General features: G+C 35.5%; 4 protein-coding genes across 4 annotated transcripts; 1 reads left to right on the forward strand and 3 right to left on the reverse strand.

Moving 5' to 3' along the window:
- Positions 1–11,145: 11,145 nt before the first annotated feature.
- On the reverse strand, positions 11,146–11,992 carry LOC148176385 (uncharacterized). The gene is made up of 5 exons (XM_088035076.1): positions 11,944–11,992; positions 11,641–11,829; positions 11,431–11,592; positions 11,289–11,348; positions 11,146–11,184 (listed from the first exon to the last, which is right to left on the reverse strand). The coding sequence occupies exons 1-5, from the start codon at positions 11,950–11,952 to the stop codon at positions 11,146–11,148; spliced, it is 459 nt and encodes a 152-aa protein (XP_087891202.1). The 5' UTR covers positions 11,953–11,992.
- A 2,879-nt stretch (positions 11,993–14,871) lies between these two features.
- Positions 14,872–15,996, forward strand: LOC148176386 (uncharacterized). Its single transcript, XM_088035077.1, has one exon. The coding sequence runs from the start codon at positions 14,872–14,874 to the stop codon at positions 15,994–15,996; it is 1,125 nt and encodes a 374-aa protein (XP_087891203.1).
- Positions 15,997–19,462: 3,466 nt separating this feature from the next.
- Positions 19,463–22,904, reverse strand: LOC148176387 (uncharacterized). The gene is made up of 6 exons (XM_088035078.1): positions 22,872–22,904; positions 21,903–22,841; positions 19,738–21,840; positions 19,668–19,670; positions 19,540–19,631; positions 19,463–19,472 (listed from the first exon to the last, which is right to left on the reverse strand). The coding sequence occupies exons 1-6, from the start codon at positions 22,902–22,904 to the stop codon at positions 19,463–19,465; spliced, it is 3,180 nt and encodes a 1,059-aa protein (XP_087891204.1).
- An 18-nt stretch (positions 22,905–22,922) lies between these two features.
- On the reverse strand, positions 22,923–25,028 carry LOC148176388 (uncharacterized). The gene has a single exon (XM_088035079.1). The coding sequence runs from the start codon at positions 25,026–25,028 to the stop codon at positions 22,923–22,925; it is 2,106 nt and encodes a 701-aa protein (XP_087891205.1).
- Between the last annotated feature and the right edge of the window lie 47,061 nt (positions 25,029–72,089).

Consider the following 72,089-nt stretch of genomic DNA (forward strand, 5'->3'; position numbering starts at 1 on the left):
TCAAGTTAGTTTTCAAAATTCTGACAGCGCAGTGGCAAACTACGTTCACACCAAAATTTCACAAGTCACTTCATTCTATCTTATAAAGGTTAATTTTGATTAACTCGGGCATGTTGCACTTTATGGACACCAGAAATCGTTAATTAACATCGACAAAGCGACAATTTCACCATGCAAGACTTTTGTTACAATCTAAAGCGAGCCAAAGGATAGATGTCATTTGTGACACAAGATGCTGACAGATGGATGTGAACGTAGTTCCCAACTTTGACGTAATGAAATTGGAAACTAACTTGATAAAACAGCATTTTTTTCTCAAATTTTGAAGACAATTTGCATTGAATCTAAAATAACAACTCAGATATTTTTAACACATTTATATTGAAAAAAAATTAAATTAGGGATTGATATCACAAACCCTCACAATTAATTAAAAATTACATTTTTGAGGCGTCGCGACGCCAAAATTATTAGTGATAAAAAACAAATTTTTGCGTCAGCTTCTAGAGCTTTGACAACTATGAGCGTATACAGACATCCTACTTGCAAAAAATGGAATGTTGTACAATTCATTTTTTTTGCTCCAATAATTTTTGACCCTATTAATTTTGATGATCCCCATTAGAAAAAATAGCCCAAGAAAAGTTTTTAATTCTGTAACTGTCAATGGAAACCAAGAAGCGATTCTACTCTGACCTTGTGTATCCGCTGAGAGAAATGTTTGTTCAGCAAAGTCGTTGGTCTCTTCCACAATTTTGTTGAACAAATCTTCAATAAAAAGCATGTCAAAATATGCCATCATCGAAGAGTCTTCAGGCAAAACTTTAAAACCTGTAGTCCCAGTGAACGAAAAACTTGGTCGAGAATTTGGGGGATGGCTGGACCATTGGGGTAAGGAAGAAGAGAGAGGATTCAAAGATGATGAACGGGACGGCCGGCGTATAAAAAACAGTAGGTGATCTTCCAAGTAAAGATGCATGTGATATTTGTTCTTGGACAGAAGGTGACGAGACCGCAAAATTCTCTTTATCGGAATCTTCTAAATCTTCGTCTTCGAAATAGTCTTCCAAACTTTCTTCCGGATTTTCTTCTTCTAAATTTTCTAAGGTTTTCAGGACATTTTCTTCCGATATTTCGGACAGAAAAAAGTTGGTCCATTCTTTAGTAGAAGTAGATGGAACTGGAGAAATAAATCTTATGTAAGCGCAACGCACAAGTAAATATTTAATTAGGGAAAAGTATTATTCACCTTGGTTATCCATTTTGTAAAAATCTGTTAGAAAAAAAGAGAAACTGTGAATATCTGTTGACAGAAGAAAACTAAAACGACGAAAATGTTTCCAGGAGAAATCTAAAATGCTTCTTTTTTAGTTGCTGCGAAAAAGTTTAAAAACGCGGCCGATACTCTTTTTCTGAAACGATAAAGTCTTCCCATTCGGACAAAAAAAGTATACCCCGCCCGTGGTGGGAACTGGCTCGCTACAAGCGCTTCAATAAAAAGAGTTGTAGGAGTATCGCTATCAGCCCTGGCTGATGTTAGGCCGCGGCGAACCAGCGACGCATCAGCCCGGGCTGATGTCCGCACTGAACGTGTTAATTGGTATAGGTAAGTTTTTACCGGATGTTTCCTTCGTCAACACTGAGCGAGCAGACTTAGCTTTTCTCTCTAATGTCGTCTGTGGCACATTAAATTGTTTAGCTGCTTTATAATAACCCATTTTTCCATCCAAAACAGCTTTAACTGCTTTTCGCATGGATTCTTCGGACCACGACCCTCTGTTAGTCGTGCGTTTGTAGTCACGAACCATTCTAAAAAGAAAAACTATAATAAGCACACAAAAAACACACTTATTTTTACGAAAAACAAGCAAGAACAACATTTTTCTCATTGGGGGGCAAGATGGGGTACCATCTTATTTATTTAACAAACCACAGTCATCTGTCAAACCTGAAGAAAATATGATAAACAATTTGCAGTAAGACACTTTTTTTAATTTTTTCGACATGTGTGCACTTGCGAACCATTTACCGCCGGGGAACTGACAAGTATTATAGCGGCGCATCGAACGATGAATGAACACGCGTGATTGGTCAGTTTGAACTGTGAGTTTCGCTGGGTACCCCGTCTTACCCGCTACGCCGTCTTACTTCCTTTTCCCCTAAGCATTGGCGCTTACGGAAACTGATCAGCATTTGATGACGTCGCCGTTATAGGCGAGTTAGGCTTATAAACGACCCTATAAGTGACTATAAGCTATAAGTGACTTCTACTATATTTATAACCAGTTTACGAACATTTTTTTAAAAAATACCCAAAAATATGTTTCCCACATGGTGGATAGGAGTGCCAACAGTTACTTAATAGTATGACACTTCTGAACACGAAGATTAAACTACATGGCAATTTTTTTTCTTGAACAGTAAGTTTCGTGATCTTTAATAACAATTAAAAAATGTTTGTTATAATCGTCAAGGTACACAAGAACGCCCCTTTTCGTTTGACCCCACAACAACTGTAAACCTGTTCTCAGGAATTTTCACCATTAAGGGACAGTGAGAATGATTCTTGATGCAATGTAACATTGAACCCTAGTTAAAGATAAACTAATTGAAAAATTGTTGATAATAGAAATAGTGTGAATATTAGCTGCAACTGCAGGATTTGGTTCGACAAATGGCATTTTGATTATCTTATGTAATTGGCCACAACAGTTAAAGTGCTGATTTTTAGACATTGTGCACCTAAACACTTTGTTACACCATTTTTTGACTATGTTCATTAAAAAATGCAAAACAATACGAACGCCAAGTTTTATATACTCTTGCACACATGAGTAACTATAGTCTATGCTTGAGCTAGCTGCGTAATTTTATTTACGTAGCCACAAGGACTAGTTGTTGCTTTATGTATTCGTGGTATGAGTTTTGCTTACCTTTCAAAGGTTTAGGTAATAGCATCTTGCAATAGTCTTTTAAAGAAATATTTTTAATGATATTTAACTGTCTCAGTTTCAGTGGCAATGAGAAGATTCATATGTGTTTGATATTTGTACAAGCAATACGCTCGTCGAAGTGTAGGTAAGAGCCAAACCCGAAATCTTTTGCATAGGTAGAATGGCGGGGAAATAAAAAGCCATTTCAATTTCCTAGGTAACAGGACCGTTATGTCAGCCTGACGAATGGACAAAGTAGTCTTTATTTTGCGTATCCTAGCAATTATAAAAAACCTCTCACAATACCTTTGGCCATCGTCGGTTCAGCGATCGTGATTGCCTACCGTATTTTGGTCTTAACTCAATTATCTTTTGCTTTAAACATTTTTTGTTGTCAAGTTTTGGTGTCGTGTGGTTGTCTGCATGTGCCTGTTTTCTCTGGGACACATGTACAGCTTAATTAGCCCAACATAAATGTTATAGCTTAATGTTACACTAATGGTCAGTAGTCCCAGTTTGTCTTCGAACAAATTGTTTGTAGTAAGATGTATTAAGATTCCACATAGAAGTAAGTTATTATTTAGAAGTAAAACAATGTTTACGTTATATGTATTACTAATTGGGTTGGCACCTAAACTAATTAGATTCTATTTTTTGTCGCTTTACATTCATTTGGCATTTCTATCCGTCAGTGAAGAGAACCAGTTTTCTCAAAATATCTAATGACGCATGCAGCTTCTAATTTTTTTTAACTTAAAAGTTGATTTATGAAGTAAGCTTAAAGTACCAATTTATTTGAGAAGAATATTAACTAATTTATAATAAACGAGGACGTTACTTGTTAACGTCTGAGTTTTTTCTCAATTACTTAATATCTGAAGTAAATACAAAGCTTTATCGAAACATATACGATGCACAGTGGTCGGAATTGCAGATCTAGCTGGACAAATACCAAAACGATGATTTTTGAATCAAAATCATTTTGATTCAAAATCCTGATTTTTGTATTAACCTAAAATTTTCCTAACTGCTGATTAACAATATAATCCTTGTTCATGAAAATTTACAATGGCCGACTAAAATGGCGGAGATCATGCAACGAAAATTCGCGTTTCGTGAATAAAAATTCTAATTTCCGATTTTTTTTTCAATTTATTTATTTAGAATGAGACAATTGTTAGAAAAAAACAAATGGCAAGTCCAGCATGACCGAAGTTTCAATGTTCACGAATTTGCAGAGGTTTTTTGAGTCAAGAGACATAATTATATTAACTTATTGTCCAATCGAGTACATAATATAAAGCTTATCGATCCATTAATTGTTTCAGAAATGTTATTATTAAGGTATGTAATTAACTTAAACTGGCAAACATTTATGGCTATAATAATTATAAAATAATCACATAAATACAAAAATTAAAACAAATAAACCCTAATACAAAAATATAGGTACCTTTAAAAATTTTAATACAAGGTGTTTCTAGCATCAAGGGTGGTTTGGAATTCCTGTCGTGCACTGCTTTGCCGCTTTGTTTTCATTGTGAATATAACTGTCCTGAATATTTATAATGTAACTTACGTCAACGACGTTTCAGTTCAAGTTTTGTGTTCAAATTTTTGATTTGTAGGTTTCAAACCACAACTAGAACAGTTTTCTTCTCAAAACTAACTTGCTGTATTATTGAGGTTAACTACAAATGTCAGTTGAAAAATCTAATTCCACATTTATAATGAGCGGCAAATTTCTTTGACATTTCATAGCCTCCCTTGATGGTAGAAACATTTATAAACACTTGTACAAATTTACTTAACAATTTTTAATCGCTTGACGAGTAACTGAGGTCATCATCATCTGATGTTTCCTCTTCCAAGCTCATAAGACCTGATTTAGGAATAGGTGAAATTACCAATAAATTTAGAACCTCTTGCGGTAATATTACGCTTTTTTTCTCTGGAGATTGTCTTTTTGCCGAAATTAGGGGATCTGAAGTGACCAAAAGCATATGTAAGAGATCCTCATTGGTGCTGATTCTAGAAAATTTTCGTGATGTTCCCTAAATCTCCTGCAATTTTTGTTGCGTGCTTCTTGTGCTTCTTCACTAAGCTGATCAATTGGCAAAAGAGCAGATTCTACAATTTGGGCTTCATGAATTAGTAATTTGTGAACACTGGATGGCATGTAGTACCACTTGGCTGTATTGATAGCATACTTGTCAAAAGCAGCTACATTAATTTTGCAGCCACTTGAAAATGTTCGTTAAATTACGCTAAATCTTATGATCACTCCTTCATCAATGCCCGTAAAATTGGCCACTAAAGATGGTTTGGCATAAAATCTACGAGCTGTGTTGCCATCATTCGTGGTTCCCGAACCCTTATATAAAGCCAGAACTTCTTTGGTAGTCATTTTAACCGGTTCTTCCGTTTTAAAAGTTTTTTGTGTTTTTGTAGTTCTTCTGGGAGAAGCATTTATCTGCTTGACAATTGATGCTGCATCTCTTTTATCTTTTCCACGTAAACTTATTTGTGTTGCAAATATAAGTTCCTCTGGACTCGATTGTTTTATCATGCTGTTATTCCTTAGTTTTTTTGTTCTATCGCTCGCTTCCAGAAATGATTTTCTCGGACGACCTGCGCTTGTTGTTGGTGTAGAAACGACGCCTGAAGAAGTTCCGGGTCTTCTTAACATAGCCGCGGATAAAACATTACTTGGCAAATTTATTTTGCCATTCAGCCAATTGGAATTCTTGCTTCTCGCATTTGTTTGTTCTCTTCATAATTCGAATAACTGTCTGGCGATTGGACATAATCTCGTGAAGTTCGAAGCTACCGCTTTGCAAATTAGATTTTACTTCATTTCAAAGCTTGACTGCTTCTATTTCAGTGTCGCCACCGGTCAGCAAGTCGTCATCATCAAAAAACCGGCGAATGGCCCGTGCAGCATTGGTTAGATCTGCGGCTGTCGCGATTTTTGCGAGTTCTTTTAAATATCTAGTCGCTAAAAAGCTCGAACTTGCGAAACCTTAAGTAACCGTTTGCAGGTTGTAAATTTTGATAGGCTCAGACGCGTCGGCACGCTAAGGGATTTGCTTGTATTTCTGATGATCTGGGTGTAATAAAATTTGGCGGTACATCTTTTGAATGGATGCGGTGATGGCCACAGGATACGTTCTAAACCGGACGAGGATTTAAAGAAGTTCGGGTTGCAATGTTGGGCCCACCAGCGAGTGGTTATTTATTGACTTATTGTTCTGAAGAACGCGTTAAAGACTACCCGCAATTTGGTCGTTAAGTTGGCTTTTACTACCGCATGGTGCGGAACAAAGTATGCAATATGGCCGGGTTCTGGGACTTTTACCATGTGTCCTAGCAATTTATAAGTGGTCATAAGTTCCTTGTACTGTTCCCTTACAAATGAGTCTTTTAAAGCCGTCGTTCAAGGTTGAGAATCATCTTACAAACTCTGTCTTCGTTCCGGAATTTCCGCAATTTTCGAGGTTAAAGAATGTTTTAACGGCGTCATGTAATTCTATGTTCGAAATGTTGCACGGGATCTGCGCTTGGACCGGATCGGATCCTGAAGAGCCGTTGATGACCCAGTCTAATTGAGTTTTTTGAAGAATGGGACTGCGGTTTTGAATCTTAATTTGGCTTTATCAGTGCCACTATCCCACCGATGCCGGAGACTGCGATATTCACGTTTTTGACATTGTTTAGTTTTAGCTTTTTTACCGCTTTTTCTGTAACAAAGTTCGACGCAGCATTGTCGAGAATGGCCTGCAACTAGACATTGTTGTCTCTCGCGCTCGTACGTTAATGACGGCCGTGGATAGCATACGGTTGAACAAATTAACGAAGTGCTGGTCTCGACTGTAGAAGTTAAGGCCGAGGTTAACGCGAGTGTCAAGACTTTTCGCTGGTCAGAATTCGAGCTGACAGCATTTTTTTTTTGTTGTTGTTTCCGAGGAGACCCTTTAAGCCGCACGCTGAGGTCTATTGACCCATTGTGTGCAATCCTCGTTTACGGGGCGACCTATAAGAGCCCTGTTGTCTTTGCAAACGCCAGGATGCTCTTTATGGGTGCTTCCCGAATCTCATATGGCCCCAAAATATGAAAATCCATATGTTCCTTCCTCAGTTCAGAAAAATTTGGACAGAGGCATAATATGTGTAGTGGAGTTTCCGTGTCCTCCATACACGCTCTACACATGTCGTCAGTCTTGAGACCGATTGTGTGCATGTGTTTGTTAAGGGGACAGTGTCCTGTGAACAGTCCCACTAATATTCTGAGGTCTTTCCTACAGAGTTTCAATAGTTCTTCACTGCGTTTTAAGTCTGGTCCATCAATAAATAGCCCAGACTGTCGCAGTTCAAGCTTTTGCCATTCCTCCCTGTAGAGTGATTCAATCCACTCTTTCAGGAGGTTTTTCTGGAGGGTTTTCGGAATTGGAAGAGCCGGCTCCGGTCCAAAGAAGCCCTTTGCTGAGCCTCTTTTGGCCAATCGGTTAGCCCTTTCATTCCCTTCGACCCCTGTGTGTCCTGGTATCCAGCAAAGCACAATTTGTTTGTTGCGCCTTGCCAGATTTTGCAGTGCTGTATGATATTCACTGACAAGTCTTGACGCATGTCTGCATGACTGCAGAGCTTTCAAAACTTCTTGGCTGTCAGTAAAGAAGCAGATGTGCTTATTAACAATAGCTCTCTGAGTACATTCTGTAACACACTGTATTACAGCAAAGGTTTCTGTTTGAAACACACTGGTATATATCTACCCAGTGATGTTGAGACACCGAAATTCGTGCCCCAAATAACAGCTCCAGAGCCTGAGCCCTCTTGTGAGACCGAGCCATCTGCATAACAGATGGTCCAGCCCCCCTGAGTTATGGCTCTTGTTCTTTCACTCCATTCTTCTCTTGAAGATATTATCACTTCATATGAGTGATTGATCACAATTCTGGGAGCCATACAATCTTCCCTCATCTTGAAAATGGGGTTGATGTCTGTCACAAGTTGGGCGATAGCCCAATGTCCTGTGCCCATTGTTGTATTTTTCAACTGCCCTGTACACCTTAACCTAAGGAATCCCGCCGCAGCTGACTCCTTCACTTTTCCATGGCCGATGTGGGAGTGGATTTCATCGCTCCTGTTATAGTAAGGCACGCTAATCTTTGAGCTTTAGCCAAAAGAGTTTTGACCCAAAGCCTTGACGTCGCGCCCCACCAGCCAAGTCAAGAAACTTGCCCTGAACAAAGATTACGATGTCATCAGCATAACCTTGCACATAGACCCCTTCCATGTGCAGTTTATGTATTAAGTCATCCACTACCAAGTTCCACAGAAGTGGAGGTAAAACTCCTCCCTGTGGGCATCCTTGTGTAGCGGTGACCTTTACCCAACACTTACCAAGATTTGTATTGATTGATCTGTTTGTCAACATGGCTAGGACCCATTTTATTAATGTTTGATTTCCCCCATGATTCCTTAGAGCTAATTCCATAGAGTCATAGGTTGCATTGTCAAATGCCCCCTCAATGTCTAGGAACGTTCCAAGAGTGTAATATCCTCCAGTTAGCCCTGATTGAGCTGACAGCATAGAGAGATAATCAGTAGGGAAAGCTTGGGTCGGCACTTTTGATGTTAAGCTACCAAATTGAGCGAGGTTGTGGCAGCACCGCCTCGTTGCCAACCACAAGGCAAAATGTTACTAGGAATTACTATATCAAGGACACGATCTGCCATGCTGCTTCTCGACCAGAGAAGAGACACAGTTTGCCGCCGTTCCTAGACTAGACCACTTCTGGTACAATTACATTCAAAAGTTTTTGGTCATCAATATTTCGTAAGGACATTGAATTGTAACCGAGGCTTTCGAACTGTAAACCTTATTTTTGACTCGATCATAACTACTCTCAACATGTTGTCATGTTTTTTTGATATAGAGAGCCGTTCCGCTATTTGGCCTAGAGACAATCCCTCAGAAGCAAGAGCGACTATTCTACACTTATCAAGAGCAGACGGTGCCAAATTTTTTACAAGAAAAGACATTAATTTCAAACTGTCATTTATTTATATTGACGCAAATGCTTGATTTAGAATTGGCATATTTTTTAAGTGACAGAAATGACGACCAAAGACTTTTGAATTCAATTGTACATTGTCGCGATTTCCTCGTCTATCACATTACCTGTTTTGTTATCGTTATTAAATAGTTGAGTTTAAATAGTGTGTCATTTCCAACCATACACAAACATTAAAAGGTATTGGTGGTCCTTCGGCTATTTACCCCCAAGATGGCAACCCTAGATTTCAAGAGTTGCGCCAATTGTACCAATAATGGGTGGTCGTTTCATAATTCGTGGATAGATGGCGTTCTCAGATTTAAAAATTGCGCCAATAACTTGAGGAAGAATTCCGATTTCAAACAACAATAAAAAAACTTATAAGCATTGTAATTCAATATATTTCTTATTTTAAAAATACAACGATGTTAAACAACTAGTTACAACTTCACTATTACACAATATTTCACAAAAGTTTATACTTATAAATAGTATCTTTAAATTATTAATAACGTTTACACAATTTAATGATTGGTATTGTCTTTTTGTGCATATAATTTCGCGCTTTATTCATGAACCGACCTGACTAAAGCCAATAAAGTTACTATGGTTTTGAATACTTGAAATTTATTGAATTATTGGAGGAACAGTTCAGCAATGTTGCCATTTTCCTAATTTTATTTTGGTCCTACTGCGGAAACATAGTGTTTTTTTTTATTGTTTTTTTGGTGCGCCACTTTCCGGACATCTGTATTTACATAATAATTCGTATAGCATGTATAATTTGGGAATACAAATAAAATATGTTGGAATTTTTTATCACACAAAAAAACAAAAAAAAATATCAAATAATGTTTTTCTACTTTGCGTTAACAATACTGTGAAATTGTTTTTATTATAACACGCAAAACAGTTACTTTTTTTGGTTATGTTGCCTATGTTATTATGTCAACACTCGGACGTTGAATCAAAATCTCAATGCTAATCATCATGATTACAAAAATGTGGATTTAAGTATAGCGAACCAGAAGTTTAAAATTCTACACTTTCTAACTTCAAATTTCAAAATAACAAATGAAAAACGCTTAAAAAGACAGATGTCAGGGTTTTCCAAAATTGCTCATGATTTTATAACTGGAGATAATTTTGCAAATGTCGGCTTAATTTTTACAAATTAAAAAAAAAGAGAAATAAATACATACTTTCATGGGCATTCAAAGTAAAGAAAATTAGTTAAACTAATTATGTATATTAAATTAACATTTTATTACAAAATGAATGTAACACAATGAATACAAGTTAAACAGCATAATCACAGTAATAGATTTGTCTACCGAAAAAGCAATAGCCATTGCAAAATTTATAAAAAGACTGGTCGCTATGTGCAGCAACTCCTGATTCAAACGTTGGCAGAAGTTGTATAGCTACGATAAGAAAGGTGTGACAACACACACTTTGACCAGCCAGAAGAGGTATCGACGAGTCTCTGGCTAAAATCAGCACAATGCCTTGCTAGAACATCTTTGTCAAAATCCTTTTGTTACGGCTATCACAGCTCGCAAAATAATGCGGTTTTCAGAGTGCGTTAGAATTGGACAATGACGGCTGAAACAACGGGTGTTTCTACTGCCCAAATGAAAATATAACAATATTTTAAAAATCGTTACCATGATTCAAGAATTCACCAGCAGAAATCACTTTTTTTTCTTTGTGTTTTTTACATTAGAATATCTTGTGTGCAATTGCACAATTTTCCATTTCGGTATATTTGAGATTTTTTTGCGCGATTTTGACGGCTAGCGAACTGTTTTTTCGCTAGTTTCAGTAACCTTCTTAAATGAATTCTGGTGAAGATGTTCCAGTAAAACATTGTCTTGATTTTCGTTAGAAGTTTCTACGATACGTCTTCAGGTCATGAAAGTTGAACTTTCCATGCCAGGCCTTTGTTCTGTTAGTTGTCCAAGTTTTGCTATGTGTAAATCAGCAGCACTCAGCGACTAGTTGTCTTCAAATTTTGCAAGAGCTTCTATTTCTTCGGCAGACCAATTGTATTATTGTTATTATTATTTTAAATACCGGCTGGTCCAGAACTCATGACCCAGAGAGCAAGGGAATTATTCTTATAAAATAGTAACTAATGACAATTAAATTATCTATTGAATAAAAACATAACAATACAACAAAAAAGTCAGCTAGACACTAAAATTACTAAGTGAACAAAATAAAACTAAAAAACAAATATTACTTAAAGTATAATACACAATGGTTTTGAATCATGAATTCACACTTGTCTTACCGTTTTAAACATTTCTGTGAAAATGAAATGCATAAAAGTAAATTCCAAAAGCCCAAACCACTAGGGCAGTGAAAAAAGCACCAAGTGTAACATGCGAAATGGCTAATACTAACAAAATGATAACCGTTTTTTTTTAAAGTGCATTAAAATATTCTTGAACAGGTTTTATACAATAAGATACACCCTCTGATACAACAGTTTGAAATGTAAACGGGCTCACTATTTTAAACAGAGAGCAAACGGAACGTATCATTCGCCAGAAACGGAATTTGACACTGTAGCTTGCAATAACTTTGTCAATTTCCTAAAAAAAATATTGTATATTAACAGTTATGACTGTTCATACATTTACTTGAGACAGTCGGGCCTCAAATTGTTGTGTAAGGTCCTTAAGGGTGCCCATTTTTCTTGCGCGAAACTTCTTTACATTTTTTTCTTTTATGTCTTGAGCTTCATTTAAGAAACGACATGCTTTAACTGAATTCTTAAATTCAAGCAAATATGTTGTTACCATTTGTTCATAGAATGCTTCACAAAAGGCCTAAAATGTACAATGGTTTGTTTACTAAGTTTAGTTATTAATTAATTAATTAATTTATTTTTAATTTATTAATTTATTAATTAATTAATTAGATAAGAGTATGAAAGATAGTACCGTGTACATGTCTTTGACGTTTATTGGTGCACCACTTTTGAAAGGCTTGCAGTATGTTTTGATCAATGTTGGTTAATCTTTTAATGTAATATCTTGACCATTAATTTTTTTTGTTGCCAAACGCTCTGGGGATAATACAAATGACACCAAACTTTTGATCTCTTGTAGAAATTTTTTCTCCATTTCTAAAATGGACCATACTCATAAAGTGGAACTACATACAGAATGTCCGGAAAGTCGCGCACCACGGTGAAACTGTATCATCGGACAATGTTATAGATGGCTTTGATTACTGGAAATTTAATTTATGGGGGGTACAGTTCTGCAAAGTTGCCATTGTCTTAATTTTCTATTGGTCCGCCTGCGAAAACAGAGAGCCTGGATTTTTTTTAACATTTTTTAGTACTCTGGGGGACCACTTTCCGGACAACCTGTATATCTTGTTGGGAAAATGCAGTGAACTAATGGTTCATATTATGTCATTAAACCCACTTAATTGTTAGGTATCAAAGTTTTTTACAAATCTTGTTGTTTGACATGTGTGGCAATGGAAAACTAAACTGTACTATTAAGTATGTATAGACCGGATCTCAAAATTTGCGGATTAATAATTTTTTATTATTATCTTCACCAATAATTAAGAGGTCTCCGTCGTTAGAAATGGTATTTAGCTATTTTCTAAAGTCATGATTTACTTACTGTCAAAACGACCCCGAAAGTCAATATTTGTAGTAACATTTGTACCAGGATAGGGTACCAAAAAGCAGTCAACGTCTTCGAAGTTGTCACAAATAGACTCTTTGATTAATCTTAATTCTTGAATTTTGGATCTCTCATGAGCTTCGTAGACATGTTCAAGTAGTTTGTTTCCACCTTTAATTCCAAAAGAATTGTTTTGTGAATAACACCAGTCTCTAACCAAAATGAGTAGATTTTGAAAAGATTTGTGCTCCCTAGTGTTGTTGGCAAAAAGTTTTCCATATTCAACAAACAGCTGAAATATCATATGATCAAAAGTGGGATTTAAGAGGCTTTGTCTGTTTTTTACACGTTGGTAGCCTTATTTACTACGATTTTGGCACTTAATGTCTATTAGAAAAGCTACCAACATCTATTAAAACACAAAACCATGAATTTTTATAAAACGACAATCACTTGTAAATCCGTTAACTTATCAAGGGTAAGATGATCCTTTATGTTGTAGATCAAAACAGAACTAATCATGGTAGCCAAGGCAAAAAGACACGTGCTCTGGGTCATTGGGGTATTATGATCATAAGTACCTTCAGTATCCATTAATATAACTGCAACCTATGAAATCAAAACGGAACAGTACAAAATAAGAGCAACGCACTGCAACTATAGTCAGAATTTTGTAACTTTGGTTTAACTCCGCCTACCTTTTGGGCCAATTGAATTTTAGCTGGAAGTCCGATTTACTCTGCAAAATTTTGATAGTTCGTCGATATTTGCTAAAAGTCGGGGTAGAAATGTCCACACATTAGAAGATGAAACACCATCAAAATCGACGAAACTTTCACGATTAATTGAATTCTGGCAAAACCGCAAATCTTCTTGACATGTGTGACACTTGAGCTGTCAAATTTTTGATTATGTTGAGTAAAGGAGGCTAGCCATTTCTTGATTCGACAAATTCAAATCGTCATTTGTTCATGTGGGCGGGGTTAAACCAAAGTTATAAAATTCCGACTATAATTATTAACATACGTTTTCACCTTGTGTTAGAAAAATTTCTGGCCATACTGTTATTCCATCTGTAACTTTATCTACTCTAGTTTCCCACAAAAAGCCTGACGGTAAAGATTCTTATTTTTGGCACCAGTTCTCTAAATTGCTGATGTTTATCTAAAACAGACTCAAAACTTTGTAAAACAGACTTAACATTAATCAACTTACTTTTTTTTGAAAAAAATCTAAAAAGAAATTTAAATGAAATGACTTTCCTTGTCTCATAAGACCGGCTACTGAAATGATGCATAATTTCTTTTCTTCAAAATCCTTCTTTGTGAAAATTCTTAGCACGTTTTCGTTCAAAATTATTTTGTTGGCTTCACCTAATGAAAAAAGTTGTAGAGGTTGCAGTTTCATCTTGACGATACCTGCAATAGAACCTCGGGTAATTTTTATCAGTCGTGTATTGAGTATGTTTATCTGTTTTATTGATTTTTGTTATCTCAGGATGATTACTTTTGTACTGTACAGAAATATTTAATCTTACTTTAAACTAATGTTTCTAAATGATCATAAACTGCATACAATAAATTAGCAACACGATGAAAATGGAAAGTAACGTTATTAAATTGATTGCTCCTTGGGGGTGATTTTGTTTGTATCTCCAATAGTATACGAATATTAGATAGGAGAATAGTCAACGCGGTTTACAAAATATGTATTCAAAATGGTCCAAAATCTGTCTATTTCATAGATGTCGCTCATACTACTTTTTCTCCAATTTTTTAAACTTACAAAGTCGTATCGAATAGGGTCTAATAGTGGTGACGTCACATCAAGCGCGAACGTTTGCAGCACTCTCCTACTAGAAAAAGCTAGTTTAAAACTGAACCTTATGTATAATGGCTTTAAGGATCAAAATAATCAAGCATCTTTTTGCAAGCAAATTGTGCTTTTATTTGAAATATTAAAAAAATTGGATCTACGGCTTTACACCTTTATTACATTGTCTTTGTAAAAACCGAAAAAGCATATAGGGCTTTTTGGCAATGTCGATCAGCCATTGGCACCACCTGGGGCTTAGCTCCAAGGGTGGTTCTTTGGCTGTACACTGCAATCATAAGACCTATGCTTACTTACGGTGCAATAGTTTGGTGGCCCAGAACTGAACAAGAAACAGCAAAGAAGCGCCTGAACCAGGTGCAACGTCTAGCTTGCATTGCTGCTACAGGTGCCATGAGAACTACACCCACTGCTGCGTTAGAGACTGCCCTTTCGTTACTACCCCTAGACATTTACGTTGAGGAGGTGGCGACAAGAACGGCGCTCCGACTAAAAGCGGTGGGAATGTGGAAGGTGGGGAGCTCGGCCAGTCGACACGGAAGCATCCTTAGAAAGGCTGTCAAAAAGATACCTTTACTAGGGGCACCTGTGGACAGACGTACACCGACCTTTGGTTTCAACAAACCCTACCAAATCCACCTAGAAGATTCATCCACTGCGGACGAAACACCGTACGACATCGTCCTTTACACTGATGGATCTAAAAATAACTTAGGTTCAGGAGCTGGTCTGTACTGTCAACAACTGAACTTAAAAGAAACAATACCACTTGGAGAAGGACCCACAACATTCCAAGCGGAAATCGTACCTATTCTACACGGAGTCCTAGAGATGTTGCATCTAAACATCACAAACAAAAACCTTCTATTTCTGACGGATAACAAGGCAGTTTTACAAGCTTTAAAGTGCAACAAGATCACTTCAAAGTTAATATACGAAACCCACGAAGAACTCACAAGGTTGTCCAGAACAAACTTGATCACTCTGGCTTGGGTTAAAGGACACAAAGATAACAGCGGCAACGACATCGCCGACGGCTTGGCGAAAGGCGGATCCAGGAAACCATATGGACCGGGACCAACCATACCGCTAAACCTCGAAGCAATGTACGGGCTGATAAACAAAAGCAATCTCGAGCACCACAGCAATAGATGGCGAAACACTATCGGTTGTCGGATCTCGAGACAAACAATGCCAGTACCCCTTCAAAAGGTCACAAATTATCTACTGCGGTTGTCTAGAGGAAACCTCCGCTTATTAGTGGGAATTCTTACGGGACACTGCGGTCTAAATAAGCACCTACACCAGGTAGGTGTAAAAAGCAACCCTCAATGCAGAGGATGTGAAGAAGACGACGAGACCGTGGAGCATGTATTTTGTCACTGCCCCGCGCTCGTCGATTTAAGAAGATCCATGTGGGGAAAGGATCAATACCCAGATATGGGCATGGTCCCCAGCACTTCCCTCTCCGCCCTCCTTCAATTTGCTTTGAAGCTGGGCTGGTTCGAAGGAAGCTAGCTGGGAAAAATGGGAGGCAGCACAATGGGCCGATTGCGGCCTGAGTGCAGTGAATACATCACCCTCCCCCTTAATACCATACCATACATTGTCTTTCTAAAAAACATATAAACTTGGAATATGATGTAAAATATTCCAAAAGAAAGCGAATTAAAGAATTCAGTGCAATACGTCTGTGAAGTGATGGTTTGGAATGGAGTTTTTGAGCTTTTGTCGGCCGTTGGTTGGTTGCTACTAGGGTCCTTTATGCTGCCATTAGATATTTCGAGAAATTTTAAACAAAAATAAACAATGGGATTTGGTTTCTGAATAGACAACCAGCAATACTGTTGGGTGCAATATGTGTGCTGTATGTATAGTTTGGGGACTTAAATACCGTGTTTATGACTTAACTGCGGTACTTACTGCACAAAGAGGCGAAACCCAAGATAAAGGAATCAACAATGGTGGTGGTTTCGTCTCTTTGTGCAGTGAGTACCCCAATTAAGTCATAAACACGGTATTTCAGTCCCCGAATTATAACGTTGTTCCGCTATTGGCTACTTCCACATATTTCTTCTACTTCAATTTCTTTGCTGTCTCTCATTGGTCGCCTTAGAACCTAGCATTACAGACCGATCTTATTTTGGAAATTGCAATCTAAACTAAAAATTAATCTAAAGAAAATCGGCCTATTCTCGGATATGCGGGAATAATCGCAGAATTATAGTCAGAATTTTGTAACTTTGGTTTAACCCCGCCCACATGGACAAATGACGATTTGAATTTGTCGAATCAAGGAATGACTAGCCTCCTTTACACAACATAATCAAAAATTTGACAACTCTAGTGTCACACTTGTCAAGAAGATTTGCAGTTTTGCGGGAATTTAATTAATCGTGAAACCTTCGTCAATTTTGATCTTGTTTCCTTTTCTAATGTGTAGACATTTCTACCCCGGCTTCTGGCAAATATCAACGAACTATCAAAATGTTGCAGAGTAAATCAGACTTCCAGCCAAAATTCAGTTGGCCCAAAAGGTAGGCGGAGTTTTAATTCAAGTTTCAAAATTTTGACTATAATTGAAGTTTTTTTGATAAAATAAATTAAAAAATGTCGAACTTCGAGAAAATAACGGTTTTTCTCAAAAAAAGAGAGAATTTCATTGAATTTATCATCTTAAATTTTTTTCTGAAAAGTACAAAAACGTCCTAATAAGTTAATTTTTGGAAAAGTTATAGCCATTTGAAAATATAAAAGCCATTTTTTGGAAAAATTTATAAATTTGAAAAAATTCTCTGACAACTGTTTTTCATAGGGTACAAAAAGATGAAAAACTTTTAGCCAAATCGAAAAGGGTCAGGGTCAAAAGTGGTCGATTTGGTATAGAATACCCCATAATTATAAAGGGTTTTCCACGAGAAATAATGAGCCTGCAAGTTAAGTTAACGTGGATAAAGAATGTATTGTAAACCCAGTTGACATACACCTAGTAAATTTTATGGTCAGGTCAGGTCAGGTCAGGTCATATAAGCATATATGTACATTTATGTAGTATGTACTTATAATATATTACATTACCACGTTGGTAGATATCTTTATAACAGATAAAATTAAAATATTTAAATTAAATTATTATTTCCACATAATGAATTTTGGTTAATTAATTTGTTTTTAATTTTTACTAGTTTCATAAGAACATTATTTATATTTTAATCTTGCTATAATTATTTATTAAAATATTTGACATAACATTAAATTTGTTAATGCTGAATACGTTTCCAGAAATAGAGAAAAAATTTGTCAATTTTTTGCATTGTATGTGTAAGAACTAGGAAATACAATTTTTCAAAAGTTATAAAAAAACTTTGAGTCGATAGTCAATGTCTTTTTAACAAAAATACAATCGATTCTGCATTCAATAAATGAAAGGTTAAAAAGTAACAGTAGCTATAAAATACGGGTGTCTAATGTCCCCGCTTACTCTTCCTTAAAGAAAGAATGGTTAGACTACCATAAAATGTGAATTTTTATTTATTATTTATCGATTTATAAAGTTCTTACAAAAATAAAGCATCTTTAATCGTGTCCACCTCACTAAAAGTTACAAAAAAAAGTAATTCAGAAATATTTTGAGAAGAATATTTAATCATCAGGTGCAGAAAACCTCTCAAAAATTGCCATTGCAGTCAAAACGCAATTAGCAAAACATAAGTTTGTTAAAATAAAGAATAAAGAGATCTCGATTCCATATCTCCATAAGCCGCAATGCTAACCGTTCGGCCACTCTGCTGACGTCACATCGAGACTCCGGCCGCTAGGGGTAGGGTTGTAAGCTATAGTTGGCTTTGAATTGTCTAATTTTCTAAAGCATAGTTATCTGTTTGTTGACGTATTTGATAGATGTTTATTTAATGATAAGTTAATGAAGCAAAGTTTTTGAAGTCAAAAAGTTAAAGGTTTATTGGTAAACTACAACTAACTCATTGGAGCAAATGTTCGAAATGGCGACCACCGTTGTCTTCACAAGCTGGAAATCTGTTCCAAAAAGACCTTCAGCCACGGCTCAATGTGCCTGGGGTGATAGCTGCACACGCGGTTTTAATTTTCTATTCCAAGTGTTTGACACTTTTGATGGGAATTCGGTAAACTTGCTCCTTTACCGCTCTCCAGAGACGAAATATAGTGGAGTAAGATCCGGGCTCCTTGGTGGTAAAGCATTTATATACAGAAGCTCTACCAATTGTTTGGCTGACGTGAGGGTTCTTATCCAACATTTGCAAAACCGTAATTTCATTGGCTGGACCTGTGACTGTTCTTTCCCGATTCCTTTTTTATTTTACGAATAACGGGCATTTTTCAAATTGTCAATTTTGACAACTGGTGTCGTAGCAAAGTCCCTAAATCTATAGGTGAAAGCGAGTTTCCAAGTATAGGAGGGTGCTGTTACGGGAGATAAGAGGGGATGTGTCGTCATAAGGGTTCATGTCATTTAATTCGAGAGGGTTTCTCCAAAGAACAGGGCGCATTTGTATGATTGGTCCTCTACTTAAAAAAAAACAGGTTTTTTTTTGCTCTTATTTCTGCTTATTATCATCGTATTTACCCCCTATTTGTAGAAAAAACACATCAGAAATATCTCAGGATCCTAAGGCACTCAGTCCTGGGATACAATTAATTTGATCACAAAAACTTTTTTCATTGATAGATCGGAAGTTGTACTGTCAAAAAGTTTTGTGTTCTTAACCGTTACCTGGCAGAAATTGCTATATGGCAGTCATTTGAAAATGTGCGAAATCGGGAGATTTTCTTGTTGTTCCTCACATGGTTGTGGAAGCAAATGGTAAGATAAGGCCAAACTTTTTTGACAGTGCAGCTTCTGATCTTTTTACATTTATTATAAAGTGAACTCGCTCAGACCCTATAGATATTGGGACTTTGGTATCGTAGGTTCATCATTAGCTTTTGATAGAAAAGTTGCTAGACATCACTGAAATCTGAATTATTGGTTGCATTTGACCGTCGTATAGCTCATTCTTTCTCATTAAAACCCCAATATATTACAGTGACTTTTTCTTTTTGCGCAATCTTCTGTTGCCTTTTTTCAAAACTTTAATCTGCACGTTCTTAACGCTGTGTGGTAGTTTTAACAAACTCTATAGTTTTTCGAGTCGTTTTATTAATTAACTAACCAACTTTATATTTCTTCTAATTAATCTGATGGAGTATCTGTGTTTCTGTTTTTGATGAATTCAATTTTACCAAAACTTGTGTCATTGACTTGTTTATTTTCTCTACTTCTTTTTGTTTTTCAATGCCTACATGACCATGCCGGCCACCTTGAAGGGCTACCTTCAAAAATACAATAATACTGTTAATTGAACATGAATGAATATTATCTAAAGTATCTAACTGAATATAATCAATTGGTAACGGACAAACTTTCTTGATCGAACGCTTGAACATTGAATCAGCAGTACGCACAGACACTACACGCACAACACCGTCGTTTCCTGGAAATAACTTGTCGATGCGTCCAAGAGACCATTGAAGTGGTGAAATCTGCTCATCCATGAGTAGAACTAGTTGACCAACTTGCAGATTATGGCTCTGCTCGTTCCACTTGGATCGTGTCTGTAGTTGATGTACATAGTCTCGTGACCATCTTTGCCAAAAGTGTGATTTTAGCATGCAAATATGTTGCCAACGATCACGTAGTGATCTTGTTTTAGTTGATGCCACGTGAAATGGTTCTGATGCAATGTCGCCTATTAGAAAATGTGATGGCGTTAAAGGAACTAAATCGTTGGGATCGTTGCTAATATGCGTAAGTGGTCGTGAATTAAGACAACTTTCAATACCAGCTAAAATCGTTGAATATTTTACAAAAGTCAATTTTTCGTTCTTGACGATTTTGTAAAAGTGCTTCTTCATTGACTTGACAGCTGATTCCCAAAGACCTCTATGATGTGGGGAACGTGCTGGTATGAATTTCCAATCAATTTTCCAGTTTACCAATTTCTTGAAAATTGTGTGCTTGTTGCTCTTTATAAATTTGTGGACACCTCGAAGATAATTGTTGGTGCCTGTAAATGTAGTAGCATTGTCTGAATGTAGTTCTCTTGGACTGCCTCGTCTTGCTATGAAACGATGAAAAGCAGAAAGAAATGGCTCGATGGTTAAATCTGTTACAAGTTCAATATGAATTGCCTTTGAACTAAAACAAACGAAAATTGCAATATAGCTTTTGCTAATGTGCACTCTGCCTCTTCTTTTGCTTTCTCGTATCTCTATGGGTCCTGCGTAGTCGATTCCGGTTACTTCTAATGGTCTGGTTGGAATGATTACCCGACTCTTTGGTAAATCACCCATAAAATGTGATGAAATAGATGGCTTATGTCTAAAGCAAATGATGCATTTATAACTAATTCGTTTAGCTGTTCTTCTTCCATCTAATGGCCAAAAGTTAAGTCTCACTGCGGCTAGAAGATGCTCTGTGCCACAATGTAACAAACGTGTATGTGTCTCTTCCATGATTAAATTGACGATATGATTATCCTTTGGCAAGATTAACGGATGGCGTTGATCTTCCGGAAAGTTTGAATTTTTCAGACGACCTCCAACTCGTATGCAATTTTTGTTGTCCAAGAACGGATTTAGTTTGTAAATGGGGCTCTTCTTAGACACTTGTTGACCTTTTTGCAGTTGTCGAATTTCGTCTTGAAAATGTTCTTGTTGTGTAGCGTAAATAATACATTCCAAAGCTTGTTTAAGTTCATCTGTCGTCAAATGTCCATTGATCTTGTTCTCTGGATAACGCAAGTTATGGCAAAATCGTTTGCAATATGCTATTGCTGCTTTCAAAACATAAAGCTTCGAAAACTTTCGAAATGTAACAGTTATTGGTAAATCAGCTGTGACATTGTTTACCAATACTTGAGCTGTAGTCTTATGTTCCAATGTCGAATCAGTAATGTTTTCAATGTTAATTTCTGTGATTGGAAATGCATCTTGTTGAATTAACCAGGAGGGTCCTTGCCACCATAACGTATCATTCAAAAGTTCTTCTGGAGATCTTCCTCTTGTCAGAATGTCTGCAGGATTTTCACGTGATTGTATATGGTGCCAGGATTCTTGATTAGTAAGACGTTGTATCTCGGAGACTCGATTTGCAACGAATGTCTTGAGTTTATGAGGTTCTGTTTGTATCCAGTGAATGACAATAGTTGAGTCTGACCATAAATAGACTTGATGAAATTGAAGTGTTAGCGACTTCTTGACTGTTTCATATAACTTGGACAAAAGAAATGCTGCTGATAATTCCAGTCTCGGCAATGATAAAGTTTCAAAGGTGCAACTCTTGTTCTTGAACAACATATTTGTGAATAGTAATTTCCATCTTTGTCTCTAGAACGTATGTATATGACTGCACCATATGCGGCTTCTGAAGCATCGCTAAATCCGTGGATTTCAACTTCTGTCGGTTCATCAATTAATAAATGACGATTTACGTTCAGTTGTCTTAATGCTGATAGTTGTCCTTTAAACTCTTGCCATTGTCTTAAAATATCTTCTGGAATCACGTCGTCCCAATTGGTTTGCAACTGCCATAACATTTGTAAGAATATTTTGGCCTTGATAGTTATTGGGCTGACTAATCCTAATGGATCGTAAATCTTAGCGATCTGACCTAAGATTTCTCTTTTTGTATTGCACTTCTTTGTAGAAACGTCGATGTCGTATTGAAAAACGTCTTTTTTTGGATTCCATAAGACACCCAACGTACGTGTTGCTGAGTCCTTGATAAACCTTAACTCAAATTCGCCTTTGTTGTCTTCTCCGATGATCTGATGAACATTTGAATTCCATTTTCTTAAATGGAATCCCGCTGACTCTAATATCGTTGAAACTTCAGTCTTGATTTGTTGCAATTCTTCTATGTCACTGCATCCAGTAATCATGGCATCGACGTAGAAGTCATTTTGAATTACTGAACTTGCTTGTGGGTATAGATTCTTGTTTTCAACTGCTAGTTGAACTAAACATCTGATGGCTTGAAATGGAGCAGAAGATGTTCCATATGTAACGGTCTTCAGCTTATATTCAATGATGCTCTTATCTTCTTGATTTCTCCATAAAATACATTGTAAATCTTGATCTTCTGGTCTTATCAAAATTTGTCTGTACATTTTTTCTATGTCTGATGTCATAACATAACGATGTTGTCGAAATCGAAGCAAAATATTAAATAAATGTTGTTGAATAGTGGGTCCAACCATAAGAATATCATTCAAAGATGTTCCATTGTCGCTCTTGTGTGATGCATCGAATACTACTCGTAGCTTGGTTGTAGTACTACTTTCTTTCTAAACGGCATGATGAGGTAAATAATAAACCTTGTGATTAACATCTTCTGTTACTTGACTCATGTGCTCTAGTTCTTCATATTAAATGATGAAATCCTTGTATAATGATGCAAATTCTTGGTTATACTTCATTTTTCTTTCCATAGAAATCAATCTTGTCTCTGCTGCTGCTCTTGTACAACCCAGTGTTTCAACATTTTGTTTGAGTGGTAGTGCTACAACAAATCTGCCATTGGAATTTCTGGTAGTTGTGTTTTTGAAATGTTCTTCACATTGTAGTTGTTCTTTCGAATAATGCGGGTTTTCTGGAATAGTTTCGGTTATCCAAAATTCTTCGATTTGATCATTAAGTGTTTGCATGGAAGCATGTAATGAATGAACTGCTGATGTGTTTTGAGTTTCAACAGGCCCAGAAATGATCCAACCATAATGTGTCTCTTGTAGGATTGTAGAGTTTCTGATGATGTATTTATTCGCAAGAAGTATGTGCCATGCTAATTCTGCGCCAATTAGTATGTCCACTGGATAAGGTTTGTAGAAATCGGGATCTGCTAGTTCTATGTTCTTTGGTATGTTGAATAAATCTGGATTGATTTTAACTTGTGGAACGTTGTCAGTAATCTGGGACAAAATTAAGCAATCTATTTTCGAGTTGAAATTGTTCAATCTTGATTTAATGTGAATTTTTGTTCTTTTCTTGATGGTGCTGCTCATGTGATCAATTCCCTTTATTGTTACATTTGTGGCTTGAGTGGATAACTGTAATTTAGCTGCTAGATGTTCTGTGATGAAATTGATTTGAGAACCACTATCGATGAATACTCTTGCTTTAACCCAGTTGTTGTCGTGTGTTGATACTTCAACCAACGCTGTTGCTAACAAAACTGTGGTTCCTTGATGAAATGAAGTTTTCAAAACAATGTTGTTATTCTTGGAATCCTCTTCAACATGTTTGTTGGTTTTAGTCTTGTGTAACAATGTGTTGTGCTTCTTGGAGCATTGCTTGCACATTGAAGACTTACAATTCTTGAATGAATGACCTGGCTTAAGACAGTTAAAACAAACGCCTAATTTTGTAACTGTAGCCTGGCGTTGTTCTTGATCTTGACTGAGAAACTGCTTACAATGATATAGATGATGTAGTTCTTGACATAAACCGCATGAATTGGATTGTTCCGTCGCTGCGTGAACATGTACGGGTTGATGAAACTTTGAGAACGATTTCTTGTCATGTTTATTTGAAAAATTGCTTGGTAATGAATTGTTCAATAATTCCAATGCAAAACATCTTTGTTCCAAAAAGTCAAAGAAATCTGTTAAAGATGGAAACACGTTTTGATTTTTGTTCTGATTTTGAATTTCCCAATCTTTAATTGAAGCCATGTCCAGTTTTTGTTTCATGATGAAGATGATCAATGTATCCCAATGCTTCACGGGCAAGTTTAGTGCTTCTAATGCCATTAAATGCTGCTTGCAATTACTTAATAACTTTCTCAATTCTTTTACATCATTGCTGACAGGTGTCAAATTGAATAACGACTTTAGATGACAATTCACTGTAAACTGCTTGTTATCATAACGCTGTTTTAACAATTTGATCGCTATGTCGTAGTTTGCAGCTGAAGGAGTAAGAGATTCTATTAGTTTGGCTGCTTCTCCTTCTAATGATGACTTCAGATATAGAAATTTCTGCACTGATGGGATGCTGGAGTCGTTGTGAATGATAACGTCAAACATTTGAATGAAACTTTCCCATTCTTCGTAATTCCCAGAGAAAATTGGAATCTTGCTACGTGGCAAAAAGTTCTTTACGTTGATTTGTTGAACAATCTGTCCAGATTCTGGTGCTGTTATAGGTTCCTTCTTGCTGTCAATAATTTCTTCTGCTTGTGCAACTGTTGTGAAGTACAAACTTGAAAATTGAGTCTTTATGTTTACATGTAATGCCATTTCTTCATTATTGCCCATTTCAGTTAATTGTGCATCAATCTTGGGTAGAATGTTGTTCATGCTTTCATATAAAGGTAGAATTTGACTATAACGTAATGATAGTTGTCGTAATGTTGTCTTGTCGACTGCTTCGGGGTTAATGCTTTCCACAAATCTGGCATGTTCTTTTAATTGTTCAATGAAATTATCTCGCTTGGCTAGTGATTGCTTGAAATCAAATGATATTTTGGGCGGCATAATAACTGCTGATTATCTATGCTGTTGCGTCGGATCGATTGTATATCCTCGGCTCGAATGGACCAAATGTTTCTGTTTTTGATGAATTCAATTTTACCAAACTTGTGTCATTGACTTGTTTATTTTCTCTACTTCTTTTTGTTTTTCAATGCCTACATGACCAATCTGAGTTAAATGAGTTATTCTTAAAAGCTTGAGTTTTTTCATTCTCGGAATCATAGTCTCTCCTAAAATTATCAGTCGAATTACAATCTGTGGATATGGGTTTGATAATCCGTAGGTGGCAATTTCGACTTGAAGACATCAGCCTTTGCGTTATCATAACACTTAAAAATATATTTTTCATACCTATAACTGTAAAATATAAGTCTAATTTTGTACGGTGCAACTTATTATTATTACTTTCTCCCATGGAACCATCACATGTCTCTTGCCACCAGAACGTACTTCGGCGTGAAATAAATCTTGAATTGTCACAACAGTTACAATTCCCTTATACATTTTCAATACATTTGCAGTAACCGTAGTTACTTCACCATTCCCAGTGGTAGCTCGGTCAGTCATTTTCTGTCTTCTTCTTTGAATAATACAAAGATACAAAGTTCTGTTAAAGCATGTGTAAATGTTGTCTTGAAATCACGATAGCAATATTCCATGTTGTTCAACAGTTACAGAAAGCTATTTATTGAAAGCTATATAACAATAAATAAACGTTAGGACCGTTAGGGCTGATTACAGAAACGCTGATTAAACAACGGACTATAAAATCCTGGATTAAATTTAGTCCTGAACTATATTTTGATCCTATTGCAGAAACGTGGTTTATAGATGGGATTACGTAATCCAGTATAAAACGTTTCTGATTGGGAATAAACCACATTTTTGACATGTAACTTTACGCATTAATTCAAATAATAGGTATGGCAGGTTAGAAAACAAAAAATTACCCACATTTAAAATTATTTCTTATGTAAATATTCTAATGCAGGTTATAAAATGCCGTTTTAACTGGAAATGTACCAACTGAGACAACTACTGTGCGTAGATTTATCTTACTTGGAGATCTCCCCACGGCTAAGGGGTTATGGGGGTTACTAAGAACTACCGAATTATTGGAAAAATAGCGAGCAATTTTCCTAACAAGACTTTCAAATCATAGAAATGAGTTTTTATTTGTATAATTTTTCATAATTTACTGTCTCAAAGTTACAACCTGTACATTATTTTAGAATAAGGTTTTTCTCGAGTTTATCATTTTAAAAGGCTCTAAATTGAGATGTTTCAAATACTAAATTGAACTCTCTTACTTCTATTATGGAAACCACCATTTTAGAGAGTTTTTCTCTATACCAAAAGCTATAAAATCTAATTAAAACGGTAAGGAAATAACAAACTTACGATAATGGAAAAAAGACAGAAATATCTTTTTTGCACGATAGAACAATTTTGCTTCGTTACCGCGCCTCCTGTTGGAACAGTAAGTTGAGTTTACTGGTTACCAAGATAAACAAAACGGTAAGTACAAAATTTACAAAATTTAAAAATAGTCATTAAAAAAGAAGGATTTATATTCATTCTCAGACCGAAATTTTGAGTTTTCAGGAATTATTGAAGAACAATTAATGCCAATTGTTTGTAACATTTTTGGGTTTATAAAAATAATCGAAATTTGTTTATCGTGCAAAAAATATTATAAGCATCACGAACGTTAAGGACTATACCGATCTCAGACAATAATCGGTGTCGTCGCTGCGCTTCTTCAAACAATTGTCTTCAATCGGTAAAGTGTCCTTACCGTTCTTAATATTTAATATACTATTACCTGTGCTTCAATCTCCTATCTCTTGGTGTTCATCAAGAAAGATATACAAAAAGAAGGATCAACTTAAGTGGTGGGGGAAGCCAAAATCAGTGAGATGTAAACATAACTAGAGTTTGAGTTTTCGGTGGAGGGGGTAAAAATTGTCATCCAAAGTCCGCCATGTTACTAGGACCGATCAAAGTGGGGGGTTCTGCTTCTTTTTAAAATGAAAACAAAGTTTTAATTATTTCTTTATTGATGTTTAAATTGAATTGTTTTTTTCAGGCATGGTCGAATAATTTTCTTTCATATTTAAATTGAACAACCTGTTAATGTGATGTAATCTTATTTTAAAGTATAAGGATATAATTGTTTTATTTAAATTTAAATTATGATTTGATTCAAAAATTCCAAAATCATTCAAATGTTCATCAATCATACCAAATATGTTACTTGTGCAAATACCCGAATACTGTACTAGTGCTTAAATATTCGCTGATATTCTTCGTTGCTAGGTTATTTTTGCCAATTTCTGTAATATTATTGGTTGTAATTTTCTGGGGGAAATAGTCTCTGATGTTAACCTAGAGTTCAACACTGTCTGTTGACAAAATTTAGCCGCGAAAATTATAGGACTTAAAATTCCTAATAAGAAGTTTCTTGTAAAAAGGAATACATGCGTAAGAAGATGCATTCGTGTTTAATTTTGACTAAACAATTATTCTAAAAGATCCTTGTTAAAGACTCAAACCGGAAAAGATTTTACACCTAGTTTGTTTAGATTTTTTTTTGATCAATAGAAAACCATTCTAAACTGGAGGTGGGGGAATTTGTCTGACATCAGATCGTAAAACCTTTTTAACAAAACCCGATAATCACCCGGGCACACAATGACACCTTCACTTTCTTTACCGAATTTGCCTAATTAAGAACTTCAAAAAGTTTCAGTGCGTGTCGCGCAAATTCCTTTTTGCCTAACTCGTATGTTTTCACCGCTTGTGCCCATTTTTCCACCATCCTCTTTGCACTTTTTTTTGGTCGTTAAGTTATTTCGCATGCTTTTTAAGAGATAAGAAAGATCAATTGATGGAATAATTTCGTGATTTCTCACAATTATTACATTATTTTGTTCCCCCTAATCACTTGAAGAGGCAGATTGACGCTGCTGCCGTGTTTTTTCACAAATTGAGGCGACAATGTGCAACTCAACAGCAATGAGCTTGATACAGCGGACTATTGATTCTGCCATTCTTCGTTCACTTGCAGAGCGCAAATGCTTCAGGTTGTTTACACGTTTTGGCCACTCCGCACAACATAAAAACAGTAAAATGATTTGCTAACTCATTGATGTATTCTCAGCCATCATTTTCAAAGTGATGTAAATGGAAATGATGTAAATAATTTAAATGGGGATGAAGTGACAATTTGTCCAAAAGTAGATTACAAAACCAGAATTGATCATGTTTTTCCACTCTTTTCCGCAACACTTAAAAGGGGTTTTGACATGCCTGACTCGACTGGTATTTTGTTCAGTACATTCATTAAAGTACCGACAGTTGGTAACGTACATAGAAGATTATACGTCTTTGGACCACTCATACATAACGCAATGGCATCTGCTTTGTTCTCGAACGCAGAATTACAAATACTCGGCCAAAAATAACAACTACGTACTCCTACTTTTTTACAGTTTTCCAACATTGTTTTTTCCAGTTCAGCTACATTAAGCTTTTTTGGCAAAGTTCTGTACATATTTCGGTTATGTGCCTGCTATGCAATGAAACTGCAACCGTAGTTGGTTTGCGCCTGCTTTTTATGTTGGACGTTTCGCAGACTACTTCCATCGTCCCCTTTGAGGTGGAACTACCCTGCATAATTTTCGTAGCCAGGATGTTGTGGAGTGGCCTCAACAATGTTGTATGGTTCCACTTGTTCCAATTGTTCAAATTCTCGCCACTTGTATGCTTAATTTGAAATATGTATAACCATATTGATCCAAGCCAAAAGGCTACCTGTGTTTTTTATTAGCACAGTTACATGGATTTTATGTGAACGGATTTCTTACAGACTGATTCATGTAACTTTACGACTCTGCCAAACGGAATATGCAACCAGTAATACGTTTTTTATATGTCACTTGATCCATAAAATTAACTTTTTTTACGCCTTGGACATCTCTTGAAAAAGTGAGATAATATGATTATATTAACAATAACCATAATTTCGTTTTTAGAATTCCTGGTCATCCGTTTTCTATTTAACTTTTTGTTTTGTGTTTTGTGGCTAGTTTTGATCGAGTTCTTTCTCTAACCGTTTACAAGTTTTATCCGTAGGATACCTACCGTCTGAATAACAGCAGAACCGTTCAAAAGCTCTTAAAACTTTCGAAAATAACTTGCCAAATAATGACATTGCTGTCTGGAGTAAACAAATTTTTCCGGAAATCGTCATTGAAACAGCATTTCCTTGCGACATTAGGCGCAGGAAAATTGGATTTCCCTGACTAGTACTGTAAAAACTACAAAAATGACGCAAAATAATTAGTTATTTAAACAAGAAAAATTTATTCAAAATTTCGTAAATTACACTATTTACAGATATTAACATTAATTGTAGAATTCGATATATTTGCAATGTTAATTCCAGACAGAGATTTATGATCAAGTTTAACCTTTTTATCAAAAATTTCAGTCGAGATTTCGGTGCAACAGATTTCAGATGAATCACTACTTGTAGAGGGACACGTCTCGATATTAGTGAAGGGTCTTTTTTTCGGACCAGCTTGTATTTTATTAGCTATATCTAATTTATTTTCAATGGACTCTTCTATGTATCCTTCTGCTACTGAACTGCTTTGCCATCCTCCATGCCTTTTTAAGTTGGTAATATCTCCTCCTCCGTCTACTAGTAACGTCGCGGAACTGCGCCGCATACAATGTCCTGTGTATTCCAGAGGTGTTGGTAGACCAAGGTAGGTAGCAATTTGAGAAGGAAATTTACCAAATGAATGCAAGCCCACTGGTTGGACCGTACATTTCCCTTTCTTGTAATTTAAAAATAAGCGCTTGTGTGGAGTACTAGGCGGACGTAATTCCAAATAACGTCTGTATGTAGCAAGATTTCTTTTATCAACAACTACAAAGCGTCGAGGTTTTTTTGTTTTAGGATCAGGAATGTGTACTATGAGCACGTTATTTTGATCTTCAATGTCGTCAACTAACATCCTTGATAATTCGTCGCATCGACAGGCTCCAGACACCCCAAAAATAAGCGCCACCTGAAATTACCAAATTTTATAAAACTTAAATATGTAATCATTGTAATAACTTACTTTCATTAATAAAAATTCCTTGTCGGGAGCTTCAAGCAGAAATTTATCTATCTGGTCCCGAGACAAACATTTCGATTTTTTTGGTTGGTAACCAGTCGATTTTCGTTTTAGGTAAGCAGTTACCTTACAAAACTTGCTGATATCCAAATTTTCCTTCAACAAAAGCACGGCTTTCAACATAGAGTAAGTGCTCCAGAGGCTTGAAGCCTTATAAGAACTTGATTTTTCCGCAAAATAAGCCAGAAATACGTCTTCCGTTAGCGAAGTAACATTTTTAAGCCTGCGCCAATCTTCAAAGATTTGGAACTGCTTTTCATACCGCTCCTTAGATTTCGACGGTAACAATTCTTCTGTAGCAGCAGCGGCTGCTTTGCTTAGGTCAAAAGGAACATCCTCACCAGTGTTTTCGCTTGTATTCATAATTAATTAATGAAATAAACACACAGCTCTGACGTACGCACAAAATTTTATAATTGTTTTGTTTGTAACCATCGTTTTCAACAAATTGACAAACTAGATTTTTGCGCAATTAATTAAAAAACTTGTTGGAAAATCTCGATTTTTAGCGATTTATTGCGATTTCCGTAAAAATTTAATACAAAACTCGTCAGTAAAATGTCTTACTTGACTCGGAGCTTTAAAATACTCGGCACAAAGTGCCTCGTATTTCAACATAGCTCCTCTTCAGTAATGAGACATTTTCCTGACTTTTATGTAAATAACTATTATGCTAAAGAAGGCGGGACGCTTTGATTGCAATTATTGCGATAATGAAGTTATTACATGAATTAGAAGCAGCAAGTTTCCTGTATTTTCTTAAAGTTTGTATTTTTTATAGAAGCCCTCTGATTGTTGGGACTGACTGACAACGAAAGGGGATACGGTGCAAGTTCATATTTAAAGTAAACGCGAAATTCTTCTCGTGATCCTTTGGCAAAAGAAATGCGTAGAAAAATAACAGCCGGATCGATAGGAACTGTTTCATCAGCAATTGTCACTGACGATGTTACAGCTGACAAAGGCAGCACTTTAGATTTTCGAGAAAAAGAAATGGTGGTGTAGCTTTTTCCCACCATGTCTTGCATAGTTTTTAATTCAGCTTTTTGGGCTTCGTAACAATGTATCGTACTTCTTCCAACGATTTCTGAAGAGAGAAACATAACACTGTTTAGTACAAGAAACGGATCATGTTGTTCAAAAAAAGACAACAATTTTTCAACATCTTGGTCATTGCGTACTATTCGAGTAGGTCGGATATCGACGTGTTGTTCAGTGCTTGATGAAGACACACCCACAAATTTTCTCAGACAATTAGATACTCTTTGCATGAAAGGCATTCCTAGTATCCATTTAGCAGTTACGCTGTCGGTGACTCATCTCTGCGTGACTTGGAGGAACGATTCAGTTTGTTCGTCGAAACACCTGAACGAAATTTGTTAGTTCTTCCAACTGTAAAATATCTTTTGTCGACATTTTTTTTATATTCGGCATAATTCATGTTTAGGAAGATTTCTCATATCTTCTATATTCAATCTCGTGGATAAAGCATAATTGAAATGCTCCGCCGCATGGAAAAATAGTAACATTTTTTCCAGTGATGAAAAATGAGCTTCCTAGTTGCCAGTTCGTTCTACCTCAAGAAACTGTTTCGTCACAGTTACCATTTGAAAGTATTGCACCCACAATTTGGCAATGGGCCCATTTTGCTTCAATTTCTTTCTCAGTCTTTTCGTTTTCAAGTTTTACGTCAAACATGCCGTCGCCAAAGTCGCTAAGAAGCTCTTGTATCTCAATTTTCTCATCATCGTTGATCTCAATATTTTGAAGAATAGTTTGACCTAGGGCCAATGGGTTAAAAGATGTCCTCGAATGACTCTTGCATAAGCATGACCTTGCAGCAGTTTATCAACAGAAAGAGGAGTATAGATAAGAGACAACAATTCTTTCAGCCCGCTTCCTGACATGATGTAACCAATGCATCCTAGAAAGGACATCATTGTATGAAAGCCCCCTAAACGAATTGTAACAACTTTCAGTCTTGGATCAGAGCTAGATGCAACTATCTCCCGAGATTTTTTATACAAGGGTTGATCAAAAGTGGCGAAACAAATACGCTCAATGTTGTTCATTTTACCAAACATCCACAGAATGTCTGATTTCTTTGGCAAATTAACTTCATTACTGGTCACCTCAGATACTTTCAATTTATCTAATCTAGTGGATGTTTTCTTTTCATAGGTTAGTATTGGAATATTGCTAAAATTACTAATAACTCTTCAGGAAGGAACTTTAGTAATGCGGAAAATACCTTGCAAGTCATTCGTTAATGAAACATGTGGGGTACTGCACTCAATCATTCCCATAGCGTGGAATGTGCTATCCATCGAGGGTGGAAATGTTTATGTACGTATTGTGAGCGTCAAACTGCAAAAATTCCAGTTGTGTATTTTCTTGTGGATGCAGTGCTGCCGACAAATTGAAGATAGTTGCCTCCTAATACGATGAACAATCGATGAGAGCAGACAAAATATTTATCAATGTTTTTGATCCGTAGTGAGAATGAAGTAAAGCTTGGATGGACGATAAGAAAGATTTTGGTCGGGCGGCTGCAACAATCGAGTCTCTTGATTTTCGTTTAGTGGTCAGAATAACATAACGTGGGAGCCACAATTTTTTTTATGAAGCAAGCTTTGACTTGAATGAGGCATGTTAGGTTCATTCTACTTTGAGCGGTAAATTCAAATGCATGCACACGTCAAATTATTTGATCGAGGTGAAATTGTTTTGTTGCAGTGCCGCATAGGTTAGGTTAATCAGTGTCTGTATCATGATGTGTAACGTTCATTTTAGTAATAAAACAAGAGATTTAGGTTATATGTCGTACGGCACAGATTTTATTAAAGCAGGTGTAAAATATTGCCATATTCTTCATCTCTACACAAAGACACTCTTCTTTTAAGGGAATCGATCACATTCTGCAGAATGCTTGGTGTGTTGTTGATTTCTTAGATTTTGTTCACTATTCGTTGCTGCAGGTGACCAAAATCAATAATAGGGGTTTTGAAAATAGAATTTTTCAAATGTGGCCATAAGAAGAAATCACAAGGGGTTAAAACGCATGATCTTGGGGGCCATATGTTTTGTGTCCTTAAACTGATAATGCGGTTGTCAAAGAACTCCCGGAGAAATGCAATATTTGCTTTGGTGGTATGCAGACGAGCTCCGTCCTGTTGAAAATGATCTTCTTGGAGTTCATCGCCCTGCAGTAGGTTGATAAAAGGTGTTAAAATTTCAAACCTATATCGCGTTCAAATTTCCTAAAATTTGTTAAAATTGCTGTTATTTTCGATTTGACTGTACTGGCGTGAGTACGTGTGTCTGCAAAGTAGTGTGGATTCTCAGAGCTCCACATTTTTATGTTTTGTGAGTTTATGTAGCCCGAAACATGAAACCACGACTCGTCAGTAAACATGACTTTTTCCACCGCCTCATCGTTGTTGTGGAATCGTTCAATGAATTGGTGACAAAATTGAACTCTTTAAGGCTTATCGACTTCTAAGATCTCGTAGGTAGCTTGTAAGCGGTGCACATACAAGTTTAATTCTTCTTTAAGAATCCGCCTGGTTGTACCGTACGAGAGATCAACTTCCTTTTGCAAGTGGCGAATTGAAGTGTGAAGACGCTCTTCCATTACAATCGTTACTGTTTCAACTGCTTCGTTATTTCTCACGCGTGGCCTACCACTACCCTTCTTGCGGTTAAAACTACCTGTTTCCCTAAACAACTCCACAAAACGCTGAACAGAAATACGGAAATGATCATATGGGAGAGCTGGATTTGGAAACTCGATAAGAAAATCATCGTAAGCGTCTTCAGTTGAATAAACCCATATGCCATCAACTTTTTTACCGTTCCTCAAGTATATTTCAACCATGAGTCTTTTTTGTTGGGCAGTAAACACGGAAGCCAGTGTGTTGTAAATCAACTTGTCAAATCCAAATGACACTTTAAATGAATTTTGCTTAGACATGACTCCTATGTTTGTCTCACTCGGTCATGGCTACATCCATAAAAAAAAATTGTGGCTCACACGTTCGGTTGAATTACATTTTGATAATTTATGTTTCAATAAATGCATTTTTTTTTAATTTTTGATGATTTCACTGGTTGAAATTCTATAATCGACAACAGAATGTTTTCAGCTCTAAAAACCAAGACAACTATGTAAAAAACTTAAGGATTTTTTGTCAGATTTGTGTTAAATCAGTTAATCAAACTGTTTAGTTCTGAATGCATTGCAAAAGTTTAATATGCAATTTTAGATTGGCCTATAAAAGTTCTATCAAATTAAAGTAATCGTAAGTTGGTGTGAATCGTCAATATTTTTTTTAAAGCCAGTTTTAAAATTAATAGACCGATTTTCTCTTAATTTTGCTGGGTAGTGTACAAAGTTAAAATCTCAAGAATGTGCGCCTTTTTCTCAATAATTTTCCAGTTTGCTAAAGTTAATATACGAGTGAAAAGTAGAAAATTTTCCAATGTTCATAGCTATAACACAAAAATTACTAATATTACGAACTTTAGTGGTGGATGTCAGAACAGTTTACTTCCTCTTGTAAATTAAAATTTACAAATTGCAATTGCAATTTTGCAATTAAGTAGAATTAATACACGGCTCAAGAGTAGTCGTTTTTCCAAAGTTCCTGAAGCAATAAAATTACCGAAATTTTAATGGTGGATGTCGGAAATTTTTAAATATCGTGAGGAAAAACTGTTCCGTCGTTCTCGACGGTCCCTTCCGGCGTCGCGGCTAAATATTGGTGAGTCGAATGAACGAAAAAACCACATTTATTAATAGGTTTCCTGATCAAAACCGAAAGTTCATTTAATGCGAGTTTTTCGTTATCCAGACCGTATCTGACACTAGGAACGTTGGTAATCGAAGTAGGGTAAAAAATTCTTTTTGTGAAGGCTTTTTTGTTTCTCCCCGGTTTTCCTCTACAAACTTCAAAAAAGTTGCTTGCCGTTAGTCTTTGGCGTCGTTCTGTTGACCACATCTGACACTCGCGCTGACATTGACTATTTTGTTCTATATCGACAATTTCTTGTTGTGACCGGTTAAAAATGGTTAAAAAATTGTTTTTCGCTACAAGGTATTCCTCTTCAGTCAAGTCTGGTTTTTCACAACTGTCTCCGTGCTCTTGCTCTGTTTCGCATTAAAATACTCCGCTTTTTAATTTCTAATTTTTTACAGATTTTTAAAGATATGACAGAGCGGCGCCAGAGCATCTTCCTTCATATGATCTTCTGTGGGTGTAGTTAATCCTTTTTTCACCAATGAATTTCGCAATAATGGCATTAAATTGTTCCACCGAGTTGCTGTCCACGTCGTAGATAAGGCTGGATACATGTTTTGCCAAATTTTGCACATGTGTCATTAAAATCGAGTAAATTGCGGTGACAGAATTTTTAAGACTTCCGTAAATGCCTCTACTTGGGGATTTTAATTAAAGCAGGTTTGCAGTGCGCGTGATTGGTTTGACATTTGATTTGACAGACTGTGTGTGCAGTGGTAGTCCGTCGCAGACTTGACTAATTCAAGATGTTATGAACAAACTTAATAAATTTAATAATTCAACACAACAATATTATATTTATACATTATTTATAATAAATGTTGTTAGATCAACAGATCTGATGGCAGATCAACTTAACGTCGGTATTTAACGATCTTATATTTTCTGAGTTCAGCATTGTGCCAGCTGGAAGGTTGATTTCACGAACACTGTGAAAAATTGTCCCAGCTTCTGGTGTCGATGTAGATGGCATGGAGTTAGCATATACAGCAGCTTCTGCTGTCGATGTGGATGGTGTTACTTGTTGAACCATACCGGCAATTTTTTTTTCTCCTCAAGGGAGTCCTCATATAACCCCCCGCTACTGTTGCGGATTTCCATCCTCCATGGCGCTTTGATGAGAGAAGATCTCCTCGATTTTCTACTAGTATTGCTGCTGAAGTGCGTCGGAACGAGTAACCTGTGTAACTCGCAGCATTTGAGAGTTTAAGAAAGGAAGCTATTATTTTTGGCATTTTACTAATAGTATTGTGGTCTATGTTTTGATTGGTGAGTTTACCACCTCGACAGCCAATGAACACCTTTGGCATGTCTGGCACAGGTCTATTTCTCAAATACCTCTTCGCTGTATTCATCCATAATGGGTCTGTTATTACAAATTTTGGAGAGTTGCAATTTTTTTAATTAGGAATGTTGATTATAATTATATCATCCCGTATGTCGACAACACTCATATGCATGTTCCAGAGTTTGTCTATGCGGCATACTTTAGCAATGATTAGAACCGCCTATGGTAAAGAGGATTATTGAAATTTGCAGTAAACTATTGGATAGTTACCTTGGTTGATAAAAAAGCAACATCTGGAGTCTCTTAGAAATGTCGAGATTTCTTTTCTAGAAAACACCGAGGATTTTCTCGGTGTGTACTTACCATTTTGCCTTTTCAGGAACTTTATTACTTTAGGAAATTTTGCGATATTGACTTGTTCGTCCAATAATATTGTTGATTTCAACATGGAAAACAAAGCCCACAAACTTGAAGACTTTTTTGTTCGTGCTTGTACCTCCATAAACACCAACATAACACTTTCTGTCGTTTTGAAAACGCTACTTTCCCTGCACTAATTTTGGTAGTTTTCATACGCTTTTAAATCAGTTTTTCTGGATTTTTCTGGATTTTTCTGGAAGCAAACTGGGTCTTCGCCTGTTCTTTAATTTTAGGAGTACACGTAATTACTCATCTTGAAAAATTTGGCAAACGATTGAAAAAAGTAAGCTGAAAATTGTGGATTTGTAAGTCACTCTTGACTTCTACTTCATCCTCATTAAATTACATATTATAAACTTTTGCAGATAGAAATTGGTTTTTATAGCAGCGAAATAAAAATTATCTAGTCATTAGCACAACCCTCCGAAAGCTACATAACATGTTCCTTACCTTAAATTTTGATGAATCGTAGCACCAGTAATAAGTAGTAAGTAATGCGCAATAAATATTTTTTTAGAGAAACGTCAATTAAATCAAACGAAGTATTTCAAGCTACTAATTTCTAATTTCTCATTTCTCCTGATTCTTGAGGTGTGTTTCTTAAAGAATATTAAAATATTATTAGTTGTAACAAACTTGAAAAAGGTGTGAATGATTTTTGTGGAAAACTTCTACTAGTGAAAAAAATAGTATAATACCTTGATTGAAATGGCAATTATAACCCTCGCGTCTTATAATTATAAAACTTCGATTTTATAACCTTGGCGCTCGGGCTAATAATTAAAGCCATCTCAACCTTGGTGGATAATCAGGCCGATTCTGTTTGTATTATATTAAAGTTAGCAATGATATTTATTCAGGCCGATTCTGTTTGTATTATATTAAAGTTAGCAATGATATTTATTGTTATCTTAAAGACAGTTGCTATTGTTAACAATCTTGCTACAAATTGCTATTCTGTTTCTGTAAATTAGCAATTCAGTTAACAATTTTAAGAAAAAGATAATTGCTATCTTAGCAACACCGTTTTGACCATTAGTTAAGCGTAACAATCGGGGTATCTTGCTTTGATTGTGTTATTTTTATTCATAAAACATGGATCCTGTTGGTTGGAATTTTTTCGTTAATTTCCACAACATGTTTGAAAACGTTAATCAACGGTAAGTGTTATTTAAAATATAATAACCAAATTATTGCTTTTGATTTTTATTTAGTGAACAATTAAGATTGAAATATAGGTATATAAGGGACCACAGTAATCCCTTTGAGATACCAGACCGTAAATTTATAAAGCTCTTCCGATTAAACAAAGAATTGTCCAGAAGAATTATAAATGAGCTGGAAGAATTGAACAATGAACAAGATAGAAGAAATAAAATACCATTTTTTTACAAGTGTTCGTATGTCTACACTTCTACGGCCATGGAAGCTATCAGACATGTGTAGGAGAAGACATAAATTTAGCAATGAGCCAACCAGCGGTAAGCCGAATTTTGGCTAAAATAAGCAGACTATTTACAACGGACCTTCTACCCAGATATGTAAAATTTCCTACAACTCCAAATGCAATTATCGAAGCCAAGCAAAGGTTTGTACAAAATCTGGACTTTCCTACAATCGGGGCAATCGACTGTACTCATGTTTCTATTATTGCTCCCAATGGAATTAATGCACCTTATTTAAATCGAAAAGGATACCATAGCATAAATGTCCAAGCAATTTGTGATTCAAACATGATGTTTATGAATGTAAATGCCAGATACCCTGGAGCCACCCATGATGCGGCTATTTGGGAGGTGTCAACCATTCACCAGCATCTTCAAAGAAGGTATGATGCCGGCCAAAGAGACACTTGGTTAATTGGAGATGCTGGTTATCCGTTGCAGCCTTGGTTAATGACACCAATTGCTGGTGCTGCTCCAAACAGTCCAGAAGGCTTATACAATACTAGGCATGCCCATGCTCGGAACATAATAGAACGCAACTTTGGTGCATGGAAAGCTAGATTTAGATGTTTATTAAAACACAGAGTTTTGCACTACAGTCATGCCCCAGCTGGGCGCATTATTTATTCGTGTGCAGTGTTACATAACCTATGTAAACAAATGAATGTACCTGAAATTGACGAAGAGAACAATGACAATGACTCTAGTGATTCTGATGATGACCATGTTGATCAACCAGAGGACAACAACATCCACATTCTTACTGCAGGACGCGTAGTTAGAAGGGGGCTTGTAAATTTACTTAATAATCATAATTAATATAAATTTTTATTAAAAAACAATAATGTTATATTTATCAGTCTTAAAATCGCAAATAAATAATCTTTCGATATATCTTCCTTAATTATTAACATACAACAAAGGAGACTAGAAGCAAACAAAAAACAAAAAAACAAAAAACTAGAGTATCTCTGTTTTCAGTGCTTACTCGATTCAATGAAAGCAGTACCGACTAGATTTATAGCTTGTGCTAATTGACTAAAACCATAAGCCATCTCTTTGATGGCAGCTGCCATCTCTGTCATAGCAGAGGCCATTGCTTTGTTCCCTGTGGCATATAGTTCAGCAGAGTCTTGGAGCTGACTACCGTGACTTTTCCTTAGATTTGTAGCCTCCTTTTTGCGAAATACCCTTGTTTTCAGAGAAGGCATTTTTTTGCCCTTATTGCTAATAACTTTTGAGGTTGGATAAACTTCAGCCTCAGAATCTAGTGGTGTTCTCTCAAGGGATAGCTCCTTTTCATTAGAGGATAGCTCTTTTTCTTCAGCAATTACAGTTACTTCAATCAGATGATCAGGAATAGTTAAAATCTGAATATTTTCTTGGGAGGAGGGGTTCTGTGGTGGTCGGTCTTCGTTAGTTGTTGTAGAGTTATCGTTACTTACTTCATCTGGATCAATTTCAGGTGGAAGATCATCACAACCGACAACAGATACCCATCCTAAAGCACCCATCAATTTATTTTCAAGATCTGTCAAAGCATTGTTCGTATACCCACCACCACCTGTTTTAATCAGCGAATCTTTTGCAATGCGGGCCTTTTTTTTACTTTTGATTTCCATTCAGCCAAAAACTAGAAAGGATATTATAGAACGAACGACAAATTTCACATTATTTTATGATATTTTAGCCGTCTACTAATTCTAATTACTCACATGTTTCCATTGCTGTATATCTTTTACCGCCCCATTCTTTTCCTTATTCAATAAATTCATTAATTCATTCCATTTTTCTTCCAATTCCTGCGTTTGTAAGGGGTGGCATTTTCCATGGCTGAGAATAGGATGTTTTATCATGAAGTCTACCATCAGCGTCATCTGCTCTTTCGTCGTCCTTTTGCTCCTTCTTTTTCGGACACTCATCACAATAATTAAATGTAATAAATAACTGGGAATAATAATGAAATAATTAAAAGTCAGAAGTTAGGTTAAAACAGCCTGCTCTATCCAAATAAAAATGTCAGATTTCTCCATGCACCTGCGCAGGTAAGGTTTAATCCCTTGGATGAGGCTAGTATTAAAATACAATGTTAGCAATATCTTTCCGCTGGAGGTAATAACAACTTCTTTTAAAACTGCATGATCAGAATAGCAATTTCGCATCCTAACCTTAGCAATGTTGTTATGAGTTACAAGCTTAACAACATTGTTACGTAGCAATGAAAATAACAATCAGTAAACAGAATCGGTAAGATTGTTATCTTAAAGACAGTTGCTACTGCTAACAATCTTGCTAGAAATTGCTATTCTGTTTCTGTAAATTAGCAATTCAGTTAACAATTTTAAGAAAAAGATAATTGCTATCTTAGCAACACCGTTTTGACCATTGGTTAAGCGTAACAATCGGGGTATCTTGCTTTGATTGTGTTATTTTTATTCATAAAACATGGATCCTGTTGGTTGGAATTTTTTTGTTAATTTCCACAACGTGTTTGAAAACGTTAATCAACGGTAAGTGTTAGTTAAAATATAATAATCAAATTATTGCTTTTTGATTTTTATTTAGTGAACAATTGAGATTGAAATATAGGTATATAAGGGACCACAGTAATCCCTTTGAGATACCAGACCGTAAATTTATAAAGCTCTTCCGATTAAACAAAGAATTGTCCAGAAGAATTATAAATGAGCTGGAAGAATTGAACAATGAACAAGATAGAAGAAATAAAATACCATTTTTTTTTACAAGTGTTCGTATGTCTACACTTCTAAGGCCATGGAAGCTATCAGACATGTGTAGGAGAAGACATAAATTTAGCAATGAGCCAACCAGCGGTAAGCCGAATTTTGGCTAAAATAAGCAGACTATTTACAACGCACCTTCTACCCAGATATCTAAAATTTCCTACAACTCCAAATGCAATTATCGAAGCCAAGCAAAGGTTTGTAAAAAATCTGGACTTTCCTACAATCGGGGCAATCGACTGTACTCATGTTTCCACTATTGCTCCCAATGGAATTAATGCACCTTATTTAAATCGAAAAGGATACCATAGCATAAATGTCCAAGCAATTTGTGATTCAAACATGATGTTTATGAATGTAAATGCCAGATACCCTGGAGCCACCCATGATGCGGCTATTTGGGAGGTGTCAACCATTCACCAGCATCTTCAAAGAAGGTATGATGCCGGCCAAAGAGACACTTGGTTAATTGGAGATGCTGGTTATCCGTTGCAGCCTTGGTTAATGACACCAATTGCTGGTGCTGCTCCAAACAGTCCAGAAGGCTTATACAATACTAGGCATGCCCACGCTCGGAACATAATAGAACGCAACTTTGGTGCATGGAAAGCTAGATTTAGATGTTTATTAAAACACAGAGTTTTGCACTACAGTCATGCCCCAGCTGGGCGCATTATTTATTCGTGTGCAGTGTTACATAACCTATGTAAACAAATGAATGTACCTGAAATTGACGAAGAGAACAATGACAATGACTCTAGTGATTCTGATGATGACCATGTTGATCAACCAGAAGACAACAACATCCACATTCTTACTGCAGGACGCGTAGTTAGAAGGGGGCTTGTAAATTTACTTAATAATCATAATTAATATAAATTTTTATTAAAAAACAAAATAATGTTATATTTATCAGTCTTAAAAACGCAAATAAATAATCTTTCGATATATCTTCCTTAATTATTAACATACAACAAAGGAGACTAGAACCAAACAAAAAAAACAAAAAACTAGAGTATCTCTGTTTTCAGTGCTTACTCGATTCAATGAAAGCAGCACCGACTAGATTTATAGCTTGTGCTAATTGACTAAAACCATAAGCCATCTCTTTGATGGCAGCTGCCATCTTTGTCAGAGCAGAGGCCATTGCTTTGTTCCCTGTGGCATATAGTTCAGCAGAGTCTTGGAGCTGACTACCGCGACTTTTCCTCAGATTTGTAGCCTCCTTTTTGCGAAATACCCTTGTTTTCAGAGAAGGTTTTTTTTTGCCCTTATTGCTAATAACTTTTGAGGTTGGATAAACTTCAGCCTCAGAATCTAGTGGTGTTCTCTCAAGGGATAGCTCCTTTTCATTAGAGGATAGCTCTTTTTCATTAGAGGATAGCTCTTTTTCATTAGAGGATAGCTCTTTTTCTTCATCAATTACAGTTACTTCAATCAGATGATCAGGAATAGTTAAAATCTGAATATTTTCTTGGGAGGAGGGGTTTTGTGGTGGTCGGTCTTCGTTAGTAGTTGTAGAGTTATCGTTATTTACTTCATCTGGCATCTGGATCAATTTCAGGCGGAAGATCATCACAACCGACAACAGATACCCATCCTAAAGCACCCATCAATTTATTTTCAAGATCTGTCAGAGCATTGTTCGTATACCCACCACCACCTGTTTTAATCAGCGAATTTTTTGCAATGCGGGCCTTTTCTTTACTTTTGATTTCCATTCAGCCAAAAACTAGAAAGGATATTATAGAACGAACGACAAATTTCACATTATTTTATTATATTTTAGTCGTCTACTAATTCTAATTACTCTCATGTTTCCATTGCTGTATATCTTTTACCGCCCCATCCTTTTCCTTATTCAATAAATTCATTAATTCATTCCATTTTTCTTCCAATTCCTGCGTTTGTAAGGGGTGGCATTTTCCATGGCTGAGAATAGGATGTTTTATCATGAAGTCTAGACAGCGTCATCTGCTCTTTCGTGGTCCTTTTGCTCCTTCTTTTTTGGACACTCATCACAATAATTAAATAGAAATAAATAACCGGGAATACTAATGAAATAATTAGAAGTCAGAAGTTAGGTTAAAACAGCCTGCTCTATCCAAATAAAAATGTCAGATTTCTCCATGCACCTGCGCAGGTAAGGTTTAATCCCTGGGATGAGGCTAGTATTAAAATACAATGTTAGCAATATCTTTCCGCTGGAGGTAATAACTTCTTTTAAAACTGCATGATCAGAATAGCAATTTCGCATCCTAACCTTAGCAATGTTGTTATGAGTTACAAGCTTAACAACATTGTTACGTAGCAATGAAAATAACAATCAATAAACAGAATCGGCGTGAATATACTTAAAATAGATATGCATTTAAATGTTTTCTCACCTCGAGTCCAGATAATGAGTCAACACACCCACACACTCCTCTTTTGAATTTTTGTTAGGAAAAATTAAATTGATGTCCTCATCCTCCCCTCTTGAACGTATAATTTTCTGCACAACAATCTTTAATTTATCCTTAAAAATAAATGGACCTAATAGTGTGAACACAACAGAAATGTTCTTATGGATTACAATCACTCCTAAATCTGGAAAACATCCTTTTCTTAATATCAATAGAGCTATCTTGTAAGCAAGGGCCTAAGCCTTTTCGGAAGTGCACTCTATTAAATTGACCAAACGCTGCCATTGCTTTCTTGGTTAATTTGTTAATACTTCGTATCTGTTGCTTTTGACGATATTCTTCTGAGTTTTTTTTATACCCATTTTATCTACAACAAAAATGCAGACAACTTTCTTTTTACCACCGTTTTTATATTCTTCCTTATCTTACCCTAAACTTAAAATTTGTTCTTCTACATTAACTAAATGCTTTTCATTATGTTTAAGATAATTTTGATTATGTCTAAACAAAATTTCAATTTGGGTATTAATATGAAAAAATATTTACTGGTACCTACTAGCGCTTTTTCTTTAAAAGATTTTAGTTTCAAAAGGCTACAAAATATCTCCTTCTTAATATCTTCCATATTCACTATTAATTTTTTAAAACATTCTGTACAGTGTTGGTATCTTTTCTTCATTTTAAATATATGCTATTTATTTTGAACGTGAGGTCCAAAGTCCAACATGTGTCCAAATTTTGGGACTACGCGAAATTATGCATTGGGTTGTACCTCCTATAATGCATTCACGATCTTTTTAGACCGCGGCAAGCCATGGAAATCTAGTAACTTGGTTGGAAGTCAACCTTTGTGAGTTAAAGTTTCCTGAAATGATTGACATTCGTTCTGTCGATTGGAGTTGTCACCTTTTTTTGGTTATGAATTGTGTCTGAAACCTTTCCTCTGTTGCCAGTTTTAACCGAAAATTCAGAACTTGAGAATTTTATTGAATTTTTATCTAAAATTTTGAAATTATTTTTCAACAAATGCAATATTAATCATAATGGAAGACATTCCTGCTGGTACATTCCATTGGCAAAAAGTTTACCATTCTCCAGAAGCACTTCCTTAAAAAAGTTTATTTGATCGAATTAGCATTTGGCCCAGGGTTTTATGTAATGGAATCTCACACTAAAAAGCAAACTTTGGCGAATTTTGTTAACTAAAAAGTGCAGCAATTTAGAATTTGAATTGTTTTCGTTTACATAAAGTCTTGTGATCGTTCACTTCTCTGTGTTTGTAACTCATAGACTTAATAATTTTGAAAAGTGTTCTTCTCTTGGCATAAAATTCTAATTGTTGCCGCTTATTAGCCAAAAGTTTTCATCTTAGGTGTCCAGAACTTTGGAAACGGTTGCACGCCGCACCTAAAAATATTTTGAAAACAAACCTGAAATGACAGAAACAATATTAGCAATGTTGAGAAATTATTTAATTTTCTCAAAATGTAGACAAAAATCGTCAATGTTTTTGTTCGTTATGTGTAGAACTTTTTTTGATGAAAAGATGGATCTCTATACCTCAGTGAGACTGAAAAACAAGAGTTGTAATTAAACATAACCTATAGTGCTAGTTTTTAACTGTAATTAAGAGTAGAGGGTGCAGTGGGTGCAAGCTGTGGTGCAAGTAATGTTTAGTTTATGGCTTAACATGTTCAGATCTTCAAGTTAAAACCCTCACTTTGAAACCTTTGAGAAAAAAAAAAAAAACATCGAGAATCAAAATGTTGATAACTTCGTCTTTTTTTGCTCACTGAACGTCAATAGTTGCACTTGTTTCGAATCTAAACCCAAATTCTATTAAAAGAATGCAAAATGTTCGCCCAAAGGTTTAATTTGGAAAAATAGGCGATTTGTTTACAAACATGTTTAGTAGTCAAAAAAACATCCACATCACGTAGTACAAATCTTTTATTAACCACTTTTTATCAAATCAAACTTAAATCTTTTTGTATTTTCATTAAATTTCTGATTTAACCAAAAGTGTCAATCAAAATGTAAATAAACATATTTTGACACCCCCACGCTAAATTAGTACCAACTTTGATAAAAACCTCTAACTTCCCAGATACACTCAGCTCTCATATATACCTTCCGCCCCTAAAATTGGGACTTTTTATAGGTAATAAATGAAGTTTAATACATGTCCCGTCAGATAATATAATGAAATTAATTCGTCGTTATTTATGATATCATCAAATTCAAAGTATCATCCAACTTTCGTCACTTATTTGGTTGAAACTATTGTTATTATCATCATTGTCATTATCGGCATCAGTCCTAAACTTATTTTGTTCATGTATTTCATCATTTGATTTTGAAAAAATTTGTAAATATTTTGCGTCGTCTTCTGAATAATTTGACTTTTTTAAGTTTTTGGAATATTGGCTAAGGGTTATTAGTCGCAGGTTAGTTTTGAACTCCTTAGAATTTGGAACAGGATTTCGAGTCCTGCCGGAGGAAAATAAATTTTCCAATGCGTCTTGTGTCAAGCGCCGAAGCATTTATGAATTTGAACTTGTATTTTTCTATTTAGGGCGATTTGCATCGAAGACATTGTAAGTCTAAAATTGTAGTTTTTCTACTTTAATTTTTCAATGTCTGTCAAAATTGTAGATGCGCTCAATGGGGTAGAATGGTACCACTGGAATGAAAAAAATAAAAAGATATACTTGATTTGCTTAATGAATGCAGCACGTATGTTAAAAATTAAATGCTCAGAGAATATTTCTACCAACTGCAACATGGCATTACTAGTAAACTTTTACCATTTGTTTCTATTTTATTGAAATTTTGTTTTAGGCTATTCGTACTTTTTTCTCAACTCTTTCTGTTTTTCATAGTCTGAATAAGAACTGATTAAGATCATGTTTGATGCAATACAGCCAAGCACCGACCTCTAGCATCTCTAGAACTAATGCGAGTTATGCTATGAGGTTTTTCACTGTTTTTTCTATAATAATTTTTCTTAAGGGGATGTCTAACAAATCGTAACGGTAAATTCTGCTGCAAATAATGACGTGTAGAAAATTTTAATCCAAATTTTGACAGTCAAAAGTATTGTATAACCATCTTGCTTCAACACCCAACATTTATTGGCGGAACTCCTTTAGTGAGGACCGGTAGTGAATTCATACCCGACCGTAATAAAAGCATAAATAAATATTTCTTTTAAACCGCAATTCTGGTCGGAGATACAAGCTTTGACACCAGTGTTGATATTTCGAATGTTCTCATATCCACTCCTGTTTCATGTAAAATTGCAGAATAATAAATAAATAAGTATTTTTTTAGAAATTAAATGTTTAATACAAAATTATATGTTACATAGTTAATAAATAATAAAATAAATAATAAATAGTTAATAAATAAATAAAAAAAATCCCAAAAAAATAATAAAAATAATTTTTAAATTCGTTTATAAAAGAGAATTTGTTTCCAACAAAAATTCTTGATTTATAATTGCTGGTAGCAAATGTTCAGCGTAAAACAATGCCAACTTTGGAAGCATTTCAAAGCAAAATTTTGTATCTTTGGAAATTCTTTCGAATAAAATGCCGCGGGGAGTAAATATTGTAAAAAAACAAACTTCACGTTCAGTAATGTACAGCTGACCCTGGACTTGGTAATAATAATTATGTTTACGATTTAAAGTCATTTTGCCATCTATTATAGAGCAAAAATTTATTTTTTTCTTCAAAATTGCTTCCTCTGGAGTTAAATGTCTTGCACCGTATGGGCATTTCACTTCCACAATGGCGCTACTGCCTATCAATCCATCCGGTGATGCACCCAGAAATGGGTGTATTTTGTCAATTATTAGTCCACACGGTCTAATTCGCAGACCAGGATGATCCTCCTGAAGCACCAATTCCAATCGTTCAATGGCTTTATATTCGTTTTCACTCCCATATCTTGTAGCCACGTTACCTGCAAATTTTGGTTTTAGAATTCTATTTACGGTGTTACTTCTACTTGTTGTTGGCCGCAATTTACAAATAAGTCCAAAATTTGACGATGTCAACCTTTTTGTTCTTTCTTCGAACCATAATGAATTGTTACGTTGGCCTTCTGTATGTTTCATTATAAAGTCTCGTTCTAGGGATCTCTTTCTGAGGTGATCTAAAAACAGTTTTTTCCGCCTGTTATAATCTTCAGGATTGGATTCACAAAGATCTGGCTGATCGGCGTTTGGCCCGTAATCGGCATCTGGCTTTCCGTGGTTTTGATTAGAGCGATATTTTTTTGTTTGTTTTTTCTTCATACGAAGTTGTAATTTTTGTTTCACAAATTTTTGTGTGTAAAATTCTGATTTGCCATTCTTAATAGCATTCAAGTAATTTCCTTTACTATTAAAAGAAATCGCAGAAGCAAAACAACGCATGCGATATCCTCCTCGGGAAGTATAATTTATGCGTTTGCCCCCAACGAATTTTGCCACAATTGAATTGTAAGATTCCGCAAGGTTGTTGGTCATTTTTTTCAGTAAACTCCTTGCATTGTATTTTAAGCGATGTAATGCCGTTTGGATATCATTTAAAACACCACAATTTTGCATCTGTTCTATCAAGTTTTCTTCTGATGGGTCTTTTCTCTTACAAAAGTATGATGCACAACTTTTATGGTTACCAAAAACGTGTTGGACGCTGTTATCGATATCATTTTTTAGATGCACAATACTTTCCGATTCTGTCATATTGTTCTTTCGATAGTAACAAATCGCGGAATCAATTGCTATTCGCAAACGTAGAGCATTACACTTAATTTTTGCTCTTATTTGTAGTGGCACTATTTGGCCCGTTGAACTGCATCGTTTTCTTCCAATTTCTAAAATTTTGCTTGAAAAGTTTCGAAGAAGGTGGTTTTTACATTCAATTTTTTCAACAAAAAATTCTCTCCCGTAAGGTTTTGTTTCACAAATTTTCTTGAATGTGCTGCTGTCACCATCAGCAATTAAATATTTATAGCGTAAACCGTTTATAGCGTAAACAGTTTTTACACTTTCTTGAAAACCCTGAACAATAACGTCACTTTCCATCGAACTAGATGAACCAGTATGGTTTTTATAACAAGTGTGATCATGATCATTACTTTCATTTTTATTTCCATTCATTTGACACAAAAAACAATATTTATTTCGAACGCCCATGTGTAACACCTTTCCTGTACGTTGTCCAATAATCGTTGCCACTCCTGAATTTGCATTAAAAATTGATTTGTTGGATCTTCTAGACCAAGCACAATCACTAATAACTGTAATAAACGGTACTCCATCATTACATGTGTCTCCGTTTTTTAAGGCCAAGTCAAATTCTTCTTTTCCAGCTTGCAGCATGGAATTGTGGACGATTTGTGAAAAATCCTTGCTAATTTCTTTCTCAATTTTGTTATAAAATTGCCATGAAAAAAATGGAATGTTTAATGATGCCAATAACTCCTTTAACTGAGTGTATCCAGCACCGATTGAAGTAATCCCAACTACAGCGGCCGCGTTAACTGGAGTTTCTCTTGTAGATGGTGCATCTGTTTGAACTTCATAGCTCACTTTACAAACCGAACATTTTAATGTTATGACGGATTGCAAACCTCGAATGACTTCTTTAGAAATGTTTACATTTTTCCCTGTACAGGAAAACAATTCGCAATGTGGAAAGTCCAATATTGTTCGTATAAATTGTCCAATTGAGACTAGTCTCCTGCCTTCAGTTTGCGCATCGGCGTTACAACTGTAATAATCGTATTTATTGATTTTTTAATATAAAAAAATTAAAATAACTTACACTCTTTGACCAGCAAAGTCGTTAGAATTCAATAAAATGTCATCTGAAGCAACTGTTTCGTGTAGTGGAGATGATCCATTATTTGTTTGATTCCTAAAATTGTTTAAAATAATAAAGACCGGAATTTTAGACAATATTCAATTTTATTACTAATTACAACAAGACAATTAATTTTAGTTGACCAATTGTAATGTTTTTGAATAAGCTATCACCAAATTTTTAAACATTTAACTAAACTTGATCTGTTACTAAAACTAAAAATTTATTCGCAAGGCGTTATAGGTAAGAATGTTACGGCCACAAACTAATAGCAAAATTTTACATTCTTATGACTTTTGAAATTTCCAATCAAGACACCTCAACTTTTAAAAAATCTTGCCAATAATATGCTTGCTGTTATAGTTGTTTTGAAATTCTTATTATACATATTTATCAAAACCGTGAAATAAAATAAAAAGGCATGTCTTTCTGAATGGAACATAATTATTATGTACATTGTATTAATAAATTTGTAGTTTTTACATTATTGTTTATTTTATATGTAGTACTTAGTGATAATCACATCAGAAATGTTATCCAAAGACTATTATAATTGTATTCAAAACTTACCTTTGTTGCAAGAATTTTTTCATCGCTGCACTAGGTTTTTTCTTACGCAAACGCCTGCTTAAACAACCCATTTCACTAATAATAATAACAAATACGAAACACACAAAGAACTTCGATTCAGGAAGAACTTCGAAAAACTGAAAATTCTGAATATTTGTTTCGGAATTTAACTAAAATTTGAAAAGCGGTAGGGATAAACAGAGTAAAATTGATATTATGGATACCTCTATGTTCCTAGAAATGCCTTGCAGGGTTTTTCCTAATTCATAAGAAAAATGAATTTTCTGTTATAATACTTACCCGCCCTTATCTCTTTGAAGTTGACCGAAACTACAGAATTAATACTTTCTCAGGTACATAATTTTAAAAATTAGAATATGTATTATCATATTATAGCGAAAATTTTGTAACTACATAGTTTTTTGAATTGTATTTGACTTTATCATAAGTGAAGCTCTTAGTGAATAAAAAGACAGTGTGACAATTTTTTTTAAATGAAATCGTTCCAAAAACACATTTAATGTTTTTTATACTTTATTGACCAGATTTTCACATACGGCGGCTTAAGTCGTTAAATTGCCAAGTTCATTTTGAATTTTTTTAACCGAGAATTCTTTATTTTTTTCATAATTATCGTCAAATCTGAGATTTGAAAACTTGGGGACTGAATATAGAACGTTTCTTAAGGGGATCTCGAACAAATTTCAGTGTAGAACAAATTCATTGTAATTTTTCCAAACACGATTACACGAAAACTATTTGAGCAAATTGCTTTCTGTTTTTTGCATATAAATCTGTTCAACGTGCACTATGTTGAATGCTATATATAATTTTTGTAAAGTAAATATTTAATTTAAAATAATAAAATAAAATTCTATAATTTACATTGGGACATTTGAACTCCCTACAGAACTGCTGTAACAAATATTTTAGGATAAAAGCTTATGTGATAAAAATAATTATTATAAAGCGGCTAGTTCTAAAAACACAAGAAAAATGTTTATTTTCTGTTATCTTATCCCCAGTCATTCAAGAATCAGGACGCAAAATCCCATTGAGTTTAACCAACACCGACACAATAGGATTAAAACTTTCTTTCTAGGTATACATACCGTACCCCATGTGGTTTTTTCCCAAAAATAACTAAACTAGTTCCTATTAAATTCATTAAAGCAAACTGAAACATTCATTTTTCTCTTAATAAAACAAGTTTATCTAATTGACAAAAAAAGTGCATTCGAGAACTTATAATCACGTATGTCAAATTTTCGTGATTAATTAATCGAAAAGTCTATAAAGAATCATGTTATCAACATATTGTACATCATTGAACATAGTGCGCGTTCAACAGCTTCGTATGCAAAAAGCATAACGCAATTTCATCAAGTAGTTTTTCTGTAATCCTGTTTGGAAAAATACATTGAATTTCCTTTATACTAGAATTTGTTCGGGATCCCCTCAAGTGATTCTAAAACAGACAAATAGGACCATGATTCCCGTCAACTTTTAATTTTATGAGTTTATGGAAGATTGTGGGTTGTAAATTATCCCTTCGACCACAAAACTAATTTATGAATGCAGAGAATCGACGGGACTTTGTCTGGTTGCGAGAAGTGAGACATCTGTGCTAAACAAGGATAAAAGAAATTCTAAAAGACATTTTCGAAACACGATTACACAAAAACTATTAACTTTAAAAAAAATCTGTTTAGTCGACATTATGTAAAATTAGTCTACGCATGTGGAATGCTAAAAATTATTTTGCTTTCAGCCAAGTTTATGTATTTAATTAATCAAAAAGTCATTAAAGAATCATTTTACAAAAATTATATATAGCATTCAACATAGTGCACGTTGAACAGATTCATATGCAAAAAACAGAAAGCAATTTACTCAAATAGTTTTCGAGTAATCGTGTTTGGAAAAATACATTGAATTTGCCCTATACTGAAAGTTGTTTGATATCCCCTTAAAAAAAAAAATTACGTCTCTTAGTTAAAACGATGATTATAAAAAATAAGATGCAACTACTTCTTGAAGAACCACAAAGACACTATTTGAAGTACATTAATCAATTAAGTACTTTAATAATTAAAAATGTGAGTTTTTTCTTTTCTTGTAGAATTATAGAGCACTCTCTTGCATCACGTAAAGTTAAACTCTTAAGTGTTTTTCCTTTGCAGTTTTCCAAAAAAAACTTTGTTGTCTAATATTATAAATATATTATTAATATTAAATAATTATATATAAAAGAGTTATTACTACCAATACAACATAGCACTGCCTATTTTCAAAAAGATCTACATTATAATGCTTGTAGATTTTTCAATAATCTTTCTCAAACAATGAGACTCTCTCTAATAAAAGTTCAAATCATTTTTATTAGGCAAAATTTTTTACACCGTAGAAAAGTTTTTAAATGTATAATCGATATACTAACTCTTGTATTGTAACGTGTCATTTTATTTAATTTTATCTTTACATTATATTCGTGTATACATATGTAACATTTCGTTAAGTGTTGGAAAATGGAAAATTGGTTTGTTGACCGTGCCAGGTTTATTTGCATTGTATATGTTATTTAATGGCAAATAAATTCTATTCTATTCTATTCGTGTTATATCACACCCACAAACTTTGCATAAGTGCAGAGAAAGACTTAAATTCACTCTAAGTTTATCAAAGAAATCTACAAAATAAAACATTAACAAGAAATATTTATCTTTAATAAAAAATTGGTATTCGAACATTAGAATCTCTTTAAGTTTCCATTATTCAGGTCAAGAACGAAAGACTTGGCGTAACCGAGTCATTTTAAGACTTTTGAAGAAACGAGTTCAATCATGGAAAGTATCGTTAATTTGTTTTGCATTAACTAACCACTTTTTTCAGATTGTTTAGGTAATTACATGCAAATTTGTCAATTCTTATCGGTTGGTATTTTCGAGATGCAATATTTCCGATTAACTGTAGTTCTCTGCCTAGACGATTTTTTAAGAATGCCCACGAATCCTGACCTGATCAAGAAAAACGAACATAGACAATTTAAACAAGTACAGCATAAATTGTTTAGCGCGAATAAAGTGTTAATGCTTTCAGATGCCCTTCGATCATTTCCTTCGATCTCTGAAATATTACCAATAATTAGAAGAAAATAACTGTCTTATAAACAATTTGGTCGGAAATTAGAAGTCATTATATTTCCATTATCTAAAAAACATCGTTCGTATTTGACCCCAGACTTGTCACTCAGTTCTATCCTAATTTTGGAACCACCAGCTTAGCTATGGAAAATATTTCGAAAAAAAGTTTCTACAAATTAACCACTTTTTCAGACTGGAACTGCATGAAGATATGTCGATTCTTAACAGTTGATATTTTTGAAATCAAGTATCTTCAATTGCCAATTTTAACGATTAAAATTTTAATGGTGTTATCAGTTTTAATTCAAGGATATCTGTTTGTGTACAATTTTGACGTGCAATATTTAATCAAATACAGTACCGTATACATCATCATTTTATACGTAAGTTGATGTCATCTTAATCTTCGTTTACTGTGTTTTTCAGAATACAGTTTGTATGCTATATCAACCACTTGCTAAAAGTATTTCAAAGACAAATATGCAAAACCTCTTGTTGTGGAGGCTTGAAGATGCACCTACAAATATTCAAAAGAAAGTCAAAAAAGCTACTTTTTGGATTATGATCTACATTATTGTGTTTGTTGGGTGTGGAACACTGTCAGCTATTGCAATGGCTATACCAATTAATGATGATCAAAATTTTGTTTATTGGTTTCCACTCCTCTATGCTAGTTTTGGAAAAAAGGTACTTACTTATCAGCGGTACTATTCACTAACGTTTCGCACATTATTTCCGATGGAATAGGCGGTCGGAAATGCCGAAATGTCTTTCCGCAACGTTAGTGAATAATACTGCAGTACTATAAAACTAAATATCTATCGTTTCCGATAATTCAGGCTGACATTGCCATCTGGATATTAAAAATAATATTACCTATAGCTATGTTCATTTTGAGTGGAGCTCCAATTTTTACCATCTTCTATTTTGTTGGTCATCTTACCCTTCATCAAGAAATGCTGATTTACCATGTCCGCGCCTTAAGTTCTAGATATGAAATTTTCGAAAACTGTACAAGCCAAAGAACGATTACAAGAAAATTGATCCAGCTGGTTAAGTACCATGTTCACTTTTGCGTGTACGAAAGCCAAATGTATGAATTTCTTTTACGTAGTTCTTTCAGACATTTATTGAAGACTTTACGACGAGCAGAAGTCTTCGTATTCCCGTCTCAAATCATCGGTACAATTTATGTAGCAAATGTTGCTATATTTTATTTCACGGTAAGTTTTCGCAATAATTACAACTTAACAAAACGTTTTTAGTTTGATGGTTCCATTGCTTCGCAATATTTTCGTTTAATAACGATGGCCATGATGGTTATTTTAACAATTGGAGGAATGGCATTAGGCGGTCAAGGGATTGAAGACATTGTACGATCTAAATGGTACAGTTTTTTCCAATTTTGTTTTTAGTCTGTCGAAATTTTAGAAGCACTGAATGAGGTTGAATGGTACCACTGGAATGAAAGAAATAAGAAGATTTATTTGATTTGCTTAATGAATGCGGCCCCTGTATTCAAACTTAAATGTTCAGAGAATATTTCGACTAACTACAACATGGCATTAAGAGTATATTTTCAGGTTTTGGTCTTCTGTTTTTATCGGATTCTTTGTTTTAGTTTGCAAGAGCTTTCTTTTCAGCAGCTTCTGTTGTATATAATCTGAAAAGAATTTGAATAGAATATAAGGCTACAAGCAATTATATATTATAGAAATAGTTCACAATTTTGACGTTTTTCTTTGTTTGTATGCTCAAAAAAGCTCACTAAAGCACTATTTTTCAATTGTTTCCAATTATTTAAAATAGTTCTTAAAACACGTTTCTTATCTATGTAAGTGGATTAACGCTTTTGAAGTAATCGACAAGCCTCTGTATTTTTGTGAATTTGGTCAGTTATTACCTGAAGATAAGAATTTTTAATTTCGTTCTATGAATTGAATTTTCTGGATATTAGTGAAAGTTAACATACTAGACATATCCACGTAATAAGTAACTTGAAGTATAAATAAAATGAAATAAATTCATAAACATTCTGTTCTGGTTCAAATGAACGAACCACCTTGTCTGTTTGACATTTCATTTCAACATTTCAACACAAAACCAAGACAGAACGCCTCGGACAGTTGAACACAGAACAAAACACAGAACGCACAGAATAATTGGAATTAGCCGCTTCTTTGGAGAAAACTTTGCAAATAAACAATGCATTTCAGAATTTTTGTTTACTTAATCTCGTTAAACAGGAATAAATAAAATGTTACTGGATTTTAATTGATGATTCCTGACATTATTTTACTGGTGGAAAAGTTATTTTAACATCAAGCTAAATATTGCAATGAAATATACAAAATTCTGACCGTGTATTTTGTGTATTTAATTCCATAACAACCTGTAATTTCCCAAAAATCTTTACTTTATTTGAAACTTAATAGTTGTTTTATAAACACCACCGCAAATTATTTTAAAATAGCCATTAATAAGGTTTCTTACGGGCGGACTGATAACGCAGAGTTTTTTATGTTTTTTGTCCTTTAATTTTGTAGCAATTCGATGGTAGGTGGGCGTCAAAATATGAGGGGAAAAAATAAGTTTAAAAAAACGTCCAAAAAAATTGATGTTTTTCTTTGAACTTAATTTCTCCATTTACACAAGTTAATCGACTTAACATTCGCGAATTTGACATTCGCGTCAAAAAGTTAAAATAGAACCCCTGCGAATGTTGAAGGTTTACTGTACAAATTTTTGAATAATGTAATTATTAGTTTTTTAATTATTAGTCATGGTGTTCCGTATATGACAATTCTCTTCTCGCACTTTTCACTAAAACCACAGAATCTCCAACTGTAGAAAATTTTTAACATACTATTTAATCTTTATTATACACAGAGATCTGGAAAATAATAGATCCGGTTATCATATGGAAATTTGGACATACGTTACACAAAACATGTGCAACAAAATTTTTTATTTTCGTCTCTTATCTATTGCATTGATTCCTATCGCTGATACGCTTATGCAGTATTGTCTCTCTCGTCTGGATGGAACCAATCAGGGATCATGACGTAGATTGTTGCTCTAATTTTAAATGGCAAATCCAAATTGTCATCGCTAATGTTAGTAAAGAACTTTGAATGCAAAGTTTTGTGAATTTAAAGGTTTTAGACGTTATTTCTCTTGTATGTTGCTAAATTTTGTGACAAGGCTTTTTCATCACTAGTTTCATTTCGTTTTGCTGTCTTTTATTGTTGAAACTTTCATTCCTTAATAGGCCAAAGCTCTTCTACATCAAGTGGGGACTCCCACAATATGAATGCGGTAAAACCGATCATTTATAGCTCCACAATTAAACGATATTGATACAATTTTCAGTGTGCATAACATACAAGGTGTTTATAAATGTTTCTAGCATCAAGGGTGGCTATGAAATGTCAAAGAAATTTGCAGCTCATTACAAATGTGGGTTTCGATTTTTCAACTGACATTTGAAGGGGATATCAAACAAATTTCAGTATAGGGCAAATTCAATGTATTTTTCCAAACACGATTACTCGAGAACTATTTGAGTAAATTGCTTTCTGTTTTTTGCATATGAATCTGTTCAACGTGCACTATGTTGAATGCTATATACAATTTTTGTAAAGTGAATATTTAATGACTTTTTGATTAATTAAATACAAAAACTTGGCTGAAAGCAAATTAATTTATAGCATTCCACATGCGTAGACTAATTTTACATAACGTCGACCAAACAGATTTTTTTTAAAGTTAATAGTTTTTGAGAAATCGTGTTTCGAAATTTTCATATTCGAAACATCTTATCCTTGTTTAGCAGTAACATCTCTTTTCTCTGTACCAGAGAGGGCTGTCTGGTAGGTAGAAATGCGGGTACCATAAATCAATTTTGTAACCGAAGGGATAGTTTACAACTGAAGCTTTTCCATAAACACACAAAATCTTAAATTTGCCTGAAACAAGATTTTTCTCTTTCATTCAAACTGAACGTAGCTTTGAGGATAATCATTTCAAAATTTTGAACTTTATATCTGATAAATTATTATTTTAAATTGTTTTAGAATAGTTTAGGTGATAAATATTTGTCTTTATCTTTATTTTTTTAAGGAGATCTCGAACAAATTTCGATATAAGGTAAATTCAATGTATTTTTCCAAACACGATTACTCGAAAATTACTTGAGTAAATTGCTTTCTGTTTTTTGCATATGAATCTGTTCACCGTGCACTATGTTAAGTGCTATATACAATTTTTGTAAAGTGAATATTTAATGACTTTTTGATTAATTAAAGACGAAAACTTGGCTGAAAGCGAAATAATTTTTTGCATTTCACATGGTAGACTTTTCAAAATTCATACATACGTATTTTGAGAACAACCAGACAGTAGTATAACGTCTTGTTGTCAAAATTATGATTTGGGGTGGTGAAAAGCCTGATAATTTTCTCGTAATTTAAAGGTTTTAAAAGATAGATCAATCACTAAAACAACAGAATATAATTATTATTTATAATTTAATTATTTATAATTATGTTCACTATTTTTTGTTAAATTTACAAAAATCTTGGACAAAATTCGAAGATCTCAGTGCATCTACTAATTCTTCAATTTTTGCAATTACACAAATCCCACCTTTTCGGAAAAAATTTAATTTATTTATGAAGATAAACATTAAATAATAATAATGAGATATTGTAATTATTACGTTTCATGGGTGTAATTTGTAAAGTATCGGACTCAACTATCAAAGTATTTAAGATTTACTGGCCATGGGCAATAATAATTTGGCCATCAATGCAGTCAAAACTATTAGCTATTGACTTGACCACAAGATGATGGTAATAATAATCTAAACTACTTGGGCTGGGGTTTTAAGAAGTAGTTTTTATTTATGGTTTTATTACCGTAGTAAGCAGACTGACCATGGGTAACTCACTAAAAGAGTGCCGTCTAGAAATAATTTGTATAGTAAACTCAGTTGACATATACCTAGTAAATTTTATGGCCACATTATGAGAGGGCCGGGCAGTACTAATCCTTGCGATTGGAGACCATAAATGAGCACGAAATGAATGCGGGCCTATTCAACCATCGGTCAACTCTCTACCTAGAACTTTGTCGGCTGCAGTTTACAACACCCAGTTTTATTTCTATGGGTGGTTTGACTTAAGCCATAAAATGTTTACTAGGTATATGTCAAGTGAGATTACTATACGAACTTTTACATTGAAACGCCCTATCTTCAAATATGGATAGTTCAACCTTAATGAGGTTAAATGGTACCACTGGAATGAAAAAAATAAGAAGATATGCTTGATTTGTTTGATGAATGCGTTTCCAAAATTCAAGATTAAATGTTCACAGGACATGTCAACTAACTATAACACGACAATAAAGGTGGATTTTACGTTATCTGTTCTTCTTGTTTTACTGACATGTATGTTTCAGTTTACAAATGCCTTATTCTCGGCGATTTCTATTTTACATAGCCTAAAAAGAAACTGAGTGGGACAAAAAAGTAGAAAAAGAAAAGAAGATAGTTTTTAACATTATTCACATAAGTTGAAATGACTGCAATCTCACGCGTGGTGAGGGTAAAACTACCAATAATCGGCACCATTAGTTCAAAACGCTGTATAAAATTGAATTTCTGTTCTACGCCTGTAAGATCGTTGTAATTTTCCTCAGACAAACTTTAATTTGTTGTAAAAATTGTTGTTAACCTCCAGATAATGTTAAAAACTTGTAAATCTTCAAAATTCACAACACATAGCATTAAGCTAATTATGGGCACCTTTATTACTAATAGTTGGCACTGCTTTCGAAACACATTAGGGTATTACCAAAATTGCTAAATTGTTAAATTGGTATATACTAATAGTTATTATTCTAACAATAGTAGATTTTGTTATACGGCAGAAAAGTGGTACTTTTTGTCGAGCAATTAAATTGCATTAGCGAGGCGAAGCGTAGCGTAGCTGATCGTATGCAAAATTGCGAGACAGCAAAGCAACTTTTCGGCCAAATAACAAATACTACTTTTTCTCCAAACGTTAAATTCAGATCTACGAAGTGAACGCAAATTGAACTATAAACATGGATGACATTTACTGTGAAAAATTGTGGTTCCAAAGCGTTTCAAAGTTAAGATCGTCAAAGTCTTATACAAAATGGAAGTCTCAAATCGTAACTATCACAACTGCCAACTTACTGCCTAGGCATAAAAAGTGTTTCTTTGACAACTAGCGTTTTTTATTACTTATAACCAAATTGCCTACTTTATTGTCAAAAAACGACGAAAAATAGTGACTTTTGTGACATTTGGAGAAAAAATAAATGTTAGAACCTAAAAATAATATATTTCGAACTGTCTTCTTGCGTATATGACAATTCTATGGCTTTTGCATTTTTCACTAAAACCACAGAATTTCCAACAACGGTAGAAAATTGTTAACATTATTATTTAATCTTTATTATACAGTAGACTCTCGATAATTTGAAGATCGATAATTTGAATTTCTCGATAATTTTAAGTTTTATCCCGGTCCCCTAGATTTTTCTCGATAAATTAAAAATGTTTAATGTACTTTGGTCCTCTCGTTAATTTGAAGTAAAATCGAGAACTTTTTTCCCGTTAACACTCTATAATTTGAATTTTTCCCTCGAGAACTCTCGTTAATTTGAAGTCCCTCCCGTGGGCGCACAGAAGAATCAAGACAGCATCTGAACAAGCCATTTTCAAAAATTCCATTGCAGCTTTAAAATCAGATTTTACATTTTTTTTTACTTATGTCTTTTAATAAAAGATTCTTGGATCTTTTATTTCAACATAAATCTGTTATACCAGAAGAATTAATAGCTTACAAAACATAAGTTTTACGATATTTCATCAAAGCGGAGTTAGTGGATTTTTCGCTCTCTTCTCTGATTGGTCAGGTCAGGTTTGAATGTTGTTTGAATCTTTTCTTCTCTTTCTCTCGATTATTCGAATCACACTATATTTTGAACTCTCGATAATTTGAACTTTTTACCAGGTCCTTTGAGTTTCAAATTATCGAAAGTCTACTGTAGATGTGTTTGTTTGTAAATAAATTGTAAACCAATTTCAATTAAAATTCCTAGAACATACACACCTCTTATTAGGTTAAACTATTTGGGTATTAAAATTTGAGCTTCATCGCAGTAAATGTAAATGGATAATTACTGCTGGACAACTTTTCCCATTTAATAAAAGTTTCTCAGGCTATTTTATGATATTTCTCTGATTATTTTGCTATTAACCGGACAATCTTATATAATTTATATCCAATAGCCACGTTTACTTCTTGACTAACAAAAAATAATACAGTGACTTTTAGTTTTTAGACCGTTTGTACAATACGTAAGGTATGAAACCACAATTTTTACTTAGTGTCGTATAAATACCTTTTGTCTTTTTATTTAACTATTTACATACAAATAATCACGTGGCATGTGGCACCAGTGACGTTCGTGGGAAAATTTTGACTTTGGTTTTTCACAGTTAGAGTAAAGAGTTTTGCGATTTTATGATATTGGAAAACTTAATGAGTAAAGAATGGTAACTGTCAACAATCTAATTTGTAAAGATGACGGAACATTTTCACTTGTTTTCAACGCCAACTGAGTCGTTTTTTTTTGTAAAAACCTAGTAATAGTATTCAGGGTGTCTCAAGATTAGCGAATTCCGAATTCAAAGCGCGATAGGGGGCACCCAAAGGTGCCCGTAAATACTTAAAAAAAAATTTTCGCATTTCCTGAAGAAGATGTAAGCACTTTAATTTTGTTCAATGCAACAACATTGCAAAACTCACATCCTAACCTATCTTATCATTTCTATTTGTATTGTTTAGATACGTTCGAAACCTCGTAACTGACATTGTCAAGTAATGTCAATTTTGGCACTTTTAAGCAGCTTGCTCACTAAAGAAAGACGCACATCTAACTGACGACCCCCAAGTTTCGTGTGCTAATTTTTGGATCGTTGCGATAAGCGGCTAGAATCTGCTTTTCCTTGTGTGGAATCATTACAATATTAGCGCGTCCAGCAACAAAAGACTCCTGGAGTTGGCTGACGCAGTCGATTAGGCTATCGCTCATGGTATAGGCGAGCAGCTACCACAGGTCTGTCGTCTGATGCTTCCAAAACTAAATAAATGCCTGCGTATTCATTATTTGAATATAAATCTATCATTTGAATAAAATTTTTAGCGGGGTGACAGATTTTGACAAAATTTATAGTTGCCTGCATCCATAGTAACAGACAAATTTCTAGCCACGTTGCCGTTCCATTTTTAAGAAAAATTACAAAAATTTAAGATTTGCTTACTCTCAAATAAAGCAAATTCTTTAAAAAATCGTTTTACATTATTATTAATTATAATCATCTACACCATAAATATAATAAATACTGGAATTTTTACCCTGCGTTTGAAGAAAATGCAGTTCACAGAGTGCACATTCAGATCAATGTATCTTTGTGGCGAAGTCCAAAATCTTTATTTTTTTTTTCCTATTTGAACTACTGAAGTGATTCTCTACAACGCTCTGAACTCGGAATTTGCGAATTTTGAGACACCCTGTATAATGCAACGAGTGTAATTTAGTCTTACAGATACAAGGCAGCGTGTTTGAAGCATCATGGAAAGTACTTACTGCTAATTTTTATTTGCATTAACTAACTTTTTTTTCAGAGTGTAATTACATGAAAATATGTCGATTTTTAACGATTGATGTTTTCGAGATGAAATATTCCCGATTTTTACTCTCTTCAGTTAAGATCACCGTAATGTTGTCACTATTGGTTCAAGCATACTTATTTTTGCACTGCTTTGATCTTCAATATTTAGTCCAGTACAGCACTTTATACTTTAGCACTGTATATGTAAGTTGTAAGTGGCAAAATTTTAGGCCTTTGTTTATAGAATGATTTTTAGGTCACGGTTTGTCTATTTTATCAACCAGTCGCTCAAAATATGTTAACCAGAGACTTACAACCTTTGCAGTTGTGGAAATTTGAAGATGTACCTATGAGGATTCAAGAGAAACTCAAAAAACACAATTTTTGGATTATGACTTACATGATTTTCTGTGTTATGTGTGGAGTGCTAACTATAATAGTGTTACGAGAAGATTCTGGAAGCTTCGAGCGCCAGCGCTGGAACGTTCCGCTCTGCTCTAGAGCATAATAATAATAGTGAATAATTCTTATTCATACGCGGAACTCCCGAATATTCTCGCAGCGCTCCAGCATTAGGCTAGTGGTAGGGGAATATCTGTATATAGGGGAGTAGTGATAGGATTGTAGATAGTCTAGTATTTGGAAGTCCTGAAAAGTGTTATAATTGCGAATTACGAGTGTGTTCATAGTGCACAATAAAATTGTTATTGTTACAAGCGAGACTTTTGATTTTTTTGGCCAACGTGACAACTGGTGTCAGAAGTGGGATCCCGTCCAGTATTGTGATCGAGAAAATTCGTGACATTACCGGACTGTGACATTGTTACCTGATTGTGGACAATTTTTATGCCTGTTCAAACCAGACAGCAAGCCGCAGAAATGGAGACGCTACAAGAATTGATGACCACTATGATGGCAAAATTGGAGACAAATTTAGAAGAAAGAAGACAAAAAAAAACTGGAAGAAGAAGAAAGAAGACAAAGAGAAAAACTGGAAGAAGAAGAAAGAAGACAAAAAGAAAATTTAGAGGAAGAAGAAAGAAGACGAAAAGAAAAACTGGAAGAAGAAGAAAGAAGACAAAGAGAAAAACTAGAAGAGAAAGAAAGAAGACAAAGAGAGAAACTAGAAGAGGAAGAAAGAAGACAAAGAGAGAAACTAGAAGAGGAAGAAAGAAGACAAAGAGAGAAATTAGAAGAAGAGGAAAGGAGACAAACAGAAAATGCCTCAATCTTGAACCAGCTTAGAGACATGGAACAAAACATGAACGTAACCATTATGGTTAAGGTCGACGAAATTCAAAAAGAGGTAGAAGAGTGCATAGGAGGCGTTAAAGAAGAACTGCAAAGCGTCAAAGACGAGGTACAAGTTCATGTCAAAGATCTGGAGCAATTAAACAACACATGGAAAATGAGTTACTACGCGTAAGGCGTCAAGTTCCGAATAGGACCGGCCTGACCACAACGAAAGAAATGAAACCTCCGACTTACGATGGGTCGACTTCACTGGACAATTACAAGCTGCAATTTGAAGTGGCGGCCAAACAAAATGTATGGTCGGAAGAAGAAAAATCCTCATTCCTGATAGTTTCCTTGAGAGGGGCGGCTCTGGACCTGCTAGAAACGATTCCAGGACGAGACAAAGAGCGGTACGACCAGCTGATGGCAGCGTTAGAGGCCAGATTTGGAAACCAACACCTGCAGCAAGTATACGTCTCAGAGCTCAAGACGCGGCGGCAGAGAATTGGAGAGTCTCTGCAGGAATTTGAGGTAAGTGTCAAGCGCCTTGTTATGCTCGCCTACCCTTCGGCTCCGGCGAATTTTGTGGAACAACTAGCTGTGGATACGTTCCTTCAAGGGATTCGAGATACGGAAATACAAAGAACCGTCCGATTGGGCAGCTATCACTCCGCAAAAGAAGCTCTGGTGCGCGCTCTAGAGGTGGAAGCCGTTTTCAAGAGCTCTGTGAACGTCCCCGATTACCGACGAATTCGAGGTGTGGGTATTGACGAAGAAGAGGCAACACCTACCGCTTTCGTCACGAAAACCGAGCTAAACGACATCCTCAAGGAAAACAGGGAGCTACGGATGGCACTGAAGCAGCGAACTAGCCAGACCTGCTATCGTTGCGGAAAACCAGGCCATTTTAAACGTGACTGTAGGGTTGTTCTTAGGAACGACCAGAACGGTCCCCAGTCACGTCCTCAGCAGTCGGAAAACTAAAGCCCAGCAGTGTCAAGGGGCACACACTGACTGGGGAGAGCACAAGCCCCAAAGTTATTTCCGTGATGCGGTTGAAGAGGAATTTTGAGAGTTTGATAATTGAAGGAAGTGTGAATGGGAGAAAAGTGAAGATGACGGTCGACACCGGAGCCATGGTTTCCCTTGTGAGAAAGGACATGTTGGACAACAGGACATCTTTGGAAACAACGAGTGCTATTTTAAAAACAGTCACGGGAGATGTCGCCACAGTAAGTGCCGAGGCAGAGGTCACGGTCCAGTTGGGAGGTATGAAGTTTCGGCATCGGGTGCTGGTGGCCGGAATCGAGGATGAGATGATCCTGGGAATGGATGTTATTGGACGACATGGGATTTCCTTTAATCATAACGAGAAGATCCTCAAGATTGGAACCGAAAGCTTCGTGTTATCGACCCCAGAAGTAAAAGAAGATGGAGTGAAAGCGTTCGCCTGTGCAAAAACTTGTGTGGATGGGAACAGCGAGAAAGTGATAAGTGTGCGTTTAGGAAGTAACTTTGGGAGCTGCGTTGGAATGATTGAACCGACCAGAGACATGACAAAACCAATTCTTGTTGGAAAGACACTAGTAAAAGTGGCGAAAGAAATACCTGTGCGGGTGGCGAATATCAACCCTACTCCTGTCACGATCAAGAAGGGCGATCTAGTTGCTGGGTGTGTTCCGATCTCCAGAATAAATGACGCACAGCCATCAAAGAATAACGTGAAGACCGTGAAAAAGTTAAAGCTGGAGGTAGACACGAGTGACCTTTCTGAAGAAGAGGCTCTTAAAGCACAGGCTTTCATCAAGAAGAATACGGACGTGTTCGCCGTTGAGAATGAACCATTAGGAAGAACGAACATCGTTCAACACAGAATCAATACGGGCGACCATCAACCCATCAGACAGGCACCGAGAAGGTTACCGTGGGCGAAGCAAGAGCAGGCCGAACAGTTGGTAAAATCCATGCAAGATGAAGGGATTATTGAAGAATCCAACAGTCCTTGGTCTTCACCGGTTGTGCTTGTAACCAAGAAAGACGGTAGTACAAGATTCTGTGTGGATTACCGAAAACTCAACGATGTTACCAAGAAAGACAGTTTTCCATTACCCCGGATTGACGACACTCTCACAACTCTGTCAGGGTCGATGTGGTTCTCAACCTTAGACCTGAAGAGTGGATATTGGCAAGTGGGACTTCATTCCGAAGACAAGGAGAAGACAGCGTTTTCCACGGGAAGTGGCCTGTACCACTTTACGGTTATGCCTTTTGGGCTTTGCAACGCACCCGCTACATTCGAAAGACTAATGGAATGTGTGTTGCGTGGATTGACGTGGAAAACTTGTCTGGTTTATTTGGACGACGTTATGGTCATGGGTAAAAACTTCGATGAACACCTGAAGAACCTTCAAGAAGTGGTAGACCGGTTTAGGGGTGCCAATTTGAAAAATCCGAAAAAGTGCCATCTATTTCGGAAGAAAGTGGAGTTTCTGGGGCATACGGTGTCATCTGAAGGAATCAAGACCTGCGAAGATAAGATTCAGGCGATTAAGGAATGGCCCAGACCCAAGGACAAGCACGATGTGAGAAGTTTTATTGGACTTTGCACGTATTATCGGCGGTTTGTAAAAGGTTTCGCCAACATTGCTGCACCTCTGCACAAACTAACGGAAGCAAAGGCATCATTCAACTGGACATCAGACTGCGAAAGCAGTTTCAAGCGACTGAAGTTAGCTTTGTGCACTAGCCCGATTTTGAGCTACACCAGGACTCATGGAAAGTTCGTCTTGGACACAGATGCCAGTAACATCGGCATTGGAGCGGTGTTATCGCAGGTGCAGGATGGAGAAGAGAGGGTGATCGAGTACTACAGCAAAGTGTTGAGCAAGCAAGAGAGAAATTACTGCGCTACAAGAAAGGAATTGCTGGCCGTTGTAAAATCTGTAGAGCATTTCCACAAATACTTGTTTGGCCACGAGTTCTTGATAAGGACTGATCATGCTGCCCTTACGTGGTTACTACAGATGAAAGACGCCGAAGGACAAGTGGCTAGGTGGATTGAGCGGCTGCAGCAATACCACTTCAAAATCAAACATCGACCAGGAAAGCAACACAATAACGCTGACGCTCTCTCTAGAAGACCTTGCAAGGATTGCAAGCAGTGCGCGAAGATTGAAGGGCCATTGCCGATAAACAGGATGGTTATCGGTTGTGATGATGACTGGACTACGGAGAATCTTCGGAAGGATCAACAAGCAGACCAGGAAATTGGGCCACTGCTGGAGTGGAAGGAAGCGGATAATGGAAGGCCGCGTTGGGAAGATGTCTCGGAAAAGAGTCCAGGGTTGAAGGCGATGTGGGCGCAGTGGGACTCACTGCGAGTAGAAAATGGGGTACTGAAAAGGGCTTGGGAAAGCGCAGACGGGAAGAAAGTAACCTCCCAGTTACTAGTGCCCAAGAATAGAGTCCCCCAAGTACTCAAAGAGGTCCATGACGGAACATCAGGCGCTCACTTCGGAGTGAACAAAACCTTAAGTAAGATTAGGCAGCGGTATTACTGGGTTGGCTGCCGGGAGGATGTCGAACGATGGTGTAGGAGATGTTCAGTTTGTGGGGCGAGCAAAGGACCTCGAACGCGAACTAAAGGAGGCATGAAACAATACAACGTGGGAGCCCCGTTCGAGAGAATCGCTCTAGATGTGGCCGGGCCATTTCCGAAGACTGACGACGGCAACAAGTACATCTTGGTTGTGCAGGATTATTTCAGTAAATGGCCGGAAGCGTATGCCCTTCCCAACCAAGAAGCCACAACAGTAGCTCGAGTCCTGGTGGATAATTTCTTCAGCAGGTTTGGAGTTCCACTCGAAATGCATTCCGATCAAGGAAGGAATTTTGAGTCTGGCGTTTTTCAAGAGATGTGTAAGCTGCTGGGAATTAGGAAGACTCGAACCACACCCTTGCACCCGCAATCCGACGGCATGGTTGAGAGATTCAATCAGACGATGGAGGAACATCTGTCCAAGGTAGTGGAAGAGAAGAGCACCAGAGGGATTGGGATCGTCGACTTCCCTTGTTTATGATGGCCTACAGAGCTGCCATTCATGAAACCACGGGAGAAACACCAGCGAATATTGTGTTTGGAAGAGAGCTGCGTCTCCCTTGTGATCTTCTGCTTGGTTCGCCTGGGGCGGAACGAAAGGAAGTACCGGAATTCGTCGACAACCTGAGAGAGACCCTACTGGATACACACCACCTTGTGAGGCAGAGGATCAAAATGGCTAGTGACAGAATGCGGTCCAGATATAATGTGACGGCTAATCATGAAGGATTCAACGAAGGAGACTTGGTGTGGTTATTCAACCCTCGGCGAAAGAAGGGCCTATCTCCGAAGTTGACACCTACATGGGAGGGACCGTATAAGGTGATCAAGAGGATCAACGACGTGGTGTATCGGATCCAACGCAGCGCACGTTCAAAGATAAAAGTGGTTCATCTAAATAGACTTTGTAAATATCGCGGAGAATCAGGTGTTTGGTCTGATCGGGACGATCAGAACTAAGAGGGGGGCAGTGTTACGAGAAGATTCTGGAAGCTTCGAGCGCCAGCGCTGGAACGTTCCGCTCTGCTCTAGAGCGAGCGGTTCGTGGAATAATTCTTATTCATACGCGGAACTCCCGAATATTCTCGCAGCGCTCCAGCATTAGGCTAGTGGTAGGGGAATATCTGTATATAGGGGAGTAGTGATAGGATTGTAGATAGTCTAGTATTTGGAAGTCCTGAAAAGTGTTATAATAGTGAATTACGAGTGTGTTCATAGTGCACAATAAAATTGTTATTGTTACAAGCGAGACTTTTGATTTTTTTGGCCAACGTGACAATAGCAAAAATCATACGACTATAGATGATCAACGTTTTATCTATTTCATCCCTCTAATATCTGTTTGTTTTGGAAAATGGGTACGTTTATTAAATAGTTCTTTAGTATGCTTTCACCCCCAGACTATTTCAGGCTAATATTGTGATTTGGTGTAGCAAAATATTTATGGTTCCAATATTTTTTTACATCGGGGTTGTAATTCCTGTTTTTAGTATTTTCTATTTCATTTGTCATGGAGTCTTACAAGTAGAAATGCTACTTCATCATGTTAAAACTTTAGACAGTGGACATAGAACTCTCGAAGACTCTTTATACCAAAACAGTGTTGAAAACAACTTAATTCAATTTGCCGAGTATCACATCTTATTTTCCACGTATGTAAATCCACTACACTTATTCCTTTTTATCTAATTTGTTTAGACACGTGCAGAAAATTTTACGACAGGTTGAAATATTTGTCCTCCCTTTCTTAATAATCGGTATAATTGAAGTAGCCAATGTTGCTTTGTTTTATTTTGCGGTAAGTTTACAAAATAGTGTTTCAAGATTTTTTGACAAGATATTCTAGTTTGATGGTACCGTGTCGTCGCAATATTTTCGCCTAATAACTTTAGGCATTGTCGTTAATTTTGACTAAATATTCCATTAATATTATCTCGAAAACGAAAAGACTTCTACCAACAACATTTTTGTCAATTGATTCTACTTGTCTTCATCAATTACCGTGTTTTGTTTGGTAGTGTATTTCGAGATATGTATGTATTAATCATTTTGGAAACTGAAGAGTTGTTATGCAGCAGTTCTACATGGTTCTAAATGAACCTAACGCATTAAAAACTAAAGCATCTTGCAGAAACATAATTTTGTTAAAAATCAAATATACCTACATATAATTCCTAAGGGGGTCATTCACAAAATTCGATAAGGTCGGGTAAGCAGTTGCAAGTTACCACGTCAGATAAGGTAATTCTTGATCAGTTTGCAAATGCAAAAACCATGGCTACTAATAACAGACTCAAAATATCGTTAAACTTAATTCTCTAAAATTTGTAAATATTTGCATTTTCTCGGTAAGCATCTGTAATTTGCGGTACACGTTTGGTTCCCGCAACTTTATTTTGAAGAAATACTACTTTATGAAAAATATAATTGCCGATGTATGTATGGGACAAATGTATGCAGCAAAACTAATTTCACGTTTACTTCCAATATTTTTAGTAAAAAATGGCTCTTTGTGCAGCAGTGGTAGCAGAGAATTTTAATATCAGTAGCGAAGACGAAGAAGAAACGCTTTTAAATAAAGAATTCAAATATAAAGAGATTTCGGGTCTGACATTATTTCAAAGTACGAGAATAACGAAAAAAGCTTTTTTGTATATCAATGAATTAATTGAAAACCATTTAATCAGAAAATCAAAACGGTCCAACTGATACACAACTTTATGTCGCCTTAGAATTTTTGGCCAGTGGAGGATTTCAATGGTTAGTAGGCAATACTGTTCAGATCTCTCAAGCTTCGACAGGTAGGATCATTCGAGGTGTCGTTGATTCCCTTATAGAAATTGCACTACAGTTTATGAAATTTCCTAAAGACAACGAAAGCATCGTTAGCATTAATAGTTATTTAATAAACTACTTTGGTAATGAAGGCGATTAATGATCGACACTGTTTAAAGCACGAACGAGCGAAGCGAAGCGTAATTATGGATCTGGAAAATTGTGATAATACCCTACCGGCTGCAGTAGTCCAAAGCGCAAACGATGCATGTTTAAGTTTATTACCGAGTAAAAGTGGGGATGTTTACGAAAAGACTTACAATGAATTTTGTGACTGGTGTACCAAGCAAGATATAACCAACTACATAGAGCCCGTTTTCCTGGCATATTTTTCGGAAATTGCAAAAAAAGGTCTGATAGCGAGCCTTTGGCCACAATTTTCGATGTTAAAATCGACTCTTCTGATAAAAAACAATATTGAGATTGGAAACTTTAACAAATTGATAATGTATATAAAAAGGCAGACTGAGGGATATGTATGTACCAAAAAAATCTAAAATTTTAGAAAAAGAACAGGTATTACAATTCATTGTAGAAGCTCCTAACAATCTGTTCTTAATGATAAAGGTAAACAAAGGGTTTAAATTTAAATTTGTAATAACAAACCACTTTATAGGTCGCACTAATTTTTGGAATAGCAGGGGCGCTAAGAAAGCATGAACTTCTGGAGTTACAAACCAGTAATGTTGAAGACCTAGAATCAAAATTTTTAATTACCATCCCAGGATTAAGAACAAAAACAAAAGAGAAAAGAATTTTTACAATTGTGGATAGCGATAAAAGTTCATTCTTAAAATTAATCAGAAAATATGTAACACTGAGACCAAAGCATACAAAACACACACGATTCTTTGTACACTACAGAAACAATAAATGCAGCACTAACCCTGTGGGCATTAACACATTTTCCAAACTACCATGTACAGTTGCACAATTTCTAAAACTTGATCAACCACAACTCTATACTGGACATTGCTTGCGCAGATCGTCTGCCTCAATATTGTCAGATTCAGGGGCTGATTTTGCGGCCATAAAAAGACATGGGGGGTGGAAATCAACTAAAGTTGCGGAGGGCTACATCGAGGATTCGATCCAAAATAAAATAAACATTTCAAAACAGTTATTTTCTACACACACAGCCACTTCCTCCACCTCAACTTCCACTTCTTTTAGGGACCAGACTCCTTTAACTGAAATGACCACTCCTTTAACTGAAAACACCACTTCTTCAGTGGAACTGAACATAACCTCAAACCAATTCGATAAAGTGCAAGTGAATGAACTCTTCCATTTTTAACCTTAAATAATTGTAGTATTAATAATTTCGTTGTAAATATTCAGAAATAGAAACATAGTTGAAGATAATGCCGTAGTTTTTGTTTTATTTCTGTGTGTATTTCTGGTTGCATATGTCAAAATGTCAAAATTACAAAAAGAGCTGCATAATGAAAAAGAGAGCGTTAATGACACCCATTAACGCAACCTTTTTCAGACAAACTGATTCATTAATATCGACATTAATAAGAGGTCAACGATAAACAGCAATTTTATGCAATTGGCCAAAACGGGAGACTTCGCTGTGGGTTCCCTAATGTGCTTGGAGCTATTGACTACACCCATGTTAGGTATGTCTGCAGAAATCATCTAGAGATCCGGAACAATAAGTAGACAGATTTTTTATCCATCCGTTTTGATACCTTTACCCATCTTGTATAACGTAACATGAAAGCAACACACTTTAATATCAAAATAATTTGACATTACTTTGACATTTCTCATAATAATATTAATAACTTTAAATTCGCAATGTAGGCAACGATTAAGGTGATTGGTTTGGTAATTTGTGGGCGTGGTCTAGCAGATAAATGTTCGTTAAAGTGCTGATACTTTGCAATCTTTGTGAATTCCATTCATTGCAAATCTCCCGATAAGTCATTGTAAGGATATTGCAATTTGCAATCCCGCTAAGCGTTTGCAAATCAGATTTCGTGAATGACCCCCTAAGAATTTAAAATTAGTGAACAAATAAGTTTAAACTATTTACTTTTCACATCAGATACTTAATACATTAAAAAGTAACGTCATAATTCGTTTTTAAATTAAAATTTTGATAAGAAAATTTATCACACCCATGACAATATTTCAACAAAATTTAGCAAAAGTGGTTGAAATCTGTGAAGTTGAAAATTGAAAATTTGTATACAAAGTAACAAATTGATAATGCAGTTTTGGTATTAATTATAGTAAAATGATATATCAGTGGAATAATGAAAATAAATGTCACGGGTGTGACAATTGTTAGATCGGACTTTCCAAATTTGATGATTTAAGGTGCAAACATGTACATACTCTTAACACCTTCTATTGTAATGTTCACATGGTAAAGAAGGTGTGGATGGTTCACAGAAAGGCAATGAACAATTCTGCAAAGACTTTCTTATTAAAAGGAAGTGCGAGCGTTCTGGGACACCTGTATACTGTCGTCAAGCGTATGACCGATTATTAGTACGGTGGTATCTAAGAAAATTTAAAGAATTTGATTGGATTAAAGAATGATGTATTATACAGGGTGCCTCAAAATTCGCGATTTCCGAGTTCAGAGCGTTGTAGAGAATCACTTTAGTGGTTCAATAATAAAAAAAAAATCGGGACTTCCCCACAAAGATACATTGATCTGAATGTTGTAGCGTTTCAAAAATTTGCCGGTGAAGAAGGGCATAATCAATAATTAAATACTTTAGGGACTTCTTCAGATGCTTGGGTTTATAACATCACGACGTTAACATCGTAGCCAGAGTAGAGCTATGATCTCAAAAAC

This window comes from Gnatocerus cornutus, chromosome 4, assembly GCF_029298725.1.
Source record: "Gnatocerus cornutus isolate USDA-ARS CGAHR chromosome 4, icGnaCorn1.1, whole genome shotgun sequence".
NCBI classification, from domain to species: domain Eukaryota; kingdom Metazoa; phylum Arthropoda; class Insecta; order Coleoptera; family Tenebrionidae; genus Gnatocerus; species Gnatocerus cornutus.

Bases quoted from the DNA above. Each gene is read 5' to 3' on its own strand.
- LOC148176385 (XM_088035076.1), bottom strand. The intron at 11,593-11,640 runs GTAAATGTATGA...TATTTTTTTTAG, and splicing joins TTGAGGCCCGACTGTCTCAA to GAAATTGACAAAGTTATTGC. The intron at 11,349-11,430 runs GCACTTTAAAAA...TCACTGCCCTAG, and splicing joins CTGTTCAAGAATATTTTAAT to TGGTTTGGGCTTTTGGAATT.
- LOC148176386 (XM_088035077.1), top strand. From the start codon at position 14,872: ATGAGAACTACACCCACTGCTGCGTTAGAGACTGCCCTTTCGTTACTA.
- LOC148176387 (XM_088035078.1), bottom strand. From the start codon at position 22,904: ATGAGTCAAGTAACAGAAGATGTTAATCACAAG. The intron at 22,842-22,871 runs GTTTATTATTTA...CATGCCGTTTAG, and splicing joins CAGAAGATGTTAATCACAAG to AAAGAAAGTAGTACTACAAC. The intron at 21,841-21,902 runs GTCATATACATA...ATGTTGTTCAAG, and splicing joins CAGAAGCCGCATATGGTGCA to AACAAGAGTTGCACCTTTGA.
- LOC148176388 (XM_088035079.1), bottom strand. From the start codon at position 25,028: ATGCCGCCCAAAATATCATTTGATTTCAAGCAATCACTAGCCAAGCGA.